At 53.6% G+C, this 66,875-nt stretch overlaps 3 protein-coding genes and 2 pseudogenes across 4 annotated transcripts; 2 read left to right on the top strand and 3 right to left on the bottom strand.

Annotated features, from left to right (window-relative positions):
• Positions 1 to 9,577: 9,577 nt before the first annotated feature.
• On the top strand, positions 9,578 to 12,353 carry INAFM2 (InaF motif containing 2). The gene has a single exon (XM_037056084.1). The coding sequence runs from the start codon at positions 9,763 to 9,765 to the stop codon at positions 10,219 to 10,221; it is 459 nt and encodes a 152-aa protein (XP_036911979.1). The 5' UTR covers positions 9,578 to 9,762; the 3' UTR covers positions 10,222 to 12,353.
• A 5,151-nt stretch (positions 12,354 to 17,504) lies between these two features.
• On the bottom strand, positions 17,505 to 26,444 carry CCDC9B (coiled-coil domain containing 9B). Of its 2 annotated transcripts, none has more exons than XM_037056083.1 (11): positions 26,308 to 26,444; positions 25,421 to 25,534; positions 25,040 to 25,147; positions 24,318 to 24,473; positions 24,101 to 24,226; positions 23,228 to 23,427; positions 22,872 to 22,930; positions 22,216 to 22,269; positions 22,015 to 22,114; positions 21,373 to 21,415; positions 17,505 to 21,285 (listed from the first exon to the last, which is right to left on the bottom strand). In XM_037056083.1, exons 1-11 carry the CDS (start codon positions 26,317 to 26,319, stop codon positions 20,746 to 20,748), a joined length of 1,512 nt encoding a protein of 503 aa, XP_036911978.1. In that variant the 5' UTR covers positions 26,320 to 26,444; the 3' UTR covers positions 17,505 to 20,745. The 2 variants fall into 2 exon arrangements, with proteins under 2 accessions (XP_036911978.1, XP_036911977.1); XM_037056082.1 differs by lacking the exon at positions 26,308 to 26,444 and adding an exon at positions 25,637 to 25,868.
• Positions 26,445 to 34,896: 8,452 nt separating this feature from the next.
• LOC118993533 (proteasome subunit alpha type-2-like) lies at positions 34,897 to 35,846 on the bottom strand (annotated as a pseudogene).
• Positions 35,847 to 39,212: 3,366 nt separating this feature from the next.
• Positions 39,213 to 40,240, bottom strand: LOC118993539 (V-type proton ATPase subunit d 1-like; annotated as a pseudogene).
• A 5,743-nt stretch (positions 40,241 to 45,983) lies between these two features.
• On the top strand, positions 45,984 to 60,487 carry DISP2 (dispatched RND transporter family member 2). The gene is made up of 8 exons (XM_037056081.1): positions 45,984 to 46,128; positions 51,276 to 51,605; positions 51,881 to 51,910; positions 52,057 to 52,180; positions 52,463 to 52,578; positions 52,776 to 52,903; positions 53,267 to 53,364; positions 54,698 to 60,487. The coding sequence occupies exons 1-8, from the start codon at positions 46,016 to 46,018 to the stop codon at positions 57,956 to 57,958; spliced, it is 4,200 nt and encodes a 1,399-aa protein (XP_036911976.1). The 5' UTR covers positions 45,984 to 46,015; the 3' UTR covers positions 57,959 to 60,487.
• Positions 60,488 to 66,875: the final 6,388 nt, after the last annotated feature.

Raw genomic sequence — 66,875 nt, 5'->3', positions numbered from 1 at the left:
CCACCTTGGAGATGGGAGTTGAGGGTGGGGCAGGGCCCAGCTGGGATTAAGTGCTTTGAATAAGCAAAGTTTGCTGAACACCCAGCTCCTCTTTCTCAACGCTTCCTCCCCATGAAAATAAGGTGCAAGTGAGGCAATCACACCCACCACACATGACTCTCTCCTCTTGGTCCTCTGGACCTGGCTGAGACCTGGAACCTCCACTGACCAGCCACCCTCAACACAAGGCTAGTTGAGCAACCCTGGGCCACCAGCCTTCATTGGGCTCTCCCACCAAGCTCCCTCCTCAGCGCTGTGCCAGGGCCTGGGGAAAGAACACTTGAGGCAGGAGGCTACTTGGAGAGGCCTCAGCCCTGAGTACTTCCTCAAGGTGCATTGCCCCAACACTGCCCTGGCCCAGGGAGCTCAGTTCTGACCCAGCTCAGCCAGCCCACTTCCTCTTGCCTTATCTGATCTGATTATCACCCTGGTTAATTCAACTGGGGGAGCAGGGAGCTCTACTCAGGACTTCCTTCCCTTCTCAGGACCTGAGTCTTTGTGCCAGCCCCTGACAATGAGGGAACCCTCACTCAAGCCCTAGAACTGCCTCTGCTGGCCTGTTGGGGCTGGAGCAGGAGGATTGAGGCCAGTGAGGCTAGAGCTAGGCGGTCTCTCAGCACGAAAACAACTTCCAGGAGAGCCATTCCAGGACTGTTGGGTGGAGCCTGGAGCAAGGCCTGACGGAGTCTATGGAAGCAGCTTGGGAATCCTCCAGCTTCCTCATCCTTTCCCCTCATGGCTCATCCTCTCTCCCCTATCTCCAAACCCTGCTGCCCCCTCATTTCTCTTCCCCTGTCTCTCCAACCCTGGGCCCCTCTGGGGCCCCTCTGGTGTCCCCGAAGTTCTGATTCCCTCCCTGGAATCAGGTTCCCTCAGTCTGTTTGAATGGATTTTGCAAGGGAAATCCCTGATCCTTCCCCAAACCGCTGCACCTGTCACCTGCAGCCACCCCTGGTCCTGCACCTGCGTCCCTCCCTCTTATCTGCCCTCCAGCCACCAGCTCTCTCTCCAGTTTGGACCTGGAAAGACAATTCCCTTTGTCTTCCTCATCCTGGGGAAGGAAAGGGACTGGCAGGCTCCTCTCTGTTTCACAGGATGCGGGAGCAGAAGGGAGTCAGGGAGTTCAGGATTCTGTACTCGGATCCTCCCATTCTCTGGCACTGAAGGCTGAGGCTGTGAATCCACAGAACAAGCCCTCACCCATATTTACCCGCTGAGGGCACTGCCTGCACCAGTTTGTGAGGCCCCCAACGGCAGCCACCACGGGGCCTGTCTTTTCCTGCCGGTGTCCTGAGAAGCAGCCCTCAGAATGTAGGAAATGCACACATTTGAGGGAAGTTCGAAAAACCTTCATCAAAGAAGGCTTTTTTTCTTTTAAAAATACTTTGGGGGGTTTACTCCAGGACATCTTTAAATGTTCCAACATCCAAATTATAGGAGTAGCAGAAGGGGAAGAGGAACAGCAAGTGGAAAACTTATTTTTTTATTTAATTCTTGTTCAAGTACAGTTTTCTGTCTTGTATTCCCAGCCCTGCCCCGCCAGTGCTCCCCACCTCCCTCCCATTTCCACCCCCACCTTAGTTGTTGTCCATGTGTCCTTTATACTTGTTCATGTTGGAAAACTTATTTGAACAAATAGTAAAGGAGAACTTTCCCAGTCTGACAAAGGAAATAGACTTCCAGGAAATCCAGGAAGCTCAGAGAGTGCCAAAGAAGGTGGACCCAAGGAGGAACACACAAAGGCACATCATCATTACATTAGCCAAGATTAAAATGAAGGAGAGAATCCTAGAAGCAGCAAGAGATAAGAGGACAGTCACCTACAAAGGAGTGCCCATCAGACTGTCAGCAGATTTCTCAAAAGAGACCTTACAGGCAAGAAGGGGCTGGAAAGAAGTATTCCAAGTCATGAAATTCAAAGACCTACATCCAAGACTGCTCTACCCAGCAAAGCTTTCATTTAGAATGGATGCCCGATAAAGTGCTTCTCAGATAAGGTCAAGTTCAAGGAGTTCATCATCACCAAGCCCTTATTATATGAAATGTTAAAGGGACTTATCTAAGAAAAAGAAGATAAAAAATATGAACAGTGAAAGGACAGCAAACTCACAGTTATTAACAACCACACCTAAAACAAAAGCAAACTAAGAGGACAGCTAGATCGGGAGCGGAACCATAGAAATGGAGATCACATGGAGGGTTAGCAACAGGGGAGTGGGAGGAGAAGAAGTGGGGAGAAGGTACAGAGAATAAGTAGCATAGACGGTGGGGAGAAAATAGGGGGAGGGCAAGAGTAGTGTGGGAAATGTAGAAGCTAAAGAACTTATGATACATGGACATAAACGAAAGGGGGGGTAATGGTGGGGGAGGGGTGTGCAGGGTGGAGGGAAATGAAGGGGGGAAATGGGAGAACTGTAATGGCATAGTCAATAAAATATATTTTGAAAATACTTTGGGGGGTTTAAAAAACGTATATGGACAAAGAAAAATACTGTATAAAATAATAGCATGGACCTAGAGAAAATCAGGAGGTCACTCAAATGCCCAGTTTGGGAAATGCGTGTTCCTTGCGGAGCTGGGGGACTGGCGGGGAGCCGAGGGGGTGGGGTGGGGCGGGGCGGCAATCTGCCAATCTCTCCTCACCCCGCCCCTCCCCAGGGCAGAAGGTGGAAGGATGAGGATGCCCCCTACTGGGCTCACTTCCATTAGAAAGCTTATGCCTCCTGGGGAAAAGCTGGGATCCACTGAAAGCAGATCCTCAGGGAAGTCGCTGCAGGGCCTGTGTCAGCTGTGATCCCTGGAGACGTGTACACCGGAGAGTTCGGCGTGTGCGAGCTTTGGGCCACACAAATCTCTGAGAACTCACAGTCAACACGCTGCCACCTCCTAGGGAGATGCTGGTGGCCTGAAGCCCCAGGGGCAGGTCCCAGATTCACTCGCTCACCGGGCAGCTTTGTGTGGGCACCTCCTGCTTCGCTTTCCCAACCTGTTCACCAGAGAAATCTAGTGGTGGAAGTTGGACTGAGATCTTCAGGTGACCCAGTTACCAGGCAATAGAAGAGTCAGGTTAGGTGGGTTTTGTACCCGATGCCATGACTTACCTGGTGAAGCAGTGGGGTTCCGGGGCCCATGTTTTTCCATCTTCTGGGGACCGTTTCCCAGCCTGACACATGGAGCCACACTCACTGCTCTGTGAACCCAACCACTTGGGATGTTATTTTAGCAGACACTGTCAGGAGAAATGCAATTTCTTATTATTTCTTCTTTAGTATATATTCTTCACTGACTTGCTCTTTGGATACTCTCCCCAGCAGTTAGTGTGAGTTTGAGGGCTGGACCCACCTTCCCAGGGCAGACCGAGTCAGTCTACAGGCCTCTGCTTAAAGGCTGGAAGCAGGCTATCCTCCAAGTGGCCAGGACTTGTGAAGCTGAGTGCCAGCCTCCACCACCTTTGCGCCACCATGGCCCTCATAGCTGACGAGGCAGGTTGAGAGTGAGGACCAGAAGCTGCCCATCCCCTGTCTGTAAGTCCAGCTGTGGACCTCCATCTGGCCACCCTCTGCACAGTCAGAGCTGAGTGTGAACGAGGGCACAAGCTGGGTAGCAGGTGCTGAAGTTCTAATCCCTTAGGAGAGGAGAGGCAAACAAAAGGTCCCGGTAGAAGCCCAAGAGGAAGCTGTTGCCTATCTTCCTGAACCAAGCCCTTCTAGAATCACAGAGGGAACCATCTGGGATTTAGAAGTGGAAAAGAATCAATCCTGCATACGTTTCCCTTTGAAATCTCATTTTGGATCAAACTTACCTAGAGATGTAGCTGCCTGAACATTGGATTGTTTTCAACAAACCCAGATTTTAATCTGAAATGTAGGGAAGGTGTTGATCCTTACAAGTTACCTGAGCTCACAAAACTGTTAAGCTTTTGATCATTTTTAAGATCCCTTCCAGCTCTAAATTCTCTCTCTTCCCAATCAGAAGGGCCAACCAACCGAGAGAGAAGAGCAGTAGCTGGCAGGACAGGATCGCTCCCTACCGCAGCAGGGTATTCTTGGATGCATCACTTATCTTCACTGCCTTTGTTTAGCTGTGAAATGGAGCCATTTTCCTGAGTGGGATGAAAATAGGTGAGATGCTCGTCCTTTGCCAGGCGGGTGCAATGCAATGCATTGGTGCATTGCACACGAGGAAAGCCTTCAGAAAGATCGATTGCTTTTGTCCTTATTTCTGTCCTCATCCACCTTTCCATCAGGACCTGGGCAGAGCTACAGTGCACAAACCCCTCAACTTTGTGAACAGCAGGAAGTCCGTGAGAACAGGGGACATACTGGGAGACACACGGGATCCAAAAACATCCTAACCTGCTGGGGTAACAGGCTGAACCTCAAAGGTGAAATGAACAGGGCCTAACCAGAGAGGTCTGGGCTGGGCTCCAAGGCACCAAGTGTACGAGGACAGGGCGGGGAGGTGGCGGCTTAGCAGAAGAAAGTGTGAAGAAAACTGAGGGCTTTTGCTGACAGCCAGCTCCACATGAGTCAAACGAAAAGGCTGCCAGAAATGCGGGCAGTCTCAGGCTCCTGAATTGAAGTGGAGAACTGAGCCCAGTGACTCTCCATCTTGGTATCAATCAGAATCGCCTGGGAAGCTCTGGTAACACGGTGTATTTCTTACTGCATCTGGACCCTCTGGAGCAGGGTGGGTGGGTGGGGAGAGGGGAAGGGAGGTGAGGAGCCTGGGTTTCTAAAGGGTTCACCCTTGGTTCCAGTGCGCACCTAGGGCTCTAGAACCAGGGAAGACTCAGTCACATCCTCCTTCCTGGCACGATGTGCTCAGACTGCAGTTCGGTTGCTTTACACAGCTGGAGTCCGCTTGGTGGGGGGCAGCTGAAATGTCGGACGCACACAACACTCTGTGAGGCCCGGTGGAGGGAATCATAGCTCAGAAGACAGAGGCAGTGGGAGGTCTACTTTCAGATGGACAAGATTTGTTCTCCTGGGTCCCCAAGGTTAGAATCTTAGGCGACTTAAGTGACTGTCTTAGGTCAGGTTTCCCATGAAAACATTACGAGGAGGAGATTTGCTTGCAGAAAGTTTATTGGGAGGTGCTCTCAGAAACAGTATGACACCTGAGGGAGTGAAGGAGGCAGAAATGAGTCGAGGACTACCTTGATCAGTGATGTGGTCACCACAGAGGACGTCTCCACAGGGAGCGCTGGGGTTGCCATGACCCTCCAGACCTGGCCCCGACTGAGGCAAGAGGGCTGGACCTTTGAATCCTCACGCCGACCGGGCAGGTTATCCCCAGCAAGGGCTCCTGAAGTTGGGGCTACAGTTCCCCTTGCTTACCTTCCTGTAACTTTCCCAGAGAAAATGGTCACCAGAATTCTGGAGGAGCCATTCCCACACAAGCATGCGGCTCTGAGCCATGTGAAGGGGCGCTGCCGTGGGTGCTGGCACACCACCCAGATCCTGCCTTTGGGGCCACGGTGCCAGGAGTGTTGGCAGCTAATGGCTCAGAGCTGAACCTCTCTCCCTGGGCACTTTCAAAAGTAGCTGCCTTGCCCGACTTCATGAGCCCTTGCTGGGGATAACCTGCCTGGTCGGGTGAGGATTCAAAGGTCCAGCCCTCTTGCCTCAGTCGGGGCCAGGTCTGGAGGGTCATCCCAACCCCAGAGCTCCCTGTGGAGACGTTCTTCGTCGTGACTGCATCACTGATCAATTTATTACTCTGCTCAATCCTGACTCCCCACTACTGCAGCTTGTCTTGGTGCCACAACTGATAGTCAGCATTGTCCCCACCGCATCACCCATTCTAGATTCTATCTACCTTCAGCTCGGACCCCTGCCAGTCTAAGTGGCTTACCTGGTGGCATTCCTGAGGGGTCTGAGCCCCTAATCGCCATGCCCTTCTCAAACCAAGCTTCTAAATTTGTTTGCTTACTATCAAAATTGGGCAAGGGAGTACCAAGTGACAGCCCGGTGCATCACCTGGGTGCCAAACTCTTCTTCCCTGACCCCCCCATGTAGCAGCAGCCCTGTCTCTCCTAAAGGATAAGGGTCAAGTACCCTCGCCAGAAATCGACTCCTTTCTTTGCCTGCTGGTGTCTTGGCACACAGAGTCTGAAGGATGGAAAGCAGCCACACGGAACGTTTGTGGAATTCTTGTTCTGTCCCCTGCCAGAAGTGTTCCGCCTCTAGGACCTTGGAACTGTAGGACTAGGACTAAGAACCACAAAGTCCAAGCCCCCCTCCAAGGGTCAATAGTAAATTAGTTCCTTCCTCCTTCCACCCCTCCCTGGACCACAGGGCCTTGACAGCCATTGGGTAGGTGTCTACTCTATGCTGGAGCGCCGTGTCCCACCATCTCTAAAATGGTGCATCAGCCGCACCTTTGAAAGGCTGTTCTTTTACTCAGTCAACTCTGTTCGCCAGTGGGCAGCAAAGTATGCGATATGCCCAGAAGATTCCACGACCACTCTTTTGCTATAAAGCAGGACTCTTGATCTGATGCAAGCTCAGGTGAGATCCTGAGTCAGTGGATCAAACACTCTTTAAGTCTTTAGGGAGTGGTGCGGGTTGAGGCCTTTGGCAGGAGAGAGAAATTTGTATCCAGAATATATGCCCATTCAAGTGAAGATGAGTCACCAGCCCTTCCAGAATAACGGATAGGCTGTCATGAGATAAATGAGATAAGAAATGTAAACGCTTAGTATGTAGCCTAGCACAGAGTAAGAGCGTGGATGTCGCTGCGGTTGTAATTGGTCAGAACTTCCCAAAGCCTGACAAGGCTGCCTTCCGGGGCAGACCAGGTCCACCACTATCATGGAGGGTCTTTTAGCTGAGGCTGAAGGGTGCTCCATAGGGGTGTTGTGTGGGAGGTTCTAGAGTCCGCAAGTATGTACAAAAGATTAGACCTTTGGGGCCCTTTCTGTCCCCGCCCTACCTCGATTCTCTGATTTCCCTCGCTGTGCCTAGTGAGAGAGAGACTTACACAAGCATCTCCACTATCAGGCCACTAGGGGGCCATTCAGTTGCCTGCAGCAGGAATACACTAATGGTTTCTTAATGGCTCAGGCACCAGGGAGATCAAGCTCAATTATATCTGAAAGCAATTTGAGTTCGTAGGGTAAAAGACACTATGTAAATCCAGATAATAAATAGGACTTATTGATGATAGGTTAAAGAATTTGGCACTATTTACTTTGGCACTATTGCCAAATTTTTTGGAGAAAAATAGGGTGAGAGGAATTGAATTAGTGCTTCAAGTATATTTATTCCTTAGGAGAGTGACATGCTGTTTTCTGCTCTCTGAGAACAAGGAAAAAGAAATAAGTTTAATTTTCAACAGAAGAAATATGGAGTGAATTCAAGAAAGAGGCTAGAAGGAAGCTTTTGGTTGACTTTACCTGGAATCTTTCAGAATAATTTGTCTTGGTGTAGTTGGTATGATCAGTCCTGCCAGGAAAGCCAGAGAGTGGAGCAGAGAAGAGAAGAGAACATTCAGAGACAATTCGGGGATTTTAACGTAACAGGCCACCCTGCTAGACAAGTTGCGACCCCATCTGGGAGCTGGGAAGGAGTGGTTGTGTTTTCCCCATCAGCCCACAGAAGACAATACACACTCCAAACTTGCAGTGTTCTTGACATTTCTCAGAAAATAAAAAGGGAGGCTTCTCCTGAAAACAGCATTCAGTCGGCCACTACTGTGACAGACTCACACCTGAGCCTCAGGAATGAGAGTGAGGGCTTGAGTTATAGGCCTTTAGCTCTGTCAGCCATCAGCACGCTCAGCTCTGGTAGCTACCTGACTTCTGTGTGTAATTGGTCAGAACTTCCCAAAGCCTGACAAGGCTGCCTTCCGGGGCAGACAAGGTCCACCAGCGTGGAGGGTCTTTTAGCTGAGGCTGAAGATGCTCTGTAGGGGTGTTGTGTAGGAGGTTCTAGGGTCCACAGGTATGTACAAAAGATGACCTTCTGGGCCATTTCTGTCCCCGCCCTGCCTTGATTCTCTGATTTCTCTCCCTCTGTCCACTCTCATTTGGGGGCAGGGCAGCAGTATCAGGAAGGGGCTTCCTCCACCCAGATACCAAAGGTTCCTGCAGAGGATGAGGGGAAGTGGGAAAGGTGAGAGCGTCCTGCCCCCAGAGTCAGAAGTAAGGAGTCAGGCTCATATCTGCAGGGGCAGGACCGGGTGGGGGGCTGTTCACCCAAGGAATCCCACCAAGACAACAGTCCTCTCCCCACACACATTCACACAGGCACAGTCTCCCACGGCCAGTTGAGAAACCCAGTTCTGGGAACACAGGAAGTAGAATTCAAGGAGGAGGGAGCCAGAAATTCTACAAAGTCTTGTAGAGAGGGAATCGGAAGAAGAGAAGACAGGGAAGAGGAGGATGGAAGGAGGGGGAAAGGCACATGGGAAAGCGGCTGATGCGAGTCTAAGCTCAGAATCCACCTGAAGGACAAACCCCACATGGGAAGGGGGTGAGGGAACAAACGCCCAGACTCTAAGGCCTAGAGAGGATAAGAGAGAGGAAAATCTGACAGCCCCTCTACGGGTTCAGTGCAGCCCCTTGACCTGGGATTCGGAAGCCCCCAAAAGCCGGACCTGAGGCCTGTTCTAAACTTGCACTAACGTGGGAGGTGAGGCTGGAAACCAGTTTAGCACGTGGTACTGTCTCAGGAGCTTTGAAAGGTCTGGGCATCCTGACTCCAGGCTCTAAGAGGACAAGGAATCGGATAGATTTCAGCAAAACCCTGAACCACCGGCGGGACGGGGAAGGGGACGGGGCTGGTGGGGAAGGGGCGCGACCAACTGTGACCGTAGTGTGAACCACTGGTCCTTGTCTGCGTACGCCGGTCGTGGGCTAGACTGTCTAGGTATAAAGAGGTTTGGAAGACCCGCACGGAGGGTACGTGGAGCGGGGCGCGAGCCGAGAGCACAAGCGTGGTATCACCCCCACCCTGGGAGTAAACTGAGGTCTGGGGGCCGAAGCCGCTGCTGCTATTCCATCTGTCACTTGGGACAGGACCGAATGGAGAGGTGCCAGAGTTGACAGCTCCGCACTCCGAACGCCCCTCCCCGCCCACTTCCGTTCCGCACTCCGCCCCAAACGAGGCCGTTCCCCTTTTAGAGAAGCGCCCGGGCTCCCACCTCCCCGCGCCAGCCCGCGTGGGGCTGCGGCGACGTTGCCCCTTTAAGAAGCAGCCTCCTTTAACTCTCCCGCGCCGGGGCGTCCCGGCGGAGCTGGCGGCCGGGCAGAAGCCCGCCTCCCCGCGCGGCACTTCCGGACCCCGGCGTCGCCCTTTTAAGAGGCAGCCCCCAGCAGCGCTGTCCCCGCCCCTGTTGCCGGCGCGCGAGGCGGGGGAGCCGGGCTGGAGCGGAGCGCGCTGTCCGCGCGGCCACTGGAGACCGAGCGGCCGGCGGCCGGGCAGGCGGCGGCGGCGGATGGGGACGCGGAGCCGGGCGGCTGTGGCGGCTGTGGCTGTGGCGACGGCAGGGAAGCAGCTGACGGGCCGGCGGCGGCGGCGGCGCTGGCGGCGGTGACTGGTCCAGGCCCCGGCGGCGGCTGCGGCGACGCGGTGGCGGGCTGCGGGCGGGCGTCGTGAGGAGCGGCGGGGGAGCACAGGAACTGAGGGCGCCGGGCCGCCCCGAGTCTAGTCCTCGCAGGCCGCCAGGCCCCCTCCAGCCGGGGCCGTGGAGCACCGGGGCAAAGGCCGGGCCCCCCCCATGAAGGAGCGCGACGCGGCCCCGGCCGAGCGGGGCAAGCCGGCCACCTACACCGGGGACAAGAAGGCGAAGATGGCGGCCAAGACCAACAAGAAGTGGGTCCGGCTCGCCACCGTGTTCGCCTACGTGCTCTCCGTGTCTCTGGCCGCCATCGTGCTCGCCGTCTACTACAGCCTCATCTGGCAGCCGGTGGGCGCCGGGACCTCGGGGGGAGCCGTCGGCCCGCCCCCAGGCGGCTCCAACACCACCGGCCCGTCTGGGACTTCGGCGGCGGCAGTGGGGCCCAACACCACGGGATCGTCCAGCCGCGAGGCACCGCGCGACGCGCCACCGCTGCAGGTGGCTCGACCCACGCCTCCTGAGCCCTCTGCCCACAGCCCCCTGGCCGGGCCGCTGGAGCGGCCGCGGGGGCCCGAGGAGGACGAGGAGGAAGCGGCGGCGGCGCCCAGGAGTCGCTGAACCCCTCCTCACCAGAGGCGGCGGGGAACCATCCTCCGAAAGCCTGGAGGCTGGACTGTGCCGCAGGGCGGAGAGCCCGCTGGAGTGACCCCCCACGGGAGTGAACGCCCCTCCTCCCACGACGACCGCGGGCTTGTGGGGGCGAGTGGCCTACAGCTGGGTCTTCAGCCAAGCGACCACAATTCGTCCGGGACTCACAGTTTGGTCTTCCCAGGCCTGTGCAGCGGCGCCGGGGCCCTGAGCCATGGGGTTGGGGGAAGGGGTGGGGAGATCCCAGCACGGGACACTTCTGCGCCGATCACACTTGTGTATCCTACGTGCAGGGGTCACTCGGCCTTTCCCCGCAAGACTCAGGTGAAGGAGGGAGTTGTAGGGGCTCTTAAATAAGCTGAAGTTCTCGGAAGGAGGAGGGCACCAAGAGTAGTGGAGCTCAGGTACGTCAACCTAGTTGCAGTGGCCACCAACGCATTTAATTTATAGATCCCTGTATATAGTTGTTGACACATGCACTAGAAGCAGTAATTACATAGAACTATCCGAGTATATATCCTCCCACACCCTGGGTAGCTACTGACTGATGGGGCCAGGCAAGAGCTATTTGCTAAGCCCCCAAGCGCACCTAGCCAGAGGGCACAAACACTTTTCCATCATCCACTCTTTCCCCTGCTCCCTCTCCTATTTCAGAAAGAAAGGTTTGTGACACAAGAGTATATCATCATTTTTAGACTTGTTGAGAGGATAGTGAGAAACCTCAAGAGGAGTAGAAGCCGTGTAGGGCGGGTGGGGAGTGCACTGTTCTCTTTCCCACCCTAGTGCCCTCGCTTAAGAGGTTTCCTGTTGCACCCTAAGTATTTGGACATGGGCCAGGGAAGAAGGAAGGGAAAGAGCAGTGCCTCTGTGCTTCAATCCTTGGCCTTGTCATAATTTTTTACCAAGAGCAAACTTTGTAAGTAAGTTGACTCACAAGTGTTTTGTCTTTTTTTCCTTAAAATCTTGTCTTGTTCCAGTAAGCATTCCTAGCCTTCCCTCTTCTATGAGCTGGTAGTGACAAAGTAGCCCTGCGATTAGGATGAAGTCTGTTGTGAAACCAGAGCCTTGCACACGTCCTGCCATTTAAAAGATGGGCTTCAAACTCAGGACTGTGCTCCGAGAACCAGTTATTGCACCAGTAGTGGGAAAGTTAGACTGGCTTGTCTTTTCTTCTTCTGATAAACTTACATGCAGCCTGTACTTTTATTGGAATGAGAAACATCAAGGGGAATAGCATTCGTTTAGCTCTGGGGCAGCAAGAATGATACATCCTCAATTCAGATTCCATTTCCTTCTGCCACTTGCTTTTAGGCAATTGAGTGTGGGTAGTGACGAGATATCAAACCCCTTAGTGTTTCCTTTTGGGGAAATGAGGCACTTTTTTAAAACAAGACAAAAATGTAGCCATCTGAGTCCGGAAGCAGTTTTTCTCTCCAGTTTTCTGGCCTACACTCCAGTTAGCTCTGATCCAGGTTCACAAGATGAACAGCCTTGCTTTAAGCCTTGTCCTGCAGTAGGCGAGATAACAGCAGCTGTGCTGTCATAGCCTAGGGGCAGGCTGGTGGCACTCCCAGGGTGTCTTGGCTGGAGGAGATTTCCTGAGCAGCTGACAAGGCTTTGGTCACTAGAAAGCCTCTGAGACCTTTTAAAATTTTTGGTGGGAGCCTGGGGGAAGAGACATAGAAATGCCACTTTATAACTTCAGTAATAGCCTGTAATTTATATTTATTGTGTGAATTTTTAGTCCTATATTTTAATAATTTATAAATCGATCTCTTATTCCAAGAAATCTTTGAACTTGCAGGAGAACATCTGAGAGTCCGATCCCCTGTCCCCATCCTGACCCCTGCATTTTGGACTGTTTAATCTACTTCGGGACGGATCAAAGAGTCTGAAGAGACCGCTCACAGGTCCAGCTACTGGCCTCCCGACTCTAAAGCCCTCACTGGAATCAGGACATTAGTTCCAGCTCCAGCTGTGAACATGACCAGAGACATTATTTATAATGCAGCCATTTAAGATATACCTGAACTCAAAAAGTCTTGTATATTTTTTAAAAGTTTTATTTTTCAGGTGAACAAAAATACATTCTAAAAACTCCATGTAAGCTGTGTAAGTTGATTGCTCCTCTTCTCGAATTTCTTTGGGAAGGAGTGGAGGTTGAAGGAGGAAGCGGTCTGAGATGTGGATGGGTGGTGATGAACTGGTATGGGAGGAAAAACAATCGCTCTCCTGTTCTCAGTGCCGTACAGCTTGACTGAGTTGATTTCGTGAAGGGTGGCAGGATCCATCTTAGTGGGGAAGCAGCTATGGGGTTGGAAGAATAGTGATATCTAGCTTAAAAAGGTTGAAAAAAGTTAGGCGCTTAAAGGACTAAGCAGGTGCCAAACTGGGAGCTAAGGGACCAGTCACCATGCATATTAAGAATTATTGCAAATAGTGAGCTGGCTGAGGGTATCACTGTTCTCACCTTTAAACAAACCGTTGGCCCCTAGATAGCTCGAGAAATGCAGACACTGGGAAAGACACTGAGGAGTGTGGTGGTCGGGCAGAGCTTTGTCTACAGTGAAGGAGGTGAAAGAGCCAAATGGCTGAGAGAAGCTTTAGGTTGCTTCAAAAGTGAGGCTCTTTTTCTCCCTAAAGCAAACAATAAAAAACATGTGGGTGAGAAGCACAAAAATGAGGGATTAGTTATGCTGCAAAATACGTGGCAAGCAGTTGAGCTCAGTTCATTCTTAGACGATGCTGCCCAGCACACAACCAGAAGCCAGTGTTGGAGGGCCCCCTGGGGCCCGCACTTCTCCAGAGCTGTTAGGCGGGTGGCTGCTGCGCTTTTACATCACCCTGTAGTCTGCAGGGGAGTGTGGAAAAGTCCGCCCTTCTTTTATTCCTCTCTTCAGCCTACACAATAGGTTTCTATGAGAGGTCTTGGTAAGGTGGAGCAGAAGGGGAGGGAAAGAGTTTCAAGGTTCTTCTAGTCAGTCCCTCCTTTCTGTAGCCAGTGACCTGCGGCTTTTGCAGCTGCACCAGGCTTCACGCGGTGGACCCATACAGCCATGTGTGTGGCAGGCACCTGCTGGCTGATGAGAAGAGCACTGTTCACAGAACAGGGCCCAGTTGGTGGGGAGCAGTGGTCTGAATAGCTTTATTTTCAAGGGTTAGAAATTAGCTGCAAAATTGTCCATGGCTTTTGAGCCAGGAAGGAGAGGTTTGTGCAAAGGGGGTTACTTTCAACCGTTTTTTACCTGCACCGCCAGAATAATTTCTGGGTGTTTGCTTGTATTAGAAGTTACCACGGCTGCTTATTCCCTGACAGCCTGGGTTTGAAGGAAGAGATAATCCTCTTTGGAAAGTGAAGTGTTGGGGGTGATGGGCCAGGAGTTGGCCAAGCTGGATACACTGAGTTTGTGTGGGTATCGTTTCTCTCCCCTATGGATGCTGAGGTGCGAAGAAGTGTTTCTCTGAAATTTTAAGCATAAGAAATATTTTTCTTCCTAAGAGCTCTAGATTTCTGCACAGTATGAGGCCATTTTCTGTCTACCTTGTTTTTCAGTTTTCACCAGGGAATTCTAAGATAGCGTGTTGTTTAGTTGAGTATTTATATCCTGTTTTGAAATGCTGAGTGGAGAGCATCTACTTGTCGCTACATGTTTCTTCAAGGGGAACTGAAAGGTCAGCTCCCGAGCTTTGGGGCTACCACAGCTATTTAAAAGGGGTAATAATCATTCTCCCCTTCCTGTCCGCAGAGAATGGAGATATTTCTGGAATTGCAACTGCAGTAACGAGAGGGCCAGAGCTGTACTCCAGTGCCCCCGCCCCACTGGGTTGAGGGAGGGACCGCGGTGGCTTTGCTCCTTTCACAGGACCAGCGCTGAGCTCCACGCGGGGCGTGGTAATAGGTGCTCTGAGTCTTCGCTGCTCACCTGGTTGGTCCCTGTGTTGGATAGACTTGTTCTTTGTGTCATTGTGGTGTCACTGTCATAATCCACTTGTGAGCCTACATCCACAGCCCCCAATCTGGTTCAAGGGAATGGATGGCTGCTTAAGAGAACCCCTGGAAAACGCAGCGGCACTGGCCATTGCAGTCTCGGTTTCTGTTTCCAAGTTGAGGGACGTGGGCTTGGCCTGCCTGTTCTTCGCAGGCACCAGTCCACAGCTGTGTTCCATGTGGCACTTAATGGAGGCAACAAAGATATGTGATCCATTCATTGTCTCCTCTGTCCTGGCCTATGTGTAATGTTGAGCTATGAAAATGCCTGATCCATCAACAGTTTTCTGGTCACATCTGTTTTACTTGCTGACATGGCCTGTGGGTTTCTGCTGCCAGAAAACCTACATTACGTTCTTTGTTGCCTCCAGAAGCTAATTTTAAAAACAGAAAAACAAAAACTTTTTTTTACCACATAGCCAGACTCTACTAGACTCTCCATCCTAAGTGTGGAAACCGCACGGCTCCCGCGGCGCACGCCAACCACCTGGTCAGCAGGAGCAGTGGGCCAGATCAGCTTCTCTGTTCTGTCTCTTAGCGTGCGGACCTCAGGATTACCCCGTGGGCCTCGCCCCGTAAAAGGGAATTGGCGTTCATGCCAGTAAGAATTGACCTTGTTGTGCCCTGTTTCCTTAACTTCAGGAGTCTGTTTTTGCAATAGCTTATCAGTTAAAACAGCAGTAAGATTCTAACTTAACTTAGATTATTTTCCATAAGCCACTACCATTAATTCAAGAACTATTTATTTAGTGTCTATAGTACGCCAAGTGAGCCTCGAAAGTCCCAGAACCAACTTGTCCAAAAAAGCAATTGTGTTGATCACCAAGGATTTCCTTTTAAATATGCCTTTCTCTGCTGCCTCCGTGGTGTGCTGCGTCACGGGTCGAGGCCTCCCCGCCCCACACTGTCTTCTGGAGGCCACCTCCTCCCTCAGCTGCGGGTCAGCCTGGGCAGCAGCCTGACCAGCAGCAGCCTCTGGCCCCTAGACAGCTCACGCTGTCATGGGGACCTGGGCGGGAGGCAGCATGCTCTTGGGGACACAGGAGGCTTGAGGACTCAGCAGTGGCCGTTGGATATGGCCCTTGACTCCTCTCTTTTCTCCTAACTTAATGGGACCTCATGAGAGCAAATGGTGGTAATAGATATGACAGAGCTGGGCGACCTTGGGAATAAAGATACAGCACACACACACAAGGAGATATATGTTCAAGGGAATGTCTGTCTCTTTGGGGAAAACTGATGTGCGGAAAGAAATGCGAAGGGGCAGGTAGCAAGCATCACGCCAGCGCTGTGACTGTCAGTCAGCATCGGCACCACTGGCAACTTGGTAGAAATGCCATGTCTTGGGCCCCATCTCAGACCAACTGAATGAGAGATTCAGAGGGTGAAGCCCAGCGCCGTGTTTCAACTAGGCCTTCCAGGCGATTCTGATGCGCACTAAAATTGGAGAACTGCTTGCCCAACCTTTCCCTCTAAATCTGGGGGTTAGGGTTAGGGTATTTCTGTTTTGACAGATGATTATTGAGGGAGGCTTCTGACGCTCTTTCTTGGTTGAAGCTGGCTGCCCTACTGGGGGGAAGGAAATGCTGTGTTGCCAGAGTTGGTGAGCAAAGAGGAAAAAGCCCACACTGTTGGTTATTTCTACAGTACGCCAGTTGGTTAGTTGCAGGGGGACTTGCCCTGAGAGCTTGTTCGGAAGGAGGCAGGCCTGAAAGAGCCCTCCCTCCCCTTCCCACAAAGGTATTGATGTGTTGGCCTCACCTCTTTCCCTGGGGCCTGCTGCTCCTCTAGCTGGTCCTTAAAAGGAGCTGTGGGTGCCACATTCGTTCCTTCTGGCTGCCAGGTCTGCGCAATTTCACTCCCCTGGCGTCAAGTAGACGCTTAACGAGAGGCTGTGACGTGGGCCAGCAGACTCGCTGAAGAAAAGCAGTCTCAGTCTGGGCCTTGTGCTGGCTTCTCTTGTTGCCTTTTCCAGCCTTGAATTCTTTCCCTCAGTGAGGTTGTGGTCCCCCAGTGTCAGCCCTTCCTCATGAGCCCCGATAACCCCTGCTCAGAGGCTCAGAGAGATGCTTGCTGGGGCCCGTGGGCACTGATAAATGACTCAAGAGGCAGCAGTGAAGTGGTTGGTGTCTTTAGTTTCTCTTATTTCCTTGACCACCTCTGACTTGGTGCCCAAAATAGAAAGATATGGGGGTTTTGCCATTTTCTTTGTTCTTCCGGGGGGCTGGTACCAGCTTTGCCTGTTATTCCTGTCCCTGTAGCCAGGACTGGGACCAGCGCCAACCAGTGGTCAGACCTACCCAACTTGTGCCTTGTTACGTAGCTGGGGCACCCCTTCTTGCAGGGGTCCTCATTCGTCCATCCCTTGACCGTAAGAAAATATAGTTATACTGCTCCTGTGGATGGCAAAACCTAACAGTAGAAGGCATGAGCGAACTCCACCAGGGAGTTTGCTTCTGAAGGAAATTTTTTTTAAAGATTTTATTTAAGCCCTGGCTGGTGTAGCTCAGTGGATTGAGCACAGGCCTGTGAAGCAAAGGGTTGCTGGTTCGATTCCCAGTCAGGGCACATGCCTGGGTTGCAGGCCAGGTCCCCAGTAGGGGACACATGAGAGGCAACCACACATTGATGTTTCTCTCCCATTCTTTCTCCATCCCTTCCCCTGTCTCTAAAAATAAATAAATAAATATTTAAAAAAAATTTTTAAAGATTTTAAAAATATTTATTTATTTATTTATTTTTAGAGAGAGGGGCCAGGGAGGGAGAAAGAGAGGAAGAAAAACATCAATGTGAGAGAGACGCATTGATTGGTTTTCCTCTTGCATGCACCCAACCAGGGACCAAACCCACAACCCAGGCATGCATCCCGACTGGGAATCAGACCAAGACCCTTCACTTTGCAGAACGATGCCCCAACCAACATTAAAGAAGTAAAAACTGGTGGAGGTTCCTCGGATCCCTACTGACGTGAACAGAGGGAAAGGGGAACCACTCTGAGCTGTGGGAACCAACCTGTGGAGTTAGGCAGAAATGCTTAGGACATCCTTATGATCCCACTGGTGGGCGGGGACAAAGAACCCTCCCTGTGAGAGAAGGGCTGCTCCCTGAGGCTTTGACTCAGCTAGACTCCCCGCATGAAAGCAGGTCCTGGAACGCTGGTAAGCTTCAGAAGCCATCCCTGTTTCCCTGAGGGTGGGCTGAGCCCAGTGAAAATGAGACTAGAAGAGAAGGTAAAGGAAAAGATGGGGAACAAAGCAGACAGAGGTCACACCAAATAGCTACTTCATTTATTCCACAGATATTTACTAAGTGCCTTTAGGGTGCTGTTAATAGAGTACCTACAGTGTGCCAGGCATATTTCTCATATACTTAGCTTTCATTTTCCGAACAATCCTTCAAGGTATTACTAGCCCCACGCTGCAGATAAGAAAACTGAGGCTTTTTGAGCTCAAATTGACCAAGGTCATCCAGCTAGTAGATGGCAAACAGGATTCAGGTTCAGTCTGTCGGATTCTAGGACCTGTGCCTGTGCCACGCTGCCACGCTTATCCTCAGGAAACTCGCCTCCCTTGCAATGCCGTTTGCTGCTCCCCTCTGCGAAGGGATCTGGGCCCGGGCAGGGGTGCCTTCTGCCTCTTCCGCTCTCCTTGTTTGGAGCCTTCGGTAAAGCTATCATCTCCCTACCGGCTTCCTGCTGCCTCCTGTGCCCTCCCTTCTCTGTTCCTTCAGCTCTGTGCCTGGGTTCCTGATACGCACACCTCGTGAAAAACTCCCTAACTTTTCTAGCAGTTTTGTTTGTTAGTTGGGAGAGGAGAAGGGATTCCAAAAGGAAGGATCCAGTAAGAGAAAAGAACAGCCTTGCATGACCCCAAGGTTTGTGGCGGGGTGTCTCCCCATGTTTCCCTGCTGCTCCATGTCTGGTTCCACCCAGGAGCAGGAGGGGTGACCCCGTGGCTGCTGGCTCCCTTTAGTCTGAAGAAGGGCTTCCTTTTTTTAAATTAAAGCTCAGAGATACCAGCCTGGCCCTATAATCTTCCTCCAGTGAAGATGTCCTGTACCAGTCTTCATTCCCTCCAGGCCCCAGTGGCTCCTATGACATCCTTTCTCCTAAGGTCCTTCTGAACGTTCCCCGCAGGGAGAGAAGCCCTATCTCTCCGTCTCCCTTCTGCCCAGCTTTCTCTCTAGATTATGTCCTGCTGCGAGGGCCGAATCAGAGCTCTGTCAGAGCATCCGTGCAGTTGGAGGTGTTGGGGGTTGGTAGCAGTTTCTGAATCTTAGAATTTGAGTCCTCGGCCACAGTTATTTTTGGAAACACCTGCAGTCAAGGGCCCTGCCTGCACCTGTTCCGCCCCAGGCCCATCCTGGGGAGTCATGGGTGCCAAACCAGAGCCGTGCCCTGAAGCCGTATTTGTGTGACTGGAAGGCAAGAAGAAGATTTGAACTGGGACTCTTTCATCCTTGCCTGCTCATGTCCCAGGGGTCTCCCTCTCGCACGCACAGGGATGTTCCCGAGTCTTTCCAAGATCCCTTTGACCAACCCCACACCAAGCTCTTCCACCCGCTGCCCTTCATCCCAGCCAGCTTTCTCGCTCTCTACCACTCTACCCCACTCTTTCTCACTTCTCTAGAGTTGGCACCACCACTCACTGGCCTCTCCAGCATCTTCCCAGCTGCCTCAGTTTCCCACCCAGCTCTGAAGCCAAGAGGGTCCCACCAGCGGAGGCAGCACTGCCCCATCCTCAGCATAGCCAGCCACAAGCTGTGAGAGTGTCGTCTGTCTCTGCCCCAGCCCTCCGCGTGGGCTGGTACAAACCCTTCCTGCTCAAAGCGTGGTCCGGGCACCAGCAGCATAAGCATCACCTGGAGGAGCAGTAGACATGCATATTCTCAAGCCCACCCCAGACCTACTGAATGAGAATCCACATTACTCTGCACCTTCACATGTGAGAAGCACAGCTTTAAACAATCTGATCCCCTCCTCACGCTTCCTGAATCATTGGGGCGAGTGGAATGAGAGCCAGTGAGGAAGCCCAGGCTGCAACCCCATGGTTAAGGCCTCACTTCGACAGTGGAGAAATCCGGGGGACAATCTGGACACTCCCTAGAGAACCTAGGGAGGCACCATCAGCAGACAGGAGCAACCACTGCAGACCGAAGGGGAGGAGAGCAGAGGGGGCCACATGGGGAGATCCAGGCAAGGGCTTGGGGCAAAGGGTGCACACAGTGAGAGAGGGAGGGGCACCTGCCTTTGCTAGCAGAGGTAGGATGGCTCCCTTTGGGCTGCTACCACCATCCCCAGCCCCTGTCCCCTGTCGGGCACTCACAGCCAAGGACGGCCCCTGCTCTGCTGCCTGGATCTGCCCAGTGACTGGGCTTCTGCCCTCCCTCTTGCTGGCAAAGTCACCATTGCCCTCTGGCTGCGTTGCTGGTAGTGGGTGCTCAGGAAGTGTTTGTTGAATTGAGAGGAAGCCACAGCTTATGCAGAGTCTGGATAATTCACCAGATGGTGGGCCTCAGAGGAGGGGCAGGAATGGAGACGTAAGTGGGAAAGACAAGTCCTGATGCCCTGCTTAGCTGGAGTCGCCATTTCTAATCTCTCAGACCCTGCCCGAGTCTTTGCTTTTGCCTGACCACAGTTCAACAAGGTGGTGTGGGGAGAGGAAGTAGGAGGCGACGGGAAATGACCCTGGGCTGCAGGACTGCTCCCTGACCCCCATTTGGGGTGTACTCAATGTCTGACCTGGTGTGGTGATGGGGTTCCCTGATGGTAAGCCCCCACCCACTGTAGGGAGAGGAGGCTGTCTCCTCTCCACCCAACCCCACCCCATTTCAGAGAGGAGGCCTTTCCAGGGCAGACCTTAGCTCTGCTCCTCTGGCCCTAGCTCAGCCCCTGCTGACTGTGGCCTCCTTTTCTCCAGGCTTCAGCCTCCTCTTCCAGAAAGGCAGAAGGCTTCTGGCTGATTGGTGCGATTCCCCTGGTTTGGCCATCCTGAGTCTGGGGCTGTGAGGCACCTGGGTGCAAGGCAGAGGTGAGGAAGGGCCTAGGCCTGGCCTGGCCGTGCCAGCTGCTGAGGCTGCCTGCACCTGAGGAGCTGGGAGGTGGCAGCTGGAAAGGGAGGCCACGCAAGCCAGGGGCTCAGTGCTTCTCAGCCTTGCTTTCTTGCCCTGGAGGATGGCAGAGGTGGGGGAAGCTTTTGGCCTAGGCAGCAGTAGACCCAAGCAAGACAGGGCTTACCAGCCTCGGAGACAAGGTATGGCACAGGAATACACCTGGGGCTGTGCCTGCAGGTGCAAACACACTTGTACACGGAGGTGTGTGCCCATGAGGTGCAGGGAAGGACAGCTCCTTGCCCTCACAATGTCACCGGGTCAGAGAATTTGCCAAACCATACAGCCAGACTGCCACAAGCCACCAGCAACAAGATGCCCATCACAAAGAAGGCTCTTGACTGTGTTCTTCCCTCCTCCTCTCCCCAGCCTGGTCCCTCTGCTCCCAGGAGCTCTGCTCAGCATCTCCCTGTAGGGCCAGGGACCCCCATCCTGCCCCTCACACCTCCTCTGCCCCTCAATTTTTGGCCAGTTCCTCTGGGGGGCCGGCTTCGTGGTGCCAAACCTTGCTGGGCCCCAGCCTTTTCAGGCCCGTCTTTTCTGGGTTCTAAGGGCCCTGTTCCTCTTTGTGACTCAGAGCAAGTCTGGACTTCCTGCTCAGCCTGGGGAACCTCCCACCCCAGGGGCTGCTCAGAACCATCTGACGGGGACACCGGGCTCTCCTGGGCCCCAGGCCTTGGACTGAGCACACCCACACTCTTCCCAGGCCCAGGGCTACTGGTGCCTCCTAGAGAGAGGTCAAGGGGAACCAAGTCAGAGGTTTGTGGAGAGCCAGGGACTGGACTGGCTATTGAAGCTCCTGACTCCCCCTTTGGCCCCTCCAGGGATGCTAGAGCTGGGCTGGTTGCTGGGGCACTCGGGGGCCTGCCCTGCTCCATCCTGTTCTGTGTCTGTGCATGCTCCTTCTTATTCAGAGTCTGGCCGGTGCTTTGACTTCCCTGAAACGAGAGATTGTTTGGCCCTGCTGGCTGGCAAATCCAGGGCTCGTGTCCCTAGCCCGCCCCACTCTCTGTCCTAGTACCCACCTCTGGGCTCTCCACCTCCTCCTTCTCTTCCTTTGTCTCCCACCTGTAGAAACACAGCACACAGCAGGCCCCGCTCTTACCCACCCAGCTTCACATCACCAGCACCACAGTCGGTGGCCTACATTTCCCAGAGTTCAGGAGCATCAGAGCCGGAACAGGGCTCTTGGATGCGTCCCTTCCAGCCCAACTTGCTCCCCAAATTCAGCCATTTTCTCTGAACACTGCCCTCCTTAGCCCCAGCCCAGGTCCCAAGCTGCTGTTTGTGCTGAGCCCGAAGCACCTTGAGTTCTGTGGAGACTCTAGGCATGTCCCTGCCTGCGCTGCCTGAGAAAGGCACCTGACTTCCCGGGGGAAGGTAGCTGCTGTAATTACCACCAACCTCCCTGGGCACCAGGCTCTTGCTGCTGCTGCTGCAGCTGCTGCCGCGGCCCGTGCTGATGGCCTCTCCCTGCTTCTTATTAACCTGCCCCCAGGCAGCAGTCAGCAGTCAACCAGGGGGAAGAGGCACCAGGGAGGGCTGGCGCAGGCTCCAGACCAGCAGTACCAGACCAGTGTGGGTTCTCAACTCCCAGGAGCAAAGGAGGGCCAGCCAATCAGGAATCCCAGATGCCTCCCTGATTTTTGCCCTCTGCCACCTGTTACCTTCGGGCCCTGCCAGTCAGCCTATCCGTCCCTCGAGCTTTGCTGCATATGGCTGGCGCCACCAAGGATCTGCTAGACTGCCCACCCCGAGTAGTACCACCTGCAAGAAATGGTCCACGAATCAAGGAGAGAAGAGGGCCTTAGCAGCGCAGCCCCTGCACCAGCTCATGGGACCCTGCTCCTCCTTCTCTCCCAACTCACCTTTGCCATCAGGGGGCAATGGTGGGGGCTGCAGTCTCCGGTGGCTCCTGGGACCTAAGTGGAGCAAAGGAAAAGGGCACCGTGTGGGGTGGCAAAGGACCCAAACACCAGTTTGGAGTAGGAACACTGGTTTTTCCAGGGCCAGGAAGCTGTCAGTACTTCTCTTGGTCCAGTGGAGGGTTTTCTGGCCCCCAGATCAAGCCCTGGCCTGGAGAGCAGGTGGGCAGGGTCCCTGGGCTGGCGATACCACTCCTGGCTGAGTGACTGGCCAGCCTCTCCAGCGCCAGCTTCCCCGTGTGTAAAATAAGGGGAGAAGCAGTTTGCAGAGCTCTGCTCCTCCAACAGGCCGGGTAGGATGTGGGGGCTCTCCCCCCAGGAACCAACGACGCCATGGGACCCCAGCACAGACCTCCCCACGAGCCTTCTCCCCACACGTTCTGGGGTCAGAACCCTGGGCAGAAGCTGTGGTTTTGGAGGGTGTACAGGGAGGTCATGGTGCCCTCCTCTGACACCAAGGGGGAGGAAGGAAGACGTCCTTCCAGGCTTCCTTCCAGCTCTGAAAGCGAGTGGTAAACCAAGAGGCAGAGAAAAGAGAAGAAGAGGGGGCAAGGGGTAAAAAAGCCAAGGGGAAGGGGAGCGGCGGGGCACTGGCTCACCCCTGGCGCTGCCCGCCCTGCCCCGGCCCTCCTCCCGAGGTTTACTGGAGCCCTGCGGCCTGTGGAGACAGAGAGGGTAGTCAGGTTGCCAGCGCAGGGAGCACAGAGGTTGTGGCAAGACCCACACCACCACCACCTCCCCCAACCCCAGCCCCAGAACGGAGGGCAGCAGGGAGATGGTGGGCCCAAGCAAGATGGGGGACCCAGTGCCTCCACAGCACCCTGACCCAAAGGCCCAGGCAGACCCTCACCACCCAGGGGAGGGTCCCACCAGCCCTCCAAGAAGCACCCCAGTTAGCCCTACCCCAAGCCCCACAGCATGTCGGCCCGATAAGCCCCCCAGCCCTGCCACCCACGTGGACTTGGCCTTGTCCAGGTCCCATGGGCGGCGCCAGTCACCCTGTGCATCTCTGTGCCGGGCGAGGCGGGCCAGGTCAATCTGCTCCCGCTCCTGCTTCCACTGAGCATAGTCCCAGTCCCCCTCCAGGGCTCCCCACACTGGCGGGTGGGGAGCTGAGCCGGGGACCAGGCCTGGACTCCGGGGCTCCCGGGCACCCTGCCAGGAGAAGACACTCAGCACCACAGGGTAGAATTAGAAAGAGCCCTGGGTTTGGAATGGAAATCCAGAGTCTACTGACCCCTTCTTCTCTCAAGACTTTGCTGTCCCCATCTAAAAATTCCATGTGTTCCATCTCTAATGTGCTGTTTGCCATGGGTACAGTTTCCATCCACTTGCTAGCTGTGTCTTTTGGGCAGGTTACTAAACCTCTCTGTGTATCATTTCCTCGTCTGTAAAATGGGGATAATAATAACACCTATCCACAGGGCTGCTGCAGGGGGTGTGGCCAGGCCCTAGTGGTGGTGGTGGTGGGGGGCGCCCAGCAGCTGTGAGCCACAGCCAGGACCAGGGACTGCTGCCACCTAGAGGTTGGACCTGGCACGGGGCCAGTCCTCTGCACCCTCCTGGCTCCACCCAAAGTCCCCACCCACTTGTCACCAGAGGTCCAGGTAGGGTAAGGAGCTGGACCACACCTCTGGCTTACCCTGTCTCTTGGGGCAAGGCCCACCCAATGCTGGGGCTGGACCAGGAAAGGAAGAAGGGGTAGGAATTCTTGCTGGGGCTGCCTGGGCATGTCCCCACAGACGGGGGACATATGTGACTCAGCTTCTTGGCCTCCCCTGAATGGGTACCGCCACATTCATGCCCTCATCCCCTCTTAAAGATATACCTTTCGTGTAGAATCCAAGCTGACACCCATCTGCACGGAGCAGCTCTGACCCAAGGCCTCTCCAGGAGGCCCTTCTGCCCCCTGGCTTCTTGCTCTGGTGTGCTTCTCACTTACGATCCGCTTGGCCTGGGGGAGGTGAGTAAGGTCAGTGTGGCCGAGCTGGGGGGGAAGAGGGTGCACACCTGGCACCTGGGCTTCCCACACCCTCCCTGCTCACCTCAGCTTTGTTTTCCATGGTCACAGCCAGCTCCACCCGCTCCCCTAAGCAGAAGGTGTCTGTGTGGTCCTCCAGCTCCTCATCCGTGAGCACCTCATCGGCCGCTCCAGGCCCACGGGTGCTCCTTGCCCAGTTCTGGCTGACCACCCGCTTCTCCTGCAGAACAAGGGAAGTGGTGGCCAGGAGCTGGGGGCTGGGTCCTTTGGGTGGTTCCTAAGGCCAGTTTCAGCCTGGCCCTCCCTGGAATGCCCACAGACAAGCCGACTGCCCACAGTGAAGCTGGGCGTTCACATGCCAGTGGCATTAGGTTATCCAGGCCGAGGGCCACCCTGAGGCCCAAAATGCCACAGTGACCCGTCATCTCTGAGCAGGGAAATCCAGAGCATTCAGACAATGGGACTTTGTCCCTCACCCACTGTGGCTAGCATTCAGCCCCGTTTCTCTGAGCCCTGGGGTTTGGGGTTCAGGAGTAGCCTGTGCTTTGAGGCATGTGTACAGGGCGGTGGGGCTGGAAAAGGGTACAAGGAGCCTACCCTCCACTGGCCTTTCAACTGTGGCCCTGTGAGGGTGGTGGGACAATGGTGGCCTGGGCTGCATGAGATTGGGAGCTGGAAAGTACCCCAGAACTGTAAGTGGGAGAAGCAGAGAAGCAGAAGTGGTTGTCCACCCCCGACATGGGTGGACACCTTGCCACCCTGCCTGATCTCCCAGGTGGGGCTTACACCGGGAACCTGGCTGATGGTGATGGTAAGGCCGTCAGGTCGGAGGAGCTCCGGCGTGGTCACAGCCCTGCCCCCCTGCTCCGCCCGCCGACGGTCTTCTTGGATCTCCTGTGGGAGGGCTGGGGGTCAGCACGGGCCATGGCCCCCCCAGTGGCACAGAGACACAGACGCCGACAGGCCTACACAGAGAGACACCGGTGGGACACCAAGGGGCAGAGACGCCGCATCACAGAGTCCCCAAGACCCTCCACACAGCCTCTGAGATGGACCACGCCCACCCTGACCCCATCCCCAGGCTGAGCCCACAGGGAGAGACCAGCACACCAGGGTGTGCAGTGCCAGACCCGTAGGCCCTCCCAGCCCCCAGCACGGCCCACTCACCTGGTACCTGCGGAGTAAGGCCTGGTTCTTCTTGCGAAGGGCAATTATTCTCCGGTCCAGCTCTGCATCCTTCTCTTCCTGCCCGCTCAGCAGGGACTCGGCCCCATGAGGCCCCTGCAGAGGGCAGAGGGCCCAAGCTCCTGACTGCTGGGATCATCCCTGACCAGTGCCCAGACTCTCCCTCCCAACCAGATTCTTTCCCCCCAAAGAACATACCCCAGACCCAGCGCTAAGGTCCAAAGAGGAGATGACACATAGAAGGCCCTGAGCCCCCACCCCACGAGGCCTGCCTGCCATCACTCTGCATTCGTGGGCTCAGGTCAGGGCCTCCGTACCCAGGCCCACAGCTCCTAGCAGCAGGCTGCCCCTCCCCCGGCTCTCCAGGGAGCTCCACCACCGAGCACAGCCCAGAATGGGAGTTATAAATGGCTCTGGCAGCGGAACCTGCCGTGACTGGGAAGTTGCCAGGGGATTCGGGAGGTCGAGGAGGGAGCTCTTTGGCTCCCAGGCCCAAAACCACAGTAAAAAGAGAGGCCCCTGATCCATGCTGAGCTCCCAGGCCCTGGACCCCGCTCCTTAGCCCTGTGCCCAGCCCGTGGGAAAGAGCCGCTCCCAGGGGCCCAGCCACTCCAGGCAGTGAGCTGCTGACAGTGGGCACAGGAGAGAGCCAAATCCAGGGAGGCCTAGGTCCCTCCCTCTCTGCCTGCAGGGTCTCCTTTGTCACCGGTGCCCCAGCCACCAATGCCCCTGACCAGCCCCCTGCTTCCTAGGCGCAGCCCCCTTCCTCCCAGGCCCAGCTGTCCCCAGCTGCTCCCAGAGTATGGCTTCCTGGTGTCCCGGCCTTCTCCCAGCCCCAAGAAGCCCTCCAAGGGTGAGGTGCCACTCACAGCTGAGTGCATGGCAACAGCGGGCACGAAGAGAATTCCAGAGGAGCCTGGGGGAGCTAAAGCAGGAGGGACTCGGGAGCTGCCGGAGCCAGGCCTCTGCCGGCCTCTCCCTGCCGGCTTCGCTGCTCAGCACACGAGATCATGTTGTGATTACAAAAGACTCCTCTGGGCTCCCAGCCAGGAACGCCTTGGCCGCTGCCCCCACCCATCCACTCTCAGAGGGCAAGGGCCAGGGCACCGGCAGCCAGCTGGCCCTGCCCAGCACCTCTGCCTGCCCTGCCCCAGTGTCCCCAGACAAACCAACAGGGTCCTCTCCCTGGCAGGGTGAGCCGACACAGGGGCCCTGGCTGCCCAAGGCCCTGCTTTCCCCCAGGCCCTGTGCCCCTGCGAGACCCCAGTCTGGGCCTGCCTGCAGACAGAGGGGCAGCCAGGGTAGGCTGTTGCCCCTCCCATTAGTAGAGAGGGCCTACAGGACCCAGCCTATCCAGCTCCCTGGTCTGAGGGTGCCCCCCTTAGACAAGCCTCCCCTCACTCTCTTTACCAGCCCTAGTTAAAATTATTTGAAGGGATTAAGAAGCTCACTTCCCCTATGCTACCGAATACTACCTCGTACCTAAAATAACATCATTAGTCATTTACTCCTTTAGGTTAAACGTTGTCTTTCCTGTGTTTTGAAGTACAGCCACCCCTGGGATGCTCAGCTGTTCGTGTCTCTCTTTAGAATGGGGTGAAGGACCTTTGCCACCACAGTTCACAGCTGGTCACCAGCCTTCCTCCTCAGGCTCCTAACTCGGGGCCCTTCCCAGCCTCGCTCTCTGGGGCCAGCCCTTTCAGCCCCTCTGACCCAGAGAAAGGAAGCAAACTTTCTTGGGAAAGTTCCTCCCTGAACTTTCCCTGTACGGCTAAGGCTGGTCCCTCTGCTGAGGGAGCAGCTGACCTGGAGGCCCCCCGGGGAGCCTCTGGGACCCGGGGGCCTGGGGTGCTGGGAGGAGGGGTGGTGTTGCTGTGTCAGGAGCACCTGGGGTCTCTTTCAGCAGTTACAGAGCCCTGACCTCTGTGGCCTGAGGGGGTCAGAGGTCCCTGCATGCCCTACATCCCTGCTTGACCAGGCCTTAGTTTCCCTAATTACACGGGAGGACTGGTCCCCTTCTGTCTTGGGAGCAAAAAGCCCGCTGCCCTCCCTGTCTTCCCCAGTCAAGCCAGAGACCTAACCTCTGCTCACCTCGAACCACCCCTTCCTGTCCACCCTCCCCATCTCACCACATTTAACCTCTTTCCCGGCCAGACCTTCACACAGCACCCCTGACCCCACACCCCGTCTCTGAGGCCCCGGAGTTCCCATCCTGCTTGGAAACGCCACTGCTCCCTGTCTTCCTTTCCTGCCGGATGTTCCCGCTGAGTCAGACTCATCTACTTCCCCAGCAATGTGACTCACCCGGGCTTCTCGTCCTGGGCCTCTCTCTCGCACATGCTCGCTCCCCCACCCTCCCCATACGCTGCCCCCCACAGGCTGCAGAGCCCCCAAGGTCCAGGCACAGGGCTCTGGTGGGTGGCAGTCAAGCTCCCCATCACTTGCCTCTGCCCCGCCATGTTGTTGGGGCTGGGAGGCCCGCAGAGCACTGGCCTAGGAGGGGAGAGGCAGCTGACACCGAACGTTCTCTGTCACGTTGGGGACCCAGGTCATAGACCTTAGCAGGAAGGGTAGAGACAGAATAGGCTGCAGGGTTGAGACTGTCCCCCTCGGTCCCATTCCCAGCCAGGGGCACAGGAGGCACAGGAAGAAATCAGCCATCCTACGGGGAGGGTGACCCAGCTCTTCTGGAAGGGTCTGCGGGGAGAGACTCCACTGACCTAGTGACAAGGCCTCGAAGCCCAGCAGGCTGCGAGGCCCATGTGCCCAGAACAAGCCAAGAGTGAGACAGGGCCCCGCATTGTCTGACCATGTGCCTCCCACGTGTTATAATGTCACACCTTAGAGCAGCCCCCATGTTCTCCTGTTTGCTGCAGAGTCTGCTGTCCCACCATACAGGGGCTCTGTGAGGGCAGAGATGGTGTACCCAGGACCTCTAGCTTCCCCTGCAAACTGCAGACCCTCCCTCTACCACTTGCAGAATGAACACATGAGTGAATACCCCATGTAACCCTGGGCACAGCTGTGGGTATCTTATGTACAGGCTGTGACTGCCATTCTTTCACCCAGAATGCATGCAGCCCTGAGGTAGGCGGTGGCTGGTGAAGGCCGCTGTCTGGGGGAGGCAGGGAGACCACCAGTATGGTGTTCGCGGTGAGCCCCTGTCTGTTACTCCATGCCACCACTAGGGGCAGCAGAGTTACAAAAGCCCGTTTTGGGGGTGGGAGAGGCCTCCCCTTCTCTTCTGCTCTCCAACTCGGCTGCTACCTCAAGTCTCCATAAACCTCCCACCTCCGCTGGAGAAGTTACACAGTTCCAGACTAATTTTACTGATGAGGAGGCCCAGAAAGGTGGCCCCATCAGCCTAGGCTGCACAGCCTGTTTGAAGCACAGGTGAGACTAGAAGCCAGCAGGGCACCTGCCTTCCCTGGCCAGCACTCTCCCCACCCCCCCAAACCTACCAGGTGCCCTGATACTTCTCAGGTCATATCTTTCCCCTTAGGAAGGTATCATGGGTCCAAGGTCCAGACCGAGAGCGAACCTTGAGGACACAATGGCAGCAAGTCTGGAAATCCTCGTTGAGAAAGAGAAGAAGAGGGAAGGGTGCACGGGAGGAAAGACCCTCGGGACCACACGCGGAGCCGGGGAGCAGAGACCTCGCGGTGGCCCCTCCCATGGAGCCTGCGCTGCTCAGACCCTGCTCACTGTTTCCAGAACAGCTGCCCCTGAGGATGGCTGGTCATTAAACAGAAGCATTCCCGCCCTTGTCATAGAATGAGACAGAGTGGAGTCTTGGATTCCAAATTGACTTCACCCCTCACTGGCTGTGTGGATTTAAGTAACATCCTAACATGTCCTTACATGGTCCTTATCTGTCAAATGAGGTGTACCTACGTCAATGAATCATTGGCAGAAGAAATGAAGTAACCCGGTAACATCCATAGGTATCTAGATTCTAGAACAACGTGTGACCCAGAGTAAAGCTCAGAATAGTTTTCTTCTTGCCTCAGGTAACTGCGATAGCCACCTTCTGGTTGCTACCATCACAGCATCCTCTGAGGCACCCCAAAGGCTGCCCCCTGCCAGCCTGTGGGGGAACACACTGAAGACCTCTAGGCCCTGGGATAAGGAGACCTTCTGTGACCTGGTGGGGGAGATCCCCTGGGCGTTCTTGCTATGCCTTCCTTCATGCGGTTCCCTGCCGAGCTAACCCTGCAGGGCCAGAGGTCCTGCCCCACTCCCTGCAGGGAGTCTTCCCTGCCTGCCCACCTCCCCCATGCCCTGTCCCCTCTGAAATCCAGGCTCTGGCTGCCATGTCCTTCCAGGCAGCTCTGGCGCTCCTGGAAGCAGTCCCTGAGCTTCACCTGCCTCTGGATCCCACCAGGCTCAGTTCCAGGCTCACATCCCAATGCCTGGGAACCATTCGTTTTGGCCTAGCCCTTAGCGGTCACTGGTTCCACTNGTCTTCCCTGCCTGCCCACCTCCCCCATGCCCTGTCCCCTCTGAAATCCAGGCTCTGGCTGCCATGTCCTTCCAGGCAGCTCTGGCGCTCCTGGAAGCAGTCCCTGAGCTTCACCTGCCTCTGGATCCCACCAGGCTCAGTTCCAGGCTCACATCCCAATGCCTGGGAACCATTCGTTTTGACCATGGCCTAGCCCTTAGCGGTCACTGGTTCCACTTCCAGGTTTGGGTGGGCAGATGAGTATTGAGGAAGAGGGTGAGCAAAGCTGGATTGCATGAGATCCCAGCTACTAGGCAGCAGCCCTCTAAATGGGAGGGAGCAAGAAGGCAGTTTAAAGTACAGTGTTCCTTTCCTACAAACCCACTCCCTCCAGTGAGCCCTGCACCCACCGTGGCCATTCCCGGCTCAAGAAACTGCTGTGCTAACTCCTACTGACCAGAGTATGTGCAGGCCTCTCAGGTCAGGCCAGGCCTGGCCCAGGGTGGGGAAGATTCAGAGGGCATGAGATGGGGCCAGAGGGACACGGTCTGGGCAGGCTCGAGGTCCCAGAGACTAAGTCTGTGCCCCACCTCTCCCAAGAGCACGCATGCTGGGGCAGGACAGGCCCAAAGCCCTTTGGGGTATCAGGGAGCAGAGTGAAACTGGTCTGGGGACCTACTCTTCCATTCTGCTCTCCAGGCCACACCCAGGGCTGGGGCCTCTAGCACTTTCCAGCCTTGTGCTCAGCACTGGGAGGTGAACCCTTGTGTGGCACTGAATGCCTGGGGTCTCTCTTGTAGGAGACTTTTTGTTTCTTGCTAGCTGCAAAGATGACTCAGATTGTTGTTCCCAGAGCCATCCACACCAGAGGCCAAGTGCTGCCCCCATCAGGGCTTGTCCTTGACAGTAGCAACACCTACTATGTGCTTTCCCTGGCTGAGGCTACAGAACAAGGAAGTGAACACCCAAGCTCTGCCTCAGAGGCACTTGTGAATACCAGGCCAGTGGAGGAAGACGGTTTTCCAGGATAGGGGCTTTAAAGGGATCAGCAAGACTCAGCAAAGGGATGGCAGTGAGAAGGCATCCTGTCGGTGCAGCGGGGACAGTGGTGGCGGCTCTGACCAGTAAGAGAATGTTGGGTTAGGAAGGTGCAGACCAGCCCAGAAGGACGCTGAAAGGCAGATCCTGGGAGTAAAGTGGTCCAAGTGGTCCAAGAGGAGCTCGGTGGAGGTTCTACAGCAGGGTCTGAGGAGGCTGTGCCAGAATGGGTCAAGCAGGTAGGACATGGGGGAGTGGGGCAGAGGTGGAGGGAAGCACACAGGAAGGAAGTTGTGTCCAGAGCCTGGAGGGAGGGGTGTGGGCCAGGCAGAGCAGTGGGGGACTAGGGAGGAGTGAGCAGGAGGCCCAGAGTATTAGCATGGCTGAGGGTGGGCACCGTGGGGAGGGGAAGGGCCCACCCAGCATTGAGGACTCAGGCCTGCGGAACCTCATGGATGTGGGGAGAGGGCTGGGCTTGGCCATGTGTGTCCTGGGTGCGCCTTCCTCTGGGTGGGCAGAGAGGGTTGGCTCAAGACAGACAGGTTCTCTTCCCCCTTGAAGCTCATCCCAGAGGCCTCTCAAGGCCATGGAGGGTAAGGGGTGGGGTTACATCTTCTTGCCATAAGGAAAAGATCTGGCACAGTTTTGAGGTGTACAGGGGACAGAAGCTCAACAGGAGGCTGAGGGATTGATTGGTGAGGGCTGGCCGGCCCCACTGAGAAGATGGAAGGACTGGCCAGGGGTGGCATGGCCCATCTCTGGGTGGCATGCCCTGGCTTAGAGGCTTCGAGGCAGGCAAGGGCAACTAAGATGAGAGAGAGGGAGAGAGGCAGACAGACATTGAAATGCCTGGGATACCATATTCACCACAGGGAAGAGGAAGCAGCCTGGGGGTGGAGAGGGCAGCGTAGTGATCAATTGTCCCAGTCTGCCTAGAACTGACCCCATTTTAACTGTAAGTCCTGCGTCTAGAAACCCTCAATTCTAGGCAAACCTGCACAATCGGTCAATTTAGGGCAGGGGTGTCAAACTCATTTCCACCGGGGGCCACATCAGTCTCCAGGTTGCCTTCAAAGGGCCGAATGGAATTTTAGGACTGTATAAATGTAACTACTCCTTAACAGTTAAGCGAGAGCTCGGCCCTGCCGCCTGGTAAAAACAAGGTGCCGGGCAGGATGAAACAAGGTGGAGGGGCGGATTCTGTCCACGGGCCTTGTGTTCGCCACCTGTGATTTAGGAGGAAGGAGGGTGTGGCAAGAGCATGGGGACAGGGAGAGAACTTCTCAGAAGCGGGTTAATGAGCTACTCTGAGTGGTGCAAGGGGCAGGGGTGGGGGAGGGGGAGGGTTGGTGGGCGTCTCCATCAGGCAGATCCCTGTGTGAGGGAGGGAAGGAATGGAGAGGCCAGGAAATCACATCAGTCCTCAGTGCTAACCCTGACAATGGTCACACATAACACCTTGCACTTACATCTGACATTGCCACACCCTCACACTGTGACGCCATTTGATCTCATCAAGCTCTGAAATCTGTTAATTAGCCGGGACAGGTGTTATTAGCTTCTCCTTGGTGATCAGGGTCAGTGACCTGCCCAAGAGTTTGGGTGGAGGGGTGGAGGCCTCCGCACCGCACCTGCCCTGAATCACTCAGGCCAACACCCCAGCCCCACAGCACACTCTCCAGCGCATGCCCAGGGTTGGCCGCCTTTGCTCTCCTTCAGTGAGAAACCTGTCCAACCAAACGTGTGAAGGAGCCTGCCCGCCTGCCTCCCTCCCCACACAGCAAGGCAGCCCAGGAGCCAGGGGCCTGGCTGGCTCTGCAGTGAGAGAGATCAGAGATCACAGAGAGGGACATCCTGCTTTCTGGCCCTCGCTGTCAGTGCGCGCTCTCCCGAGACTCCTACCCTCAACTTCTCCTCTCCCTGAGCCCAGCCTCTCACCCTAGCAACGTCTCCTTTGCTCCCCAGATCTCCTTCTCTTCCAGGCAGTGTCTTTCTGGCAGGTAAGTGCCACCTGTCTCAGCTAGGCAGTAAGTTCAAGCACTTGGTGAGTGCTTACCACCTATAAGCCACAGTGCCGAAGAAAAGGGGACATGCATGCGGCTGAGGCTCTGCTTGCCCACAATATCTTAGGGCTCGGTAGGGAAGAACCCAGAACATCACAGTGCGCCGTAAATTCACTCCAACGTGCTCACCCTGCTGTGGGCACCCTTACTTCCTTCGGGCCTCCCAGCTCAGTCTGTCCTGGCTTCTCTGTCCACCCTGGCAAGACAGGTCTACCGCCTCTGTACGCCTTTCTGTAGTGACCGGGGCCCGGAGCTCAGACTTGACTCCAGAGATGGTGAGAATGGAGGCCCTGAACCTTCAGACCAGAGCATTCCTCAGCCCTGCAGGCCCTCAGTCCCCAGTGAGGGTCTGTGAGGACACAGGCCTCCCCTTTCGGCTTCCTGCCACAGCTGGGCTGGGGTGGGGTGGGGAGGTCACATCGTCAGGGTGGCTGAAAGTGAGAAGGAGGATTCCTGGAAGAGAGGGGTGTGGAGGGCTGGCGTGGGTGGAGGCAGGTCCTGCCGTTCAGGTGGTGTGGGCTGAGGGGTGGGAGCCCTTCTGGTACCACACCTTTGTACACTGCCCTGTGGACCTCCGTCCTCCATGCCCTGGCTCCCCCAAGGCTCACAGCAAATATGTGGGTGACACAGTAATAACTACTCACTGGTCAGTGACCAAAGTCCTTTGCCAACAGTGTTACCAAAGCAGGCTGAAGTTTTTCAGAAGAGCATTCCTGAAAGGAGAGAGGACAGGAAGGTGGAGGAGGGGCCCAGGCTAGGCTCAGAGACGGTGGTTGGGACCCAGCACACTGGCTGGGTGGCCTCAGGCTCAGTTTCTGGGTTTCTCTGAGTCCTGAATTTTTTCATCTACAAAAGAGGGGAGAGAACACCTATCTCTGAGAGCTAACCTGAGATCACTGATGCTTTGAAAGAGCCTGACACACTGAAATCCTTTTCGGCGCACCATGGAAATAATGGACAATCACTCTTGTTCCTCTCTCCTTTTTTCAAATCATTTTCTGATGTGGATGTGTTATTTGTTCTCACAGCTGTACTTGAGACCAAACTGACATTCCACAAATGGCACACAGTGTGCAGTCTGGTGAGTTTTACCACATGTATGATCCATGAGCCCATCACCACAGTCAAGGTGAGGAACCCCCCCCCCCCGCCAGCCCCGAAAGCGTCCGGTGCCCTTCTCTCACGTCTCCTCCACCCCCGCCCGTTCCCACCTCGGCCCCAGGTGACCACTGGTCTGCTGTCACTGCAATGACAAAAGTTCACATTTCCTAGAATTTTCCAGAATTCTAGTACTTTCTAGACAGAGCGATACAGTATGGGTTCTTTCTGTGTGGCCACTTTAACTCAGCAGTTATTCTGACATCCAGTCCTGCTTTAGCATTTGGCCAAGTCCCTTTTGTTGCTGAGTAGTGCTCCGTCAGAAGCGTACGCCACAGCTTGCGTGCTCCTTTACCTGCTGATGGCCACTTGAAAAGTTCCCAATTTTTAGCTTTTCCAAACAAAGCTACTCTGAGCATTCAAGTATCCAAACCTTTGAGAGGGCCTATTTTCATTTCTTTCAGACATGTTACTTTTTTATTAAATTATGTTTCAGTTACAATTGACATACAATATTGTATTAGTTTTAGGTATATAACATAGTGATTAGACATTTATACCTTACAAACCGAACCCCTCGATGAGCCTAGTACCCAACTGGCAATAGGTATGTTACTTTTTATTTTATTTTATTTCATTTTATTGGGTATAACAGTTTTTTTATTACTTTATTGCTGTTCAATTACAGTTGTCTGCATTTTCTCCCCACCACTTGGATATAACAGTTTATTACAATTTATAACTGTCATATGAAAAACATGGATCCATTAAATCATGTAGAAATAAGTGTGCAAAAAGTTTGCAGAACAAAACATACTTCAGACCTGTTCACGTGTAGAGACGATCTGAAGTTCTGGATTCTCAGTCACTTCGTGACTGAGCAAGGGCAGCCCAGTAGCCGGTTCAGGTGGAAGAAACCTCCGGCGTCCAGCTGCACCACCGGTTCCAGCTTCTGTGTCACCGTCTGTCACTTGCCCTTCAGAGCTTCCCAGTAGGGTTAGTCTGGCTGTGTGAGTGGCATCCTCAGGTTCTAGATATTTCTTATATATTTTCTCAAGGAAAATGTTCCCATTCACACAGTTCTTTCCCGTTGCTACGGCTTTCCAGGCAAAGGAGGCTTTGAGGGATCTGACAGAAGTGAGTGCGGTCAGTCCCTCATGCCAACCACAAGTTGGTACGGCCACTCCAGTAACTCCAGCATACCTGGCTGGGCGTACGCTCGCACTCCAGAAGCCACGCTGTGTACCAGCCGTGCTGTGGGGACGGGTGCTTAGTAAACAAGAGAGTGTCGCTGTGCACAAGCACTCTGTCATCTGGGCCTACACTTCACGCTTGGTGACTGGCTCCGCTCTGTGTACACTCTGCTCTGCATACAGAACGGATTTCTGTTTCATCTCGACTGTGAATACCGCACCCTTTGCAGCTTTAATTCCCACTGAAGGGGCTCCTCGAGTTACGGCAGCCAAAGCATATTCAATCTGGACAAGTCTACCAGATGGGCTGAACATAGTCAATGAAAAGCTCCACCATCTTTGCCCGGAGACGAGGTCTGTTACTTAAAAAATGGATGTAATGCTGTCCAGGTGTAGATAGTTCATCCAGGCTCTTTACGGGAAAACCTAGAACAGTGACTGTTTCAACTTCTCCGCTTTCTGTTGTGTGCTTTCAACTTCACATGGCTCTTGTTCTCTTCGATTAAAACAGGCCAGCTGAGCCCTTTGCCCAGCTGCAGATGGGAGTCTTACCTGGCCTCAGTTTCGCCCTGCATCGCGAGCTCAAGGGTGGGCGGCAATCGTGGAAGACATTCTCCTTTTTTCCAAAAAAATTTTTAAATATGTAAAAAAGAGGGGAAAAACATGAAACATAAACCACAGAGATGGAAGCATATATATTACCATATTTCTATTATTACCTCAAAATAACTGCACTCCGACTTCACCAGATATTTACTGGGCACCCACCAAGTGACAGGAGAACTGCTGAGGGCCAGCCACCGTCAGCATGAAGGCAAACGTACAGGCGGGTGGGGGCAAGAGACGTTAGAAGAGAGGATCTGGGGAGATAGAAGAGCTTGTAACCGGGGAAGCTGGTCTGTCGCAGGGCACAAGCAGAGGACAGCATGGCCAGGGTTGTGGCCCACAACAGAGGTCACAGGGGCTTGCTGAGCGCAGAGCCAGCTAGCAGCCTGAGCTTCAAACCCCAGGCTCCCTTCCCTCGTGTCTGAACTCCATCCCCAAGCACCCTTTTCTGACTCAGTTGACGTCCACTCATAATACGGCTCCCTGGGTTGGGGCCGTGTGGAGAACTCAGGCCTGGGGCTTGGCACCCAGGGCAGAGATTCCACCAGTGTCCTCCATCAGAGTCACTGTTTCCTCCTCCACCCAAGGAAGCAGGTGACGGTCCTGTCTCTCCTGTAGGAGTCTGTGGTTAACTAAAGCATGTGAAGCACATGGCCTGGCGTTCAGTAGCAGCTCCACAAACACTTAGAGCCAGCTGGGTGCTGAACAGCCTTGCCAGGGTTTGGGACCGCCGCCTTGGTTCTACGCGTCTGCTCACCAGACCAACCAGGTGATGGGTTGTTTCCTGCGCTCTCCACCTGCTGCCCACACACGCACGCGCACACACACACCTGCGGCCAGCTGCTCCTTGCCCAAAGATTAACCCACCCCCGCCGTCTCCCCACACCCTCTGAGCTTGCTCCTTCCAGCGAGCCTGACCCACACCAGCTCCTCCCCACCCTACACTAGTGACTTTCACCCTTTTTCACCTCGTGGCACATATAAAATAATCACTAAAATTCTGCAGCACACTAAAAAATAGATTTTCTGCCAATCTGACAAAAAATAGGTATAATCTTGATTCATTCACACCAGACAGCTTGTGTTGTGCTGGCTGTTGTCATATTTTTATCTGATAATCTGAGGGAAAAGAGGTCCGTGCCCCCAACTAAACAGCCCAATATCAAAACTTCAGATCGTCGATTTTTAAGAATTTTTGTGACATGCAGTATGCTGCAACACACCACCTGAATATCACTGCCCCGTACCAATACACCTGAGGACGGGGAGCCCCAGGCTTCCACCTGCCCCTGCTCTGCTCTCTTGGGTGAGGGTCCGGCCCTGCTGCTGTGGGCAGGGGACAGAGGGAGCTCTGTGAGAGGGTGTGGCAGGTCAGTGTACGCGCACGGAGTTGGCATCTGTGCCCCCGTGTCTCTGTGTGGGTGTCATGCACCTGTGTGTGTGAGTCTGTGTCTCTCATGAACACAGTGTGGGTCTGCGTGCTGTGTGTGCACCTGCATCCATATCTGTCCACCTGCCCTGGACCCACTCTGAGCCAAGCCCCTGACCCCCACTTCCCACTTGTTATAATGAACTTACAGCCTCTGCCATGCCAGGTAGAGGGGTTTTGCCGAGGGTTGAAGAGACTGGATGACCAGTTCCCTTTCAGGGCCACCAACTCCTGCCCCTCAAACACCTTGGTCTGAACTGGGAAGAGATAGTCCAAGCCCGCCCCAACTTTTTTTCAGGTTTTATTGACTTACAACATATTAGTGTACGGTGTGCAGTAGTTCGTAACTTTGATCCCCTTTGCCAATTTCACCCACCCCTACCCATCTATCATCCCTCACCACCTCTGATAACCACCAGTCCGTTCTCTGTGTCTATGAGCTGAGGGTGTTTTTGTTTGTTTGTTTTTGTATTCTGGGTTTCTTTTTAGATTCCATATATAAGTGAGATGTGTCTTTCTCTGTCTGATTTATTTCACTTAGCATAATGTCCTCAAGGTCCATCCATGTTATTGCAAAGGGCAACATTTCCTTCTCTCTTATGGCTGAATAATATGGCTGTGTGTGGGTACCCATGTTCTGTACCCTTTTCATCTGCCAGTGGACACTTAGGCTGCTGCCGTGTCTTGGCTATTGTGAGTAATGCTACAGTGAGCATGGGGGTGCCTACCTGTTCTAGTTGGTGTTTTTGTTTTCTTTGACCGAATATACCCAGAAGTGAAATTGCTGGGTCATACGGTAGTTCTAGTTTTAACTTTTTGAGGAACCTGTTTCCACACAGCTTTCCACAGAGGTTGCACCCATCTGCACTCCCACCAACAGTGCACAGGGCTCCCTGCTCCCCACGTCCTCTCCAACACGCCATTCTAACAGGTGTGAAGTGGTATCTCATGGTTCTTATTTGCATTTTCTTGATGATTAGTAGTGTTGAGCATCTTTTCATGTACAGGTTGGTCATCTGCATGTCTTCTTTGGAGAAAGTCTGCTTATATCCTCTGCCCGATTTCCAATTGGATTGTTTGTGTTTTTCCAAAACCTATCTTTTCTCTGCTAAGCCAGATTCTGACCAGCCCTAAAGTTTCCTTTACTGCTCCCTCTCCCAAGCCCAGCCCCTTGATCTCTTCCAGAATCATCACTCATTCAAGGAAAGGGGCAAGGGCAGGAAGGACCACAAGAATAGCTTGGAGGCTGACTGCAGCTGAATGTTTGTAGTGCAAGTAGAAGCCAACAAAAATAGGTGGCTCAAGAGGTGCAAGGGGCCTGTCTTGCAAGGGACTGGATAGTTGTGCTGGATGTGTGTGTGTGTGTGTGTGTTTGTGTGAACATTTGTGTTTCTATGTTTAGCAACTACATGAGTACCAGAGAGCTCTGATGTCAAGTACTTGGTCTTTTCTTTTTCCTTTGAGAGGGCAGTTTATTGTTCAAAGGGCAGAGCTGAGAATGGGATATGCACAGCTACCTCCCCCACACCTCAAGGACACACACACTGCTTCCTCAAGGCTCTAGGGGTGACCCACAGAGGGGAGAGGAGGCTCACGCTGCCCCCAGGGGTTCTCAGGTTAGGAAGGGGCACAAAACTGACCACATGCTTTTCAGACCTATCAGTGGCTGTAACAGAGCTGAGGGGGTCTCCTTGATCTGGAGGGGGACTTGGTCTATCCGTGATGGGGGGAGCAGGTACCCAGCCCCTTTCAGGCCCAGGAGTATCCTGAGAAGAGCAGGGAAGCTGCTAGGACAATGTGCAGCTTCCCCCAGGGCAGGCCTGTGAGCCATGGCCTTGGTTCCAGCACACACAGACACACACCTGTGGGGAGCCCTAGGCCAGGATGCTAGAAGATGGGATGCAGTTCAGTTATTGATCTTGGCGTGGTGGTGCTGGGCAATGCACTCAGCAATCCACACAGTGTTGCAACACTCCTGTTCCTTGAGCTTCACAAAGGCATAGAAGATACCAAAGTGGAAATGCTTCAGGAAGGCCAACTTGTTCAGTTACACCTCGTGCTCAAAGAATCGATCCTCCCAGGTCTTATCTCCAGAGTTACTGCTCACGCACTTGAAAAGCAGTCTGTACTCCAGGTAGTGGTCAGCCACATTCTTCACCTGCTTGTAGTCATGAGCCCAAGCTAGCTGGGCCAGGCCCTCAGGGTATAGCTGCTCTCAGTGTGGAAAGAGCTTGGCACAGTCCTCTTTGGACAGCTCTGTGCCAAAGGAATTGATGGTGATAATGAAGGCGCAGTGGACTGCTTCAGACTGCAGGATGGGGCACATGGCATTGGCTGTGGTCCCGCCCAGCATGGTGCAGAACTTGTAGAAAGACTCCAGCCTTGTCAAGCTTGTTGTGGATGATCTCGATGTCCATCTCATCTAGGTCCTGCTCTAACATGCAATTCTGGAAAAAAGCCACCAGGGGCGTGTCCACCAGACTGGCATTGTAGAGCTCGGCAGGTGTCTGCACAATGTTCACAGCTTCCATCTGCTCAAAGCTGCAGAGTGCGTGGCACTTGGGCATGAGCTCAGCGATAGAGCGCTGGTGCAGTGTGCCCATGATGACTAGGGTCACATTGTCAATCATGCAGCTGTAAATAATGAAATCCAGGAAGCTGGCGAGTGGCTCATAGGCGCAGTTCCTCATGTGGCAGAACTCCACCACCATCTTCTCCTTGAGCTGGTCATCAATGAGAAACACTGTCAGTGGTGACACCTCATTGGCCAGGAAGTTGCCATAGTGTTTTGCAGGCGCAGCTTCAGGTGCTCGAGCATCTCACACTGCACCAGGTTGAGGCTACCTGGCTAAGCGCCCCGGCCTTCAAGCCACGCACTAGTCCCTCCAAGTAGCCATTGTCCACATTGAAGGAAAGCTTCAGGAAGAATGACATGGCTGTGGTGGGGGCTCAAGGATTTGGTCTTCATGTTACATAATGTATTCTGATTTGTGGGTCAGAAAAGAAATGAATGTACTGTGTGTACACTTGCTTTATTCTGGGGTTGTCCACTGTGGTCCACGAGCCAAGCCCAAGCAAGTGAGGCCAACCTTGGCACCGTAGCACCTCAGCAGCTCCACCCAATGAAAACACACTTGTTGGTAAATGACAGCCTGGCTCAGACCGTAGGCCTCCCTCCGACTTCCAATCCTATGGGAGGATACAGGAACAAACAGCTAGGACCCTGGAAGGCTTTCTATTCATCTGCAAAGATCTTTGGGTCCCTGGATCTTCCATAGGCCCCTACCAACTGACCCCATCCTGCCCTTTCCTGCCCTTTCCTGCCCTGGGCGACCTGGTCTACCAACCCACCCTCTCCCATCTTTATGCCAGGTGCCTACACAGGGACAAGAATCTATAGGGACTGGGTACCATGACCTGGCATGTGGTAGGTTCACAACATGAATAATTAGCATGGTTGACATTGGCCCAAGTGAAATTGAAGGAGTACATGATTGTGAGTCTGAGGGTCAAGTGTGAGAGTGGAGTTCAGGGGTCAGTACATGATGCTTTCATGTCTCTGTCTACCCACCATGTGAGCAAACCCACTGTACCCATTCACCACCCATGCCTGGCACCTACTCAGTGCCCAGCTCCACACTGGGTGCAAGCTAAGCCAGAGGGGGCCGTTTTACCCCTGTGAGTCCTTGAATGGATTGTGTGTCTACCCCCCGGGGAGGGAGTAAGGAAAGGCTGAGATTTAGATTACAGTAAACTAAAACCACTGGTGTCCCTTTCGTCACTCCATGTACTTTCCTGATAAAGATGGAGCCAGGAAACTACTGTGGCTGGAGGCTGTGGGGTGGAAAAAGGAAGAAGGAAAACAGTGAAGGCAGGGGCCATTGGTCACCGTTCTTCTGCATGCCAGAATGTGTGTGTGTGTATGTGTGTGTGTGAGAAGGGAGTGGTAGGGGCCCAAACGAACACAATCTCTTACACTTTGTAGAATACTTTATGGTTTAAGAAACAACCTCAGGAGTAACCAGACAGGTGTTTTTCCCACTGTACACAAGAGGCCGTGGGAAATTATGGGTTACGGCCAGGGTGAGGCTGTGGAGATGTAGCTAGGCGGGAGTCCAGAACTCAGCTCTTGGCAGCTATGCCATTGGCTTCCCTCAAAGGGAACAAAAGGCCATCCTGGCCCTCAAGAAATACACCTCACTGAGTAGGCAATTGCCACCAACAGAGCACTTCAGAACACCCAGGGCCACTCAAACTGGTTACTGAAGAATAACCCCATGGCATCTGCCGCTGGGCAGGCAAGGCAGGCAAGATGGCCTGATCTAAACAGACATCCCGCAGGAAGGCAACACGGAGTTGAACAAGAGAAATTTTCAAGTGGCAGGAGATATGAGCAAAGGCTAAGAGAGGGGAACCGAGGACTGTAAGCAATAGCCAACAAACGGTTGAGGGTCTGTGCAGAGACCAGGCTGAGAAAAATGGGGTTTGAGAAAAGGAGCTGGATGGGGCCTTCCTGGAGGCGGCAACAGAAGGATCAGGGTTTGCCACTGCAGGGTGCCTCCCTCAGTGTTGTAGGGTTTAGCTGGGGTTTGCAGAGCAGACAGCGAACAGGATTGTGGCAACACCCCACCCAGGAGGACGGGCCAGCTCCTGAACAACGGCAATGCGCAGCTGAACTTTCCATCGACTTCCAGTATACTCGTATCTGTTGTCCAATGAATGGAGGAAGGAAGGAGGGTCAGGCAAGTGAGGAGCCTTGTTGGAGGTGGGGGTGAGCACAAAACCAGCACCAGGGGGAGGTCAGGCCTCTGGCTGCAGAACCAAAAGACAAAAGCTGCTTCTTTTTCCCCCTTTCTTTTCCACAAGTCGGAAGGTAGAAGTTTCCCAGTCACCTTCATTTTTCCTCTCTACTTGCATGTTCTCCAGGCCTCTAGCCACCTTCCTAGACCTTCCCAAATGAAGAGTAGGAAGCAGGCTCAGCTATCAGCCCTACAGCGCTCATCCACCCCCTGCCGGCTGCAGCCTTCTCGTCAGCTGCTCTCCTGTTTTCCCATCTGTCTCTCTCCTTTCCTCACATCCTCTCCCTGCCGCAGCAGCCCATCCTCTCTCCTGCTGCTTCCCCGCCTGTTTCATGCTCCCTGCCTTCCTGGCTACCCCCACAGACTTCCTGGCTGGCTGGCTTGCTCCCAAACCCCAACCACACTACAGGGCCCCAGTGACCTGCCTAGGCCAGAGAAGGGAGGCTGCCAGCCCTCCTCTCTGCTCCCCCAATCCCTCCACTGACTACCAGAAGCAGACCCAGCTCCCAGGCCTGGAACTGGTCCCATCATAAAAATAGTCATAGAAGGAGAGGCAGGCAGGGGAAGGGGCTATTTCCAGGCATCACTGAGCCTGAATGGGGCAGGAGCTGCTCTAACGTGCTGACAGGAAAGCCCCTCATCCTGGAACCTGCCTCTCCAAGCTCACGACCATCTCCAATGCCCAAGACTTTACCAGGCCCTAGGAGGCAGAAGCTGACTGACCAGTTAGCCCATCCCTAGAGCAGGGGCGTAGCCCTACCCCTGCTCCCTCAGGGCCCCAGGAAATTGCTCTCCTCTTCCCTGGGCCTATGGCAAAAGGTAAAGAAATTCCTCTGGTCTTGGAGCCTCAAAAGTGTTTCCAGCCAAGACAGAAGGTTAAACCAGCCTCTTTCTAGGCCTCTTCTGGCTGAGGCAGTAAAGCCTTGATTTTACTTTCTATTCTTTCTGGTTTCTTGAGTCTGGCACCTATTGGGAGGCAGGCACTGGCTCACACACACTCTCCCATTATCTTGTACATACAACCACACATGTGCACCCATATGCATGTGTCTGTGCGCACAGCAAGCATGTATATGCAACCCACCCATGCACATGTACACAGACATAGCTATTTTTATGTAAATTAGCATACACACTTGCACCTACGCATATGCATGCCCTATTGACACAGTGGATACACACACCCTTGCCTTGCCATGCCACCTCCTGCCTTTGGTTTCTTTCCAGTCTCCAGGTGCCTTCCTCCTCCCCCCACTCCCAGCTCCTACATATCCAATGACCCTGCCTCCTGCCTCCTCCTTGCTTTGGGGTCACAGTGAGCTCTTCTGCAGCATCCCCAGCCCCACCCTCACTTCTAAGTACATTCAGCTTGCAGTTCCCAGCACGGCAAAACCTCTAGTCACTCTACAAGGGTTCCTGGGAGATGGAAGGGAGAAAATGAGATCATTGTTCTTTGTTACAGATAAAACAAACTGAAGTCCAGGGAGTGGGAATCATATGTCCGCTCAAGGAATGGAGACCAATGAATCTAGCTTCCTCCCATTTTGTCTGCTTGGTGCTCTGGCTTCATCAAAGCAAAAAGCCCAGTGCTAAGAGCTGCCACTGCTGGCCCTATCTCCCAACCCTCCACCACGATCCCCTGCTAGTGCCCAGGAATCTTGAGTCCTCTACAGAGCGAAGGGAGGAGAAGAAGGGAAGTCGATTTGGGGTGAGATAGGCACTGGCTCTAACATTGGCTTTCTGCAGGAGCGTTGCCACTGTGGTGGGCATGGCTATGATCCTGGCCCAGGGCACCGTCATGGGGGGAGCCACCCACCCCAGGGTACTGTGTTCCACCCCCTGATACATATCACTGAGTAAGCAGAAGAAACAGGACCCAAGAATGGGAAACCTAAGTGTCTTGCCCTGCTGACCTGACATGGAGCCTGAATCAGACTCTTCTCTTCCTTAATGAGCAGTCTCCTAAAGGTCATGTTTCACTCTTAAAAGAGTCTGTCTTCCCTCACACCCAACCTGGAACCTAGTGGTCCAGGTTCCCTCACACCTGCTCAGGAACCTAGGGGTCTCTGAGTTCCCTAGTTGTGAGAATGGGGTACTCAGTCATGCATTCTCAGAAGCTTGACTCCGTGGTCCCCATATCACATGGTTGTATAAGGCCACCTGCGTTCTTTTTCACTTCTGCTTCTTCCCACCAGAGGGCCTAAAACGTGGCCTCATCACCTCTACCCTATCATATATACCCAGACCTAGGGGGCCTTCCAAAGTTCCATCTTGCATGCCTCACTCTATAGATCAGAAACCTTTAATGCAGGGTTGTCCAACCTTTTGGCACCTCTGGGCCACACTGAAAGAAGAAGAGTTGTCTTGGGCCACACATTAAATACATTGTGACGTGTAATCACAAAAAAACCCTCAATTTTTAAAATAAATTTACGATTTTGTATTGGGCTGCCTTCATAGCCATCCTGATGCATGCGGCCCACAGGCACCCCTACCGTCCACATGTATTTCTCACCATTCCCTGAACATACATAGAAATTTCCAGCTTTTTTAACTTTACACGGTTCCCCACCACCTCCACCCCACTCCCATGCCAGTAATGCCTTGCTTCCAAGCCAGATGAATTTCCACCATCAACATGATGCCTTCCCTAAAGCCCATCAGGAAAAGAGAGGTCCTCTCTCTGCGCACTGCCTCCTCTATAGCTCATATTAACTATTGCATGGGTGTGGTCACACCCTACTCAGTCAGTACCAATTCATGGGCTAGCCTTTTATCTCTCCAACCAAACTAAGGTACTCAGGGCAAGCCCACCACTTCCACATGTCTAGATTCTCCACCTGTATCCTCTACTGATCTGTGTCTTACATAGGGTGGTATCTGCACATTGTTTAGAGATATCTATATGCCATACACTCTGGGTTCTGACTCTCTTGCCAGCCCCTTTCTTCAGCCAAAGCACCTCCCTGCACACCCATCCAGTCTGCCTGTTGCAAAACCCTTTCTGCTCATGCAAATCCCAGATCTGGGACCCTCTCCACTCGCCAACTCCCAGGCTTCTCACACTGTCCCTATCTACCCTAGAGCTACCACAGTCCTCTAGCCAGGCCCGTCCACGCCCTATCACTCCTCCTCTCCCTCACTGTCACTCTCTCACAGGCGAGGCAGCAAGTGCCCTGGAGTAAGTGGCTACTAGGTACTTCCCAGGCTGAAGTGGGGTGATTATGAAAAAATATACCAGGGCTTCTCTGAGTATCTCCCGTCTCCCCCTCCCTGCCATACGGCACACTTGAAAAACGGAATTGGGGTTCCATGTCTGATGGGAGCAGAGTTAGGTCCAGGTCCACATCCAGGTGAACGTGAAATAAAACTCAACTTGAGCAGCTGTCTAGCCCTACTGGGAAGGAAATGGGGGCGCTGAGTGGACCCAAGAAAAATGTGGGACTAAAGTCACTCGACCTCTCGACCGCTCAGTGTACCGTGCTGTGAAGTGCAGGCGTGGAGCTACTCCCTCCTTCCTATTGGAAAAGTCTGCACTTCAGGTTGTGAGGCTCCCCAACGCGATCCCTGGGTCCGTGCTTCCTAGTTCCTTACGGGAAGACCGATACCACTCAGGAAAGACCAATGTGCAGACTTCAGTTAGAAGGTTGGACTCCCAACAGAAGCTCTCAGACTTGGCTTCGTTGGAGGGTCCCACATTACCAGCCTGGGGGTCTTAAAGACCGCAAGCCTCCAGCTCCCAGCAGCGGTGCCGCGGGAAGCCTCTGTCCCCGCCCCCGGCTCTGCGCCCATTGGCTGGGCTTCTCATCAGCCCCGCCCAGCAAACACACCCTGTGCACACGCATGCGTAGAAGCCCTCCACCGCCACCAATTCAGCACCACCGCCCGGACAGCGGCGCCGCCCACGGGCATGGACGGAGGTAGCTGCGGCAGCGGTAGCGGTCCTGCTCCCGGCCCAGGTCCAGAAGGGGAGCAGCAGCCCGAGGGAGAGCCCTTGGCCCCAGATGGAAGCTCCCCAGACAGGTAGGGCAAACTATTCTACGGACCCAGCTCACAGACCTTCCCAGCACGCGCGCCCCAGGTATTCCCAGTAGCCGCCATACATTGCCCCATTCATTCCCCAGCCCCTCTCAAAGCCTCTTCCGGCGCCTCCATGCTCCCGGACCCCTGACCACGCCCTTATTCTGCCAAGTCAATTTTCTCTCTCCCTGCTACACCCCACTGTTAGCCCCCCTTCGCTCTCATGGCCCCGATTCTTGCCCCACCCACTGTTCCTATCTTAGGGCCTGGGGTTCCCTCCCTCTGGCCTTCGGAGCCCCTCCCTTTAAGTCCTGCCCACCCCACCCCCCACCCCCATCTTCTCTGTAAACCGGTAGCCTGCAGCAACCTCATACCGGGTTCGATATGTCAGTGGGCTGGAGGGTGCGTGTGTATTGTAAATGGAATGTTTGACAAGGTGTGTGTCCTGGGGAGAGCAGATACTCGGCGGCCACGCCATGGACTGTCTTTGTCCATCACCATCAGTCTCTACTCTGCCCTGCATGGGCAGCTGCGCACGTGTGGACCAGAGTCCCCGCATGTGGCAGCTACCTGCACTCGCTGAAGACACTAAGGTAGGCAGGCTCAGAGGCTCAGGCTACAGTCAGAACCAAACCCGAAAGGGCCCTGGGCTGTCAGGACAGGAGAAACCCCTTCCGGCTGAAGGCCCAGATCTTGTTGCCTATCCTCTCTCTTCTTCCACCATATGTGTGAGGGAACAGCCCAGCCAGGTAGCAATATGGCACAATTTCTGTGCCCTCCTTGGTCTGCCACCCCAGAATTCCTCCCCTGATGGAACACTGCCTTGGACTGAAATAAGAGGCATTCTTTGGAGGCAAAAAGCAGTAGACACATGGCCTCCAGACTGCTCCAATTAAAATGTACATTCTGTACCTCAGGGCAAGAGAAGGCTCCACAAGTGAAATATTGTCTTCCCTCTATTGTTAACACATCAGCCTGGACAGATTTAGTCACTTTTTCTTAGGGAAGGCACAGAGATCTCTTCAAGGAGATGAGACACAGGATTGATATGCTCCCAGGACCAGGGTCGGCCTGGGAGTATGGCTTGACCAAAGAGCCATAGGTAGACAGGGCAGGGATGGTAACAGGGCAGAGCAGAGACCCAGGGCCAGAAGCATCCCTAGAAGGTGCTGGAGAGTCATTTGGTTCTTTGGATATTTTGCCAGGGATTAGCCCTGACTGGACTGCTTACTTCCCCTGCCCATGAGGGTCATTCCTGGGCACAGGAACCACTTGCTGTCCTCCAAAACCTCCCTGGGACTGCTGACCCCTCTTCACTTCCCCCAGAGACCCTGGATACTAATCAGACAAAGGGACTCACTTCAATTCAAGAACAAATATGCTCCTGCCGAGCTCGGGAGAACTCTGGGGATAGACACACAGTGAAGATGCTGATCGCACATGCACACACACAGTAACACACCAACTACAGAGCCAACTGAGATCATTCATTCTTTGTCTTTAAAATTACCATTTTATTTTCCTAGTAGCATGAGCTGCTTCCCCATCTATCCTGGCCTCTCTGCAGGATCACATGGATGTCCATGTGGCTATGTGTCTGTGGGCTTGGGGGAAGGTTAATGCACACGTGCATTGTCCCTTGTGAGGCTCCCAAGTGGGGGCTCTGTGTCTGGGGCCCTGTCAACTAGGCCCTGACTGCTGTGACTTTGGCCTCTTAAGGAGGTCTGCATCACCACTTTCCATTCCCCTGCCTGCCCGCCTCAATCACTAACTTGGCTTACAGGCCCGAGGGTCCAGGCAGGCAGCTCAGGAAGTCACTCATCCCCGTGAAAGCCATGGAAATGAGAGGGTGAGAATGAAATCCCCCTGGGGAGACAAGGCCTGGACTGCTTAACTCATATTATTTCTATGCCTCCTGAGAACAGAAGGCAGCAAGGGCTGGCAAGAGGAAGCTTTTATTCTGAGAAGAGTTTGGCTATTCTCCTTCAAAGAGTGGAGACAAAGGCTTGGTCCTGCAGCAGTTAGAATGTGGAGGGTTTCAAATTCTACCGTACTGATAATATGGGCATAGTCAAAGAGGGTGAGATTTGGAAATAACTAATCCTTGGTCCCCGGAGAGGAAAGAAGGGGTTAAAAGGAAGAGTCTGGGGCCAGGAAGACCCCTGTAGAAGCAAACCAATGGTAGAAGCTGGAAGGCCCCTTGAACAGAAGCCACCTAATGAAGGGGTTGGGCTTGAGGTTTGGTAGACTGGTTAAGGGAGCATGCTCATGTCCTCCTCCAGCACCTTCTTAGTGAAAAAGAAACTGACACTCCAGGTGGGAGCCTGGCTCCTAGGACAAGTCCAGTGCTCAGTGAGTGTTTTAAGGCCATGAAAAGTTGGAATAGGCACCCTGGTTGCCCCACCCTCCTGACTTCTGGAAGGCAGGCCTAGCTCTAAAGAGGGAGACCAAGGCTAATGGGTCATCTTCATGCCTTCAGGATTCAACTTAGACCAAGCACAGTGCCCAGCATGTAGTAGGTGCTCAAAAAAACACCCGTAGAATAAAAATCTTAAAGAAGTAGATGTCCACACTTATACACATAGGCCCAGGCCATATATCCAGCTTCCTTTTGGCCCGTGAGATGGGATCATAAGGCCCCTTTAACTGCCAGGATACTGGTTGCCATGTCATTAACTTTGTGGGGTAATCTGAGGTCTTGCTTTAAAACAACATTGGTCTAATTCTTCTTTTTCTTTTTAAAAAAATGTTTATTTTTTTAAAATATTTTATTTATTTATCTTTAGAGGGGAAGGGAAGGAGAGAGGGAGAGAAACATCAATGTATGGTTGCTTCTCATGCATCCCCTGCTGGGAACTGGCCCCTGCTGGGAACCGGCCTGCAACCCAGGCATGTGCCCTGACTGGGAATCGAACCGCGATCGTGTGGTTTGCAGGCCCGCGCTCAATCCACTGAGCTACACCAGCCAGGGCTAAAAAATGTTGTTTATTTATTTTTAGAGAGAGGGAAAAGGAGGGAGAAAGAGAGAAACATGTGTGAGAGATACAGCGATCGGTTGCAACCCAGGCATGTGCCCTGACTGGGAATTGAACCGGTTACCCTTTGGTCCACAGGCCAGAGCTCAATCCACTGAGCCACACCAGCCAGGGCAAATTCCTATTTTTCAAAATTCTGAGTTAGTAAAAAATATATAAGTATCAGTAATTTAAATTATGAAATCAAATCCTGATGCAGCTTTGGGATAACAAAAAAGAAAGCATTTATAATTATATATGTAGTGAGATTTTCAAGGTGTGAGAAGTTCTCAAACAGAGATTTACTGTCTGAGGTGCCTAAAGAGGCCAAATTGTAAATACATATGTACTTGTTAGACGACCTGTGCACTGCAGCACTGAGTGTGAGAAGGGGCAAGAAAGCAAGTGTACCTTCCACATGCCAGGCTCCGCACATATCTCATATCAGTTAATACCAAACCTGAGAGGGGTCATTATGATCCCACCCTCATGCAACAGTCATGGATGCCAATGCTCCAAGAATTGTGTGTCTTCCCCAAGGTCCCAGAGCTAAAGGATGATGGAGCCAGGAGCACCCCTCCGCCACTCCCTCATTTCATTCTCAGTATAAGGGCCATGCTCCGCCGACTGCTATGCCAGCCAGCCTTCTGGGAAGAAGAGGATGAGCTTGCCCATTCTTTCCAGTTCCTTTACTTGGTCTCTAGGCAGAGCCTAGCCTTTGGGGGCAATGTCCACTCGCACCAGGACTGTGGCCCACAGCCCCTTCAGCAGTGCGGCTGGCGGCACTGGAAGCCAGGGTTGCTTCAGCATATACCTGGCTCTCCCAAAGGAGTTATGCAAGCTCTGGTGAGCCAGGCGAGCCAGGGAGATGGGAGGAGAGAGACAGGGCTATGCCAAGGCTGCCCCTCCCAGAACCCCTGGGGGCCCCCACTCTGTTCTGTGGCCATGTTCTCCTGTCCTGGGTCTGGCAATCCTATCACAGGAGTGTGTTCCATCTAGCCCCACATTGAAAGAATGGGGCTGGGTCCTGCCCCCATTAGTAATTTTGGAAGAGAAATCTATTTCTGACTCCTCTCTAGCAAGTTCCTTGGGGATCCAAAATCCATCTCCCAACAATGCATCCCCTTGCAAAACAAATCTTCCTTCCATGGCTCAATGTTGGTGGAAGGGCAGCAGCAGCCTCTGCCAAACTTTCCCTGACTCCCCCCAGCCCCGTGAAGGTTGGGCCCTCCTCTGGGCTCCTTCAGCCCTCTAGGACTTCTTCTCTCACAGCACTCAACGTGGCAGACTGTCCGCATCTCCCACCTACTATGAGTACCTAGAGGACAAGGACCCGGCCTTCTTTATCCCAGCACCACTATTAGCAGCCTGTCTGGTGCTCAAGATTCATTCAACAAACATTCCCTGGGAACCTCTGTGTGTAAGGCACTGTTCCAGGCACTGAGGACAGAAAGATGGATCTCTCTGAGGGGCACCAGGCCCCTGCTCTCCCAGAGCTCACATTCCATGTGAGAGACAGGCAATAAACATGACAACTCTACAATATAATGTCCAGTTGTGGCAAATGCTCCAAAGAAATATAAAGCAGGTAGGGGGTTGAGAACTGGTAGGTGATTATTTAGAGAGGGTAGTCATGGCAGGTTTCTCTAAGAAGGTAATAGTTGAACTGAGAATAGAATAAAGAGACAGTGTGAGCCATGCAATTATCTGGGGGAGAGGCAATTATCTGTAGGGACAAGAGTGCAGCAGATGCTCAATAAATATGGGGGAGAATGAACTGATGCCTGTAGCAGAAAGAGCACAGGACCACAAGTCAGAACAGGGTTCGAGGCCCAGCTCTTCATATCTCACAGAACCTCGGTTTTCAAATCTATACACAAGGAAAGTACTTCCTCTGTAGGTTTTCGTAAAGAGTCAATTAGATCATACATGTAAAATCACATTCGTAGCCTCGCACAGTGTCTGGCATGTAGCAGGCTTCCAATAATTTTTCCTTGAGTGCATGAGTGAATAAGACAATGGACCCCAAGAGGCAGGCAGGGGATGTAGATCCACAGCCCCCACCCTCCTTGCCTCCCCTCCGGGACTAGCAGTAGAAAAGTCCCACCCCATCTTCCCTGCATCTTCTCTCCCCAGGTCCCAGAGCAAGACTGTGGCCCCTGAGGCAAGCCCAGAAAGAAGCTGCTCCCTCCAAAGTTGCCCCCTCGAGGACCTTTCCAGTTCTTCGGGACCTCCACCAGCGACTTCTACCCTCCAGCCTGTGGGCCCACCTAGCCCCTTGGCCCCTGCCCTCTTCACTTATGCCCGGGCACCACAAGAATACCGGGGGGGCATTTCCCTGCCAGGGCTTGGGGACCGGGCAGCTCTGTGCTCCCATGGCTCCAGCTTCAGCCCTTCCCCGGCCCCCTCTCAGCATGATGGGGCCTGGAAGCCGCCATCTGTGCAACGCCATGTGGTCAGTGTCAGGTAAGGAGGGGTCCTGCAGTCTGCCAGCTGCCGCTGGAAGGTAGGGCAGGACTTAAAAGTGGGGCCGAGATCCTGGGCTCTGGGCTCCGTGCAGCCCAAGATGACCCCTGCCTCTGATGAAGGAGGCAGTTAGGGTAGAGAGCTTGGAAGTAAGAATTGTAGCTGAGGTGTGGGAAAGCCTAAAATGGTTAACACCATTTTCCTCTACCCCCTGCCCCCATGTCCACCCTATAAGAGGACTTCGGCAAGCAGGTATCTTTTCTTCTTTTCCACAGGCAGAAACAGGCCTTCCAGATGCCAAAGAGGTAGGCCCAGGCCTTTTCTTGACCCCTAGGGTGCCCAGTCTGTGCCCAGTCTAGCTCCACCACCCCTTCTGGTGGCTCCTATGCTTACCTGGTCCCTGCTACCACACGCAACACCCATTCATCTGGGCTCTCTTCCTCTTTCCCAGCTATTCCCAGCTGATTGCTGAGTGGCCAGTGGCAGTGCTGCTGCTGTGTCTAGCTGTCATCCTCCTCTGCACCCTGGCTGGACTCTTATGGGGCCACCTGCCTGACTTCTCCAAGCCCTTGCTGGTGAGGAGCCAAGGGGAAGGAGGGGACCCCCAGGTCTAGCCACTTTAGCTCAGTCTCGGGAAACAGGTTGGCATGGCCCCGCTGGGGGCGGGGTGGCAGTGGCGGGCTCTCAGTATACAGAGCGCATTGGGAAGATGGTACAGAGGGGACATGCCTGTTCATCAGTCCAGGCAGGCAGGCTGGCCTTCCCTGTTCTGGGGAGACAAACGGGCAGAGCCAAGAAGCACCAGACAGAAACCCCCCCTTCTGCTTGCCTAATCTTCCCGGCCCTCCTCCCTACAGGGCTTTGAGCCTCGGGACACAGACATTGGGCGCAAGCTAGTGGTCTGGAGAGCACTGCAGACCCTCACGGGCCCCAGGAAGCTGCTTTCCCTTTCCCCAGACCTTGAGTTGAACAGGTAATGGGTTCCCGTCTTTCCACACCACTGGGGGAAATGGAAGAGGAAATGATTTTGCTTCTAGACAGAGGCCATCAAGTGACCCCCAAAAGACCTGTCAGAGGGGCTGGCTGGGGACCTCTGGGGAGTAATGTATGGCCTCCTCTGAGCACCCCACCCCTCGATGGTGCCTGGCATTGGTTTTTTCTCTACCTCAGCTCAAACCCACACACCACTCTGAGCCCCGAGCCCTGGAGTAGTGCCCAGGAGGGCATGGTCCGGCCCCGGAGGATGGCGGAACCCCCAGAGGACAGAGGGCATGAAAGCTTCTTCTGTGGCCCCCCTGGTAAGCTGCACTTGGCCAGTTCCTGGCTTTAATAGCGGTCCCCACCCCACTTATTATAACAGAAGGACCCAGGAGAACAGATTTAAGCAGACAGAAAGGGAAAAAGGCCAGCTGGCCACATTCAAGCCAAGAAAGTTGGGTTGTATGTAGGAAGATGAGTCAGGTCTCAGGCGATCCTGCTAGGTAGGGTCAAGCTGGGTGTGGGTGGGCACAGGAGCTGGGATGTGGGCCAAGGATGAGGCAGCCAGGGACAGGTTTCAAGCTCCTGAGAATCAGAACCTGATATGGCTCTGCGTAAGAATCTTTCCTTTGGTGGGCCCAGCACTGGGGCCAAAGGGCTGAACTCTGGGGGATGTGTTGCAGAAAAGAGCTATGCACAGCTGGTGTTCATGTCGACCTCCGCGGGCAGCCTGTGGAACCTGCATGCCATCCACTCCATGTGTCGCATGGAGCAGGACCAGGTGAGCTGCCTCGGGAGGTGCTGAGGGCTGGGTGTGGGGGGACCAGGACACCAGGAATCCGACCCCAGGGAAACACTGCTGAGCCAGGACTGCCAGAGTGGACGGGGAAGAGCACTCCCTGCTTAGAAAATTATCCCAGTGCTGCTGAAAGGCTCCAGGTCGGGGTAGAGAAAGAAGAGTCAGCTGTTTTCACAAGAACCAAAACTCAAGTGTTGGAAGACACAACGTGCAGAGCCTGGGGATTTCTTAAAGGCACCAAAAAGGAACCTCAGGAACTGCGGCACTTGGGAACTGGCCCAAGGCCCCCCGCCCCTCACCAGACAACCACACGCAGTACCATCTGCAGAAAGCTCTGCTGCTACAAACAGTGTGAACACTGCAAAGTGGCCCCAGCCGCCCACTTCACACAGGGTACCCAAAGCACCAAAGACACTGGTTAAGAACATGTGCTCTGGAGTCAGATGCCTGGTTTCAAGGCCAGACCTGATACTCCCTAGCTGAATTCAGACTGACTCCCAGGTGCCTTCCCTCAGGCTGTGTGACTTCAGGCGTGTTTCTTAACCTCTCAGTGCCTCAGTCTTTGTACATATAAAATGGGGATAAGAATGGTACTTTCCTCATAGGCATGTTGTGACAATTAAGATGGAATTTGTAAAACTATAACACAATGACTGGCAATAGTAATCTCTCAATAAATGTTATGAGTGTCACCGTGATCTCAGATGCAAAGCCATATACCCAGTTGGTGACAGAACAGAGCCTGGAGCTCCCAGACAGGTGCTCTGTAACTACGCCAGTTGTCATGATGTCAACAGCAGGTGGGAGAGAAGAGGAGACAGGAGATCTGAAGAGAAATAGCCCTGTGCCTGAGAGGGTTTAAGTAGACTAGTAGACAGAGGGGACAGGCTAGGGTTTGGCAGTGACCCTGATCCTGGAATGTTTTAGCCTCCGCTTCTCTCACCGTTTGCTTCCAGTTTCCTAAACTTTTGACCCTGTTCCATCTGTGGCTGCCACTTCCACTCCTACTCTTGGCTCAGGCAGCGTAGAGTTGGGGGGTGTGACCCACAGGGGCCCTTAGGGCAGGACTTCTGAGGCTGGGGTCTTGGCAGCATCTCTGAAGCTCTTTTGATGGAGTCACGATGTAACTGCTGACACCTGGGCCAAGAGCCAAAAGCAGTTCTGAGACAAGCCAGCTCTGCTGGGCTGTCAGGATATCCCTCTGCCTCTGCCCTGCAGCCCAAAAGGAGGTGAGAGGGCCTCAGGCAGGGCTGGGGCACCCTGGGCCTCCTCACTGCCTGCCCTTGAGCTTTCTCCTGTTGTCTGTGCCCTACAGATCCGCTCCCATTCCCATTTTGGGGCTCTGTGCCAGCGCACAGCAGCCAACGAGTGCTGCCCCAGCTGGTCCCTGGGCAACTATGTGGCCGTGCTCTCCAACCGCTCCTCCTGCCTGGACACTACTCAAGCAGACGCAGCCCACACACTGGCCCTGCTGCGGGCCTGTGCCCTCTACTACCACCGTGGTGTCCTGGTGCCCTCTTGTCTGGGCCCCGGGCAGGATAAGCCCCCACGCTGTTCCCAGGTTCCCACCAAGTGCTCCCGGAGCAGTGCTGTGTACCAACTTCTGCACTTTCTGCTGGACAGGGACTTCCTGAGTCCCCAAACTGCTGACTACCAGGTGCCCTCCCTCAAGTACAGTCTGCTCTTCCTGCCCACCCCAAAGGGTGCCTCCATGATGAGCATCTACCTGGACCGCCTAGCCACCCCCTGGGAGCTCTCTGACAATTACACGTCCATCACCGGCATGGACTTGGGCCTCAAGCAGGAACTGCTGAGGCACTACCTGGCCCAGGATACGGTGTATCCCTTGCTGGCGCTGGCTGCCATCTTCCTCAGCACCGCCCTCTACCTGCGCTCCCTCTTCCTCACGCTCATGGTGCTGCTAGGGGTGCTGGGCTCCCTGCTGGTGGCCTTCTTTCTTTACCGAGTGGCCTTCCGAATGGCCTACTTCCCCTTCGTAAATCTGGCGGCCCTAGTCCTTCTCAGCAGTGTCAGCATCAACCACACCCTTATCTTCTTCGACCTCTGGCGTCTCAGCAAGAGCCAGCTGCCATCTGGGGGGCTGGCGCAGCGCGTGGGCCGCACCATGCACCACTTTGGCTACCTGGTGCTGGTCTCAGGCCTCACCACCAGCGCAGCCTTCTATGCCAGCTACCTGAGCCGCCTTCCAGCCGTGCGCTGCTTCGCCCTTTACATGGGCACGGCTGTGCTGGCGCACCTGGCGCTCACGCTGGCCTGGCTGCCCTCCTCTGCTGTGCTTCGTGAGCGCTACCTGGCCCGCAGCTGTGCAACCCGTGCGCAGGGCCCGTGGGCCGGCAGCGCACCCCGGCGGTTAGCGCTGGCGCTGCACCGGAGGCTCCGTGGCCTTCGGAGAGCCGCGGCCGGCACCTCGAGACTGCTCTTCCAGCGCCTCCTGCCCTGTGGCGTCATCAAGTTCCGCTACATCTGGATCTGCTGGTTCGCAGCGCTGGCGGCAGGGGGCGCCTACATCGCCGGCGTCAGCCCCCGCCTGAGGTTGCCTACCCTGCCTCCGCCCCGAGGCCAGGTCTTCCGGCCCAGCCATCCCTTCGAGCGCTTTGATGCAGAGTACCGCCAGCAGTTCCTGTTCGAGCGGCTACCTGAGGGCGAGGGGGGCCACATGCCTGTGGTTTTGGTGTGGGGCATCCTGCCTGTGGACACTGGGGACCCCCTGGACCCTCGCAGCAACAGCTCACTCGTAAGTGACCCTGCCTTCTCAGCCAGCAGTCCTGAGGCCCAGCGCTGGCTGCTGGCACTCTGCCACAGAGCTCAGAATCAGAGTTTCTTCGGTGCCCAGCCCGAGGGCTGGGCCACAGTGTGCTTCATGGAGACCCTCCAGCACTGGATGGAGAGCCCCAGTTGTGCCCGCCTGGGGCCTGGCCTCTGCTGTGGCCACTCAGACTTCCCCTGGGCGCCGCAGCTTTTCCTGCACTGCCTCAAGATGATGGCTCTGGAGCAAGGCCCAGAGAGCACCCGTGACCTGGGACCACGCTTCGACACCCAGGGTGGCCTGACTGCCTTGGTCCTACAGTTCCAGACCAACTTCCAGTATAGTCCAGACTACAGCCAGGCCCACCGCTTCTACACTGAGGTCAGCCACTGGCTAGCAGCAGAGCTGCGCAGGGCACCTCCCGGCCTCCGCCAAGGTTGGTTCACCAGCCAGCTGGACCTGTACAGCCTTCAGCACAGCCTGAGCACCGAGCCTGCTGTGGTGCTGGGCCTGGCTCTGGCGCTGGCCTTTGCCACACTGCTGCTGGGTACCTGGAATGTTCCACTCAGCCTGTTCTCTGTGGCAGCTGTGGCAGGCACGGTGCTGCTCACTGTCGGGCTCCTGGTTCTCCTCGAGTGGCAGCTCAACACGGCCGAGGCACTCTTTCTCTCTGCCTCTGTGGGCCTCTCAGTGGACTTCACTGTCAACTACTGCATCTCCTATCACTTGTGCCCACACCCAGACCGCCTGAGCCGTGTGGCTTTCTCACTGCGCCAGACCAGCTGCGCCACGGCCATGGGGGCCGCAGCCCTGTTTGCAGCTGGTGTGCTCATGCTGCCTGCCACGGTGCTGCTCTATCGCAAGCTGGGCATTGTCCTCATGATGGTCAAGTGCGTCAGCTGTGGCTTTGCCAGCTTCTTCTTCCAATCTCTCTGCTGTTTCTTCGGACCAGAGAAGAACTGTGGTCAGATCCTCTGGCCCTGCGCCCACCTGCCGTGGGATGCCGGAACTGGAGAGCCACGTGGGGAGAAAGCAGGCCGCCCACGACCAGGGCCAGTAGGAGGGCAGCCTGGGTCCTGCTCAGAGCAATATGAGCTACAGCCCCTGGCACGGCGCCGGAGCCCCAGCTTTGACACCAGCACAGCCACCAGCAAACTGTCCCACCGGCCCTCAGTGCTCTCCGAGGATCTACAGCTGCATGATGGCCCCTGCTGCTCCCGTCCCCCACCAGCCCCTGCCTCCCCAAGGGAGCTATTCCTGGACCACAAGGCAGTGTTCAGCGAGTGCCCAGCCCTGCAGACCTCCTCCCCTTATAAGCAGACTGGCCCCAGCCCTAAAGCCCATGCTAGGCAGGACTCCCAAGGGCAGAAGGCTGAGCCTGTGCAAGCCTCACCTGAAGCCCCTGCCCATGCCCCCAAGCCCAAGGCTGCAGAGCCACCTGACTGCCTCTGCTCCTCAGCCAGCACCCTGGAGGGGCTCAGCGTCTCTGACGAGACCTGCCTAAGCACCTCTGAGCCCAGTGCCCGTGTACCAGATTCCACGGGTGCCTCTCCAGAGGATCCAGGTGAAACTGAGCAGTCAGTACCTGAGCGGGGCCAGCTGAATGGGAAGCGGGACACCCTGTGGCTGGCGCTGAAGGAGACTGTGTACGACCCATCACTACCTGCCTCCCACCAGAGCAGCTCATCCTGGAAGGGCCGTGGGGGGCCAGGGGATGGCAGCCCCGTGATGCTGCCCAACAGCCAACCAGATCTGCCAGATGTTTGGCTGCGCAGGCCCAGCACCCACACTTCAGGCTACAGTAGTTGAGGGAGGCCCAAGGAAGCTGGACCAGGGTACAGACCCTGTCAGGGATGGCGAGGCAGGGGCAGCATCAGGCTGGAGCCTTGATGGTGTTTCCCCACATTGGCACGGAGAGGTCTCACCCTCCAGCTATGGATTTTAAACCCTGCCAGATGTTCCATCCTTGGCCGGGACTGCTGCTTACACCTCACATCTGGAGGATTCAATGGGGAAAGTCTTTCGAGGGAAATGCCAAGCTCTCCCTGTGACCTGCTGAAAGAATTTCCTGTGCCCCCACAGTGCCAACCAGGATGCACCCTGAACAGAAGAGTCCTGAGGAATCTCAGCAGCCCCCTGGGCCTCCCACCTTTCAGGGGCTCTTTATCAGGACACTGCCTTCTCTTTGAGGAGCTTCTTCATGCTAGAATCGGCTGGGGGCCTCTGTCCTGAACTGCCCTGCCCCGCCCCACACCCCCCAGCCTGACCGGAAGTTCATCAAGGCCAGAGATGGGAGGAGCAGGAGGAGGAGGCCTGGTCAGCCTCGGAGCGTCCCTATGATATGGCAGGCTGGTCCCTCACAGGAAGCTGCTCTGGCGGGGAAGGGTGTTCTCCGCTGTTAACAATCAGAGTCCTTTCCATCCCTGCCACTTCTGTTCCTGTTGTCTCCTTGGAATCTCACTTCACTATGGGGTAGCCTGCAGTTGGCCGGGTCCTTTTGCCCCCAGTTTATAGGTAAAGACATTGACACTAGACAAAATGATCTGCCCAAAGTCACATAGCTAATAAATGGCAGGGCAGGTTTCCACACGCACTGCACTGTGCAGCTCCCACTCTCCTCCTGGTCACCTGCCCCAAGGACGCTGGCCTGTGGCTGTCCTTATCTTTTGCCTCCAGCACCCTCCTGTGACCTGCCTCCTTTTAGGCCTCCATCTCCAGAGAGAGTTACACCCTGAGCAAGCCTGGAAGTCCTCCCCATCAGCCGGCTGCAATGCCTACTGGCTGTGGGATATCCTGGCTCACCTGATTTCCAGGTTCCGAGTCAGTGACAAGCCTCTTCCATGGCCACAGTGTATGGAGAGGCCCTGCCGGGAGAGACACTGAGGGCAGGAGATGTGGAGCAGAGTTCCATTAAGGCAAGAACTCAGGGCTGTCCTTGCTGGGACTATGTGGATCTGAAGCTATTCGCCAGGTAGGGTCCCCAGCTTCCTAAGGACAGGTCTCTCTGGTGGCCACCAGCAGACCAAAGGGTGGTTCCTCCCCGCTGAAGCAATGAGTCTCTCCAGAAGGTGTTATCGCATGTCGGAGCTCATGACACTCAGAGCATCAGCAAGCTTGCTGAACACCCACTCTGCACCCTGCACGCCAAGGAGGCAAAGACATGGGAGGAAACAGTATCCTCCCTCGAGGAGCTCACCCTCTAAACTGGGGAAACAGTTCACACGCCCCTGCAGGCATCAGTGGGTCTCTGAGGGACATATGCCTGTCACCGTCAGTACCGCTGGAGTTCCAGTACCCAAGACTAGGTAACCAGGAAGGCTTCCTGGAAGAAGAACGATTTGAGCTGGGCTTCAGAAGTCTAAGTATCTCAGATAGCAGGAACTTCAATGATCATCCACTCCAGAAATTTTCAAACTCTGTAGGCTCAGGACCCTTTCTTTCTTCAAAGAACCCTTGTATGGGAACACAGTATATAAAACAGATAAAATGCGGCTACTCTGGTGGGGCCGGGTGGGAGCAAACAGCCGGCTCAGCCTCCCCTCTACCGCACTTCTCTGGGAGCCCTGGGCAGCCCTCAAGCTCCTGAAGGCTCCACCGAATTCGGTGTGAAAACCCCTGATTCGGGCCATTTTACAGAAGAGTATCACAGAACGGAAGGGAGTTTTCTAGGAAGAGTCTGGCAGAGCTGGAGACAAATCAAGGAGTATTCTGTTTTGTTTTTTTCTGTATTGTTGAGACTCACCTCCTGCGCCAAGTCACCCAAGGACAGAAATCCCAGTGAGACACTGGAGTTGTGGAGGACACAGAAGACCACAGGCAGGAATGACAGAACACTTCACTCAGTGAGATAAATAAATCAAACCCATTGGACTCCTAGGAAGGGAGGTAGTGACTAGGATGTCAACTGGAACACTCTCTATGTGCAACCAGAATTCAGCCTCTCTGGTCTAGGGCTGCTCGTCGGGGTCCTGCCTTCTCTGCACCAAGGACTGGGTCCCTCTGTTAGCACACGGCCCTGGCCTCACATGGGACAACCAGCCCTCTAGAGGGAGGACAGGTGAGCTCTTCCTCCCACACGTGAGCAGACGTCTGGCCTTCACTCAAAAGAGAGTCCAGCATCCAAGCTGCTTCTCAACAACTCACCGAGGCTCGCTGGCCCCGTGCTGCGGGAGGGCAGCAGGGACCTGGGCCAGATCCTCCACAGCCTTCTTCGTGTCTTAGAAAGGAAAACACTGGTGTCTGGGACTGGAGCTTCAAAAACTTTGCCTGAACACAACCATTGAAATGTTAGAGCATGGGGCAGAGGGTCACAAGGGGTCGGGCGACCTGAGGACCCCATCAGGGACTTCCGGGTCATGGTCTTGCACCAGAGAAAAATCTGGCTTTATGGGCTTGGCCATAAAACCCTATAGGAGGGCAGATGCACCAGAGCCATTGGGGTGCTGACTGGATTTGCCTTTTATGGCTCCAGCCCCAAGGACTGGGAAACGAGTGGCAATCAAACGCTCACCTTGCAACGAGAATGGCCCAAAGCAATGGCAGTCGCTCCGCTTCAGTGAGTAATGCAGCCCACTTCTCCAGCCCGTTTTGGAAAGCAGGACTTAGCACTTTCAGTTTCCTTTGACTTTAGCAGATCTATTCTCTTCATTATCGTTATGGGTGGTCACAATGAGTGTGTGGCCCCGGACACCTGTGGGGAGAGGCTTAGAAGCCTGCCGTGAGGCGGGGAAACCAGTCGAAGCATTCACGAAGCATTCACGTTTCCTTTGGAAGCCCCAAGAAATGGTTTCTTAGCACTGAGACGCTTTAAAATAGAACTATGTTAATACTCACTTGGGACTTGAGAGTATTTCTCTTATTGGTGCCACAGATGCTTGAACTCACTCTCAGAGTATGTGGGCCGTGTTTTCAAAATGTAACTTGGTGTAGCTTGTGACAATGGGAAATCCCATCCTTCCATAGCTGTGGTGCTTTGATGGTGATGGTGGAGGACACAGACTGATGTGACTGGCCGAATGTTAGATTCTACTGCCACATGGCGTATCCCAGACCATGACATTCAGTCAATATCCCAGCCTGAGCCTGATTCTGAAAGAGACATCTCCTAAGAGATTTAGAAGCCAAACTTCCTCAGCCCCCTACAACTCATTTCATTCTCCCAGTGTGCAACAGGGCAAGGGAGACAGCTGAGGGGTGTCAGGAAGGAGGATAATACATTGACTTGTACGACCTTCACTCATTGTCCGGAGAGTTGCTGATCTTTTCTGCCATGGTGGCCTCATCTCAGCCTTTCATCACACACACATGGGCGATGACAAGCTCCCCAGCATCCCAGGCCCCGCGTCAAAATCCTATTTGTTTGGGAACAGCAAAAACAGACATTCCTCACCCTTTCTACCCTCACCCTTGTTCCCTGGGGCAACTGTAACTCGAGGTCTGGGGGTGTTTATGCTTAAGGGAAGAAATTGTAACACAATTCACTGGGAAGACCAGAAACAAAAGAAGGTCATTATGTGCTATGTGAATGACTAGCAGTCCAAAGCCACTCTGTACTGAGGAGCCCTGGAAGGACCTTGATAAACTTGTAATTGTTATCAAGCCTCCATGTGCTTATTCACAGTATCTCTCAACTCATCTTATCAACCACACGCACATCGAACAGGAGCTTTAGTATCTCAAAAGAAAATCACACAGCTGGGCGGAATGATGTAGGTCTGAATTCATGACCACCAACCTCCAACTGGACCCTCAGCCCTGCCTAGCTTGTTTCCATTGTAATTACTAGTTTCCATTCTTTGTAAGGACCCTTTCATACTTTCTCTACCTTCCTCAAGTATCTGATACCCACCTCCACCTTCCACAACCCCACTGTCAGTAGACAACCCGTTCTTCGTAAAGAAAACTGGAAATTTACTCCCCTTCGAGCCTGCAAGTCCCCAACTTACCTTCCTCTGCCCCTGCCGGCTTCTCCCCCCACCCTTTCTATTACAACAAAGGAAGCAGTAATTGTTCCATCGGTGGCTTCACACATGGCCCCAGCGGCCTTCACACAAGGGCTTGCATGTCCACAGGGACATGGAGACTTTTTTAAAGGTACGTGAACACAGACAGTTTTAAGGGAATCAACTTCCAGAGCTGCCTCTCATATGTTTCCTTTCTTTGTATTGATCAGCCTGAGGAGCTGCCTTAGGTCAGTTTTTCTCCTCTTTCCCAGCTGACCCCCTCCTTCATTTTGAATCCTACTCCAGCAACTCACTCTGGGGTGTTAAAAAAAAGGCTACTTGAGAATGCTGTGCTTGAGGAAGTCCTTGAGAAAGTAAAGTCTAGAGAGCTTCTACAAGAATTTTCTAAGGGGGCAACTCAGTTCATACACTGAGTTGGCTCAGTTCTGTACCTTCTTCATTTAATTTGAATTATTTCCACTGAAAAGCAAAATAAAAAAACAAAAAAATAAGTTTAAAAAATCAGGCAGTTTCTAATAGAAAGTCAACCTGATCTGGCCAACGGGTTTGACGTAGAGGACTGGCTTTGCAAACAGGACACATGGTGCACATCTTTCAAAGGTGGACTCGTTTAATCCAAAAGCTTCACAGTTTTTGTTCAGACATCTGAACAAAATATATTTAAAGTATATATACGACCTAACCTTCAAGCCAAGAGGAAGTAGCAGGGACCAGATTTACCTTCTTTCCTGAAACAACTAAACAGGAAAAAAAATCTATGAAACACAGTTTCGCAACACTGGATACCAGACAACAAAGCACAGTGACCCCTGATGCACAAGAAACCGATGGGGTGGGCCCTGTGCTTGTGCAGCTGCCTGCTTGAAAGAGTTTCCAGCACCCACTGCCGGGAGGGAGAACCCAGGCAGGACGGTGCAGACTTCCTGAGCCCAGGGTCTGGGGCGACCAAGGGAGCGAAGGTGCTCAGGACAGGACACTAGACAGGAGGGAGGTGCACAGAGAGAGAGTTCTGGAGATCTGAAGAGGAACTCCCTCGAGTATTCTTTAGAGCACTGCTCATCACAAAAACATGAGGAAGCCACTTGAGACCCAGGAAAGAACCAGCCAAAATGATCAGAGGGAACAGTAGCCATGAGTCTCACAGGGCTGGAACACTGCCTATTCCCACTAGGCACACTGGAGAACCTCGTAACTTACGGAGCATTGGTTAGAATTTTCAAAATGTGCGTGGCCCAGTAGTGGGGACTCGTTAGCCCTGGTTTAAACACTGATCGTTCCCACCTAACGGATCTTTAAAGCAAAACCTGAAGGGATTAGTGTTTCTAAATAATGTAACTGCACCCTGGAACAAACCTTCAGAATATTTACTGGAATACAAAAATAATTAGTGCCCCAAAACATAAAATTCACTATATCCAGAGTCAAATACAAAATTACCAGTCATGCAACAAAGCAGAAAAATATGACCTATATTGAGGAGGAAAATCAATTGACCAACCCAGAATTGATAGGAGAAGCACCTGACAAGGACATCAAAACCAGTTATTGTCACTATTCCAAATGTTAACACAGCCAACTAGAACCTCGGAAGATATTTTTTAAATACCCGAATTGAACATGGAGAGATGCAAACTAAAGTGTCTGAGAGGGAAAACTACTGAATCAGAATTAACTACAGTTTAGACACTGCAGAAAAAAATTTTAGAAATGAATAAAGACCATGCATAATATAATAGGTAGAAAGCATATGTTCTTTACAAATAATTTATGAAAAATTTAGTTATCAACTAAAAATGGGTGAGAAGGTACATAGTTTTTTGTTTCATTATTTTGTGGGGTTTAATGAACAAAATTTGAAGATGCTCTTGAACAACAATTAAAATAAATAAATTTTAAAAGAAGAATTTGAAGATGCTGCTCTAGATCCCACCTTCTTCCCTCTTTCTCAATGACTTTGCTTCTCTCATCATCCCCTCTCCTCTCTGAAGCATCCTTTTTCCCTCTCAGCTGGCTCATTCCCATCAGCACATGTGCCACCTAGTATCTGCACCTTCAGGGGTGCCCCTCAGCCAGCCTCCAGGCACTGCCCAGTGGCTCTACTCCCTTCCCAAACTCCAAATCCATACCTGCCGTTGCTCTCTTTCTCTTTCCTGTTCCAACATGGTTTCCTCTCAAACTTCCCCATTAGAATTTCTTTTCCAATACACATCAATGACTTCATTGTTGCTGAATTTAAAGGATCCTTGGTATTTCTCGCCTCACTTGCCCATTCACTTATTTTCAATAGTTTACCAGTCCCTCCTTCAGCAGTTTACCACTTCTTCCTTCTTAGCTTCTACAACATCACCCTCTTTTTGCTTTCTTCTCACCTCTCTGGCACCTCTTTATCAGGTTTCTTGCCTGGCACCTTCTTATTGCAACTTCTGAGCACTGCTGTCCCTGTCCTGGCCCCAAGTCTCTCTGTGCACGTCTTCCCTTGGTGATCTCCTCCCGGATCTGGTTTTAAATGCATCCATATACCCATAATGCCCCAAAGTGTATCTCCAACTTAGACTTTCTGGGCTTAAAGCCTGTATTTCCAATTGCCTACTTGACACTTTAAACACTTGAATGTCTCAGAGGCATTTCAAGTTTACCATGTTCAAAACTAAACTCTCACAACCGCCCCCCCCAAAATAGTGACTCTATCCACATAACTATTCAAGCCAGGGAGTCATCCTGAAACCAGGAAAATTGTCCCCACAGGCTCCACTGCCTGCCAGCACAAAAGCCAAACTTGTGAGACAGGTGCTGTTGGGAAGGACAGTGGTTGATTTTGAATCAACCTAAGGAGGTGGCAGGCTCATGCCTCCAAAACCATCTCAACATCTCTGGTCAAATCAGTGATTCTTATAGTGAGTTGGTGGGAATTCAGAAGGGGGAGAATTCCAAAGGATAGAATGAAGACATGCGGTTTCTCTTGAGTGGGAGTGAGGGGAGGGGGAATGAAGTGGAATCGTGCAGTTCTTGCTTGCGCTCATTTTTCTCTCTCTGATGTTATGTTGTGACATAGTTAAGCTCCACATCTGTGGTCCATTGCTTCACTGTCGGTGTCAGCACCCCTCATTCCAGGAACACGTTATTAGGCTATAACAAGAACCCAGCAACTGGGAATGAAAACACAGAGCTGGTTAAAAGCACAGGGTTAATTATACTTTTGATTTGTTACAGAATGCATAATTTTGATCACTAAACCAGTAATATTAAATTATGGTTACAGTCCTTAAGCTCTACCTTTCCCTTATCCCCACCCCCATCCCACTTCTAATCTAGCACTAAGTTCTGAGATTCAACCTCCCAAAATCGTCTTAAATGCATTTGATTGTCTCTTCATTTCCACGCACACCACCACCATCTTGGCTGAGCCACCGTCTCCTCTCGCTTGTATGATTACAATAGCTTCCCAATTGCCTCCCTAGTTCCACTCTTGCCCCCTTCAATCCATTCTCTAAGTAGCTAGAATGAGCTTTTAAAAATAACTTCAAGAATACTCTTCTTCTCTAATACTCAATGACTTCCCATTACTTTTCCTTTGACCTACAAAGTCTGCCATTCTTCTAGCTTTAACTGTACCACTGTCCTCCCATCTAGAAAAAAGCCCATTCCTGCCTCAGGATATCAACTTTCTGTCCCCTCCCACACTGGCCTCCCCCATTGTTAATCTGATTAACTCTCACTGTATCCTTATCCTTCCAGTGACTCCCTATGGGGACTCCTCAGTTTAAGACTTTATTTATTTATAGAGAGGGGAAGGGAGGGAGAAAGAGAGGGAAAGAAACACCAATGTGTGGCTGCCAGTTGTGCACCCCTCATCAGGGACCTGGCCCACAACTTAGGCATGTGCCCTGACTGGGAATCCAACCAGTGACCATTCAGTCGGTGCTCAATCCACTGAGCCACACTAGCCAGGGCTCTAGCTCCCCAGTTTAAACTTGCTTTCCCTGCTTTTCTCCCTCATAGCACATTGTACTTTTCCTTCATACTTTTACTACAGTTGCTAAATATATATTTATTTGGCAATTGTCCAGCTTGAGATATAATTAGCAAGTTCATACGATTATTTATTTACTGTTTCCTAGATTGTAAACACCAGGAGAGCAGAACCAAGGTCAGTCTTGGTATTTGCTGCCCTGCCCCTCTGACCCCCACCAGCCCACTTAGAATAGGGACCTGGCACATATCAGGGCTCAAAGTTTGTTGACAGAAATGAGTGCATTAAGTGCTTGAGAACTCTGCTCTGTTCACCAAGAGCGGCTCTGAATCTCTGCTTCAAATCTGGATAACTGCCACTAGAATTAGAATAGAGGCACACGCTGCAGGTATTTCAGTCCACAGACTCTCTTGAAACCTCACCTGCTACTCCCCACAGCGTCAAATGTAGTTTTACTCCCATTGAAATACTCTCTGCGGTCTACGGCCACAGGATCCTGAACCCGCCAAATCTCCTCTGAAATACTCTTTGCGCCTGGCAATCAGGCATCATTCCATATCTCTGATCATCACAGACCAAACAGAGAAGGATTATGACATGGACTCTAAACGTAGCTGCGTTTTGCGTCCCAAGCCGAAAAGTGCCCTCCGGGGCTCATAGTTCCATTCACATCCGCAATCTGCACCCCCACCCCTCCCACCCCCACCCCCGCCCCTCTCCCCAGCAAAGACCCGCGGGATCCAACACCCGCCGCAGGGAAGTTCAGCTCCCACNAGGCATCATTCCATATCTC

The sequence above is a fragment of the Sturnira hondurensis genome, unplaced genomic scaffold (assembly GCF_014824575.4).
Source record: "Sturnira hondurensis isolate 20B ecotype Veracruz unplaced genomic scaffold, ASM1482457v3 Scaffold0008782, whole genome shotgun sequence".
Lineage (NCBI taxonomy): Eukaryota > Metazoa > Chordata > Mammalia > Chiroptera > Phyllostomidae > Sturnira > Sturnira hondurensis.
The sequence above is the reverse complement of the archived record's forward strand: the minus strand, read 5'-3'. Positions and strand labels throughout refer to the sequence as shown.

Bases quoted from the DNA above. Each gene is read 5' to 3' on its own strand.
- CCDC9B (XM_037056082.1), bottom strand. From the start codon at position 25,717: ATGGCAGGCAGGCCTCGTGGGGTGGGGGCTCAGGGCCTTCTATGTGTC. The intron at 24,227-24,317 runs GTGAGCAGGGAG...CACCTCCCCCAG, and splicing joins CCATGGAAAACAAAGCTGAG to GCCAAGCGGATCGTAAGTGA. The intron at 23,428-24,100 runs GTATATCTTTAA...TTCTCCTGGCAG, and splicing joins GCTTGGATTCTACACGAAAG to GGTGCCCGGGAGCCCCGGAG.
- INAFM2 (XM_037056084.1), top strand. From the start codon at position 9,763: ATGAAGGAGCGCGACGCGGCCCCGGCCGAGCGGGGCAAGCCGGCCACC.
- DISP2 (XM_037056081.1), top strand. From the start codon at position 46,016: ATGGACGGAGGTAGCTGCGGCAGCGGTAGCGGTCCTGCTCCCGGCCCA. The intron at 46,129-51,275 runs GTAGGGCAAACT...TTCTCTCCCCAG, and splicing joins GATGGAAGCTCCCCAGACAG to GTCCCAGAGCAAGACTGTGG. The intron at 52,181-52,462 runs GTGAGGAGCCAA...TCCTCCCTACAG, and splicing joins ACTTCTCCAAGCCCTTGCTG to GGCTTTGAGCCTCGGGACAC.